General features: G+C 36.6%; 5 protein-coding genes, 1 long non-coding RNA gene and 1 pseudogene across 7 annotated transcripts; 3 read left to right on the top strand and 4 right to left on the bottom strand.

Annotated features, from left to right (window-relative positions):
- Window positions 1-3,701: 3,701 nt before the first annotated feature.
- Window positions 3,702-4,541, bottom strand: LOC113467698. Its single transcript, XR_003391675.1, has 2 exons — window positions 4,119-4,541; window positions 3,702-3,988 (listed from the first exon to the last, which is right to left on the bottom strand). It is a non-coding gene; the product is annotated as an uncharacterized LOC113467698 (long non-coding RNA).
- Window positions 4,542-4,799: 258 nt separating this feature from the next.
- LOC103509769 (tRNA pseudouridine synthase A) lies at window positions 4,800-11,921 on the bottom strand. The gene is made up of 7 exons (XM_026824036.1): window positions 11,799-11,921; window positions 11,607-11,758; window positions 11,001-11,167; window positions 10,413-10,677; window positions 6,376-6,476; window positions 5,982-6,136; window positions 4,800-5,615 (listed from the first exon to the last, which is right to left on the bottom strand). Exons 1-7 carry the CDS (start codon window positions 11,919-11,921, stop codon window positions 5,046-5,048), a joined length of 1,533 nt encoding a protein of 510 aa, XP_026679837.1. The 3' UTR covers window positions 4,800-5,045.
- A 3,297-nt stretch (window positions 11,922-15,218) lies between these two features.
- On the top strand, window positions 15,219-18,274 carry LOC103509768 (cyclin-J). 2 transcript variants are annotated; one of them, XM_017444314.2, is made up of 6 exons: window positions 15,219-15,346; window positions 15,903-16,046; window positions 16,644-16,815; window positions 17,147-17,440; window positions 17,679-17,844; window positions 18,133-18,274. In XM_017444314.2, the coding sequence occupies exons 2-6, from the start codon at window positions 15,921-15,923 to the stop codon at window positions 18,248-18,250; spliced, it is 876 nt and encodes a 291-aa protein (XP_017299803.1). In that variant the 5' UTR covers window positions 15,219-15,346; window positions 15,903-15,920; the 3' UTR covers window positions 18,251-18,274. The 2 variants fall into 2 exon arrangements, with proteins under 2 accessions (XP_017299803.1, XP_008472618.1); XM_008474396.3 differs by lacking the exon at window positions 15,219-15,346 and adding an exon at window positions 15,361-15,640.
- Window positions 18,275-19,840: 1,566 nt separating this feature from the next.
- On the top strand, window positions 19,841-20,258 carry LOC103509777 (annotated as a pseudogene).
- Window positions 20,259-22,355: 2,097 nt separating this feature from the next.
- Window positions 22,356-24,911, bottom strand: LOC103509767. The gene is made up of 2 exons (XM_008474395.3): window positions 24,183-24,911; window positions 22,356-22,804 (listed from the first exon to the last, which is right to left on the bottom strand). The coding sequence occupies exons 1-2, from the start codon at window positions 24,555-24,557 to the stop codon at window positions 22,430-22,432; spliced, it is 750 nt and encodes a 249-aa protein (XP_008472617.1). The 5' UTR covers window positions 24,558-24,911; the 3' UTR covers window positions 22,356-22,429.
- Window positions 24,912-26,939: 2,028 nt separating this feature from the next.
- LOC103509776 lies at window positions 26,940-31,753 on the top strand. Its single transcript, XM_026824039.1, has 6 exons — window positions 26,940-27,267; window positions 27,715-27,853; window positions 28,425-28,467; window positions 28,782-28,934; window positions 30,527-30,707; window positions 31,133-31,753. The coding sequence occupies exons 1-6, from the start codon at window positions 27,191-27,193 to the stop codon at window positions 31,323-31,325; spliced, it is 786 nt and encodes a 261-aa protein (XP_026679840.1). The 5' UTR covers window positions 26,940-27,190; the 3' UTR covers window positions 31,326-31,753.
- A 273-nt stretch (window positions 31,754-32,026) lies between these two features.
- On the bottom strand, window positions 32,027-33,672 carry LOC103509775 (L-asparaginase-like). The gene is made up of 3 exons (XM_026824038.1): window positions 33,025-33,672; window positions 32,427-32,776; window positions 32,027-32,261 (listed from the first exon to the last, which is right to left on the bottom strand). Exons 1-3 carry the CDS (start codon window positions 33,227-33,229, stop codon window positions 32,043-32,045), a joined length of 774 nt encoding a protein of 257 aa, XP_026679839.1. The 5' UTR covers window positions 33,230-33,672; the 3' UTR covers window positions 32,027-32,042.
- Between the last annotated feature and the right edge of the window lie 37,947 nt (window positions 33,673-71,619).

Raw genomic sequence — 71,619 nt, 5'->3', positions numbered from 1 at the left:
GTCCTATAGATTTCGACTGAGCTATTAAAGCATTTCCTTCCGTTTAAAATTGAAACAAAATAATCTTCATGTGTGGCATAAAACTATCTCCAGACATGACATACATATGTATGTCCTACATTGTACATATGTCACATTGAGTAAATGGTGCATAATGTTGCTAATATTAAAATGATTTGATGGATATAGCAAAAAAGTTCCAGTTTAGATTATAATTTTCCTTTATTTATATTATTGTATTTGTCAAACTTAATAGGTAATAAAGTTGTTATTAAAAACTAATGGAAATTTAATTCTTCCTTAAAACAAGCTCAAGCTACTATCTTCCTATTGCTTGTATTCTTTGAGAACCATTTCTGTCGAAGCCCGAGTTTCTAATGAAAAAACAAGAGCTGATGACTTCAACATTTTTCAAATAGAACCTACAGGAAGACAGACTATTCCTTCCTCCAAATATACATTTTTTGAGGGCTCTTCCTTCCTCAGTACACTCTTTCAAAGAGCAATCAGAATCAAAACTTCCGACTGAGTCTAAAGAGTTCAAAAACAAATAAAATCAATACAGAACATAAATCTGAACATTTTGACTAATTTTATTATGTTCCTATTAATCCTTAAGTCTGAGCTATACCGGTATTCTCAAGTAGATCAAACACAAGTTCTGTCACGGAAGAGTTAAATTTCAATTTATCAACACGATACAAACAGTGTTTTTTATTGGATACTATTTCAAAGTTTCAATTTTCTCAAAACGCTTAAACCGAAATAAGCAGGAGGTACTACAGGGTGATATTGGAAAAAGTGTAGTTTTAATTTTAAGGAATCCCTTTGGTTCATGTTAAGGAATTCTATGGAATCCTGCATTGAACTAGATATCGAGAAGAGACACAATACTTCCCATTTAGGTGCTGGGTCAACACGAGAACACCAGAAAGTAACCCGTTGAAATATTTGCAATCGCAAAATAATTGCAATATTGCAATATTTGCAATTAGGTATTGGTTAGGTTTATATTATACATCCTATGGTCAGCTCCCATGGCGTAGTGGTCACTGCGCTCGCCTTGCACGCGGGAGACCCGGGTTCGATTCCCGCGTTGAACAAGTAACCAACAAAAAGTTTCCAAAAATCTTGTAACCAAACAATACAATAGAACTAGGTAAAAAATATTACAATAATAAAAATAATTAGAAATTCGTTTTACACGATACAAAAATTTAAAGCGATGACAGACATGTGCACAATTTAAATAAATTTAAATAAAATAATAACAACATATATTATTATTATTATTATTATTATTATTAGAATCAAATCCACCAAGGATTCCACCTATTGGTCCATTTAACTTCATTGGTGTGAATCCGTTTTGCCACGCCTTCATACCGCCTTAAACCAATCAACAGCTACGCTTAGTTTCATCTCCATTACAAAAAGTAAACACGACCAATTTAATCTTATTTAATAAAATAAATCATGTCTCTGTATGTCGCTGAATGTTTGAGCATAAAAACGGTAAATTACCGTGACCACTGTGCTGTCTTTTCTTAAAATAAATAAAAAGCAAGATACAAATTTTCTAAATTTACAATTTTACACCTTGCTTTTTTTGCGTTCACACAGGTACAAATCTGATTCATTCTTGGTTCGTTGACTTTAACATGAAATTTTAAATTTAGACCCTTTTGCAATGACCATAGAATGAATCGCCAAAGTTGTGCAAAATTTGTACATAAATTTGTAAAAGCCAATTTAGGTGAGTAAATCAAGAAGTGAATGGAAACTGTACAAATATAAAATCATATTCAGGGGCACTAAATCTATGAAAACCAGGCGCGATTGCCGATCATATCGAATTTTCTTTTCTTTCAACTTGGTAGGTAAGACATTTTTCTTTCTTTCTCATGTCTTTCTTTTCTAGCAGAGGACGGACATCAAAGAGAATATTGGTAAAATTATGGCTGATCTTCTACCTACTGAAATGAATCCAATACATGGTATGCCAATAAGTCAATGTCTGACGTCAAAACAAAAATTAGAAAAATAAATGTGGGCAGGTGGGCCAATAAATGGTACGTTTTTTAGGTGGGCGAATAAATGGTACACTTACCCTATATGTTTTTCTTCCAATTTCAATTAAGGAATAATTTATTTTGACTTAACATTTTCTGTAAGACCTTGATTTCTAATGTGTAGGTACTTAATTTGAAGATGTTTTGAAACCTATATCTTCAAGGTAAAGTAACAGTAAAGGAAAAAGGCTTGCAATTAGCAAAAGATTTTAAGGGATGAACTCTGAAAATTTCTAGGGTCTAATTTGGTTTCAATAGTGAATGAAAAAGACATTATCTTCACAATGACTTTATACAAATACATAGTATTTGTGTTTACAAAAACCGGAAGCCCCTTAGTCTAGTGAAACATAAGATATGTAAACAATGGAGCCTTTTGTTTGATTACAAATTTTCGGCTCCAGTTTTGGTATCTTTGTTCAAAAATTTGTTTTTATACCCCGCATTTATTCATATACCTTACCCAGGTACTAGATACACACTTACCCCCCACTTATTAGAATTATCTCTACTTATATATTAGGTTTTAAACCTTTTCAAATATTTGCTTTGGTACTTATCTCTCCGAAAAGTCAAGGTTTTGGTATGAAATCGTTTTACTAATAGATAAATATAAGTGGATCCTGAATCTAAGTGGAATCAAGATATTTTACTCACTAGAGTTCAGTAGTTCCTGAGATATGGGCTTGGTACCTGGGGAAAGACACGCATTTTGAGTCTGGTAGCCAAAGTGTTAAGGAATAATTTATTTTGACTTAACATTTTCTGTTAGAACTTGATTTCTAATATGTAGGTACTTAATTTGAAGATGTTTTGAAATCTATATCTTCAAGGTAAAGTAACAGTAAAGGAAAAAGGCTTGCAATTAGCAAAAGATTTTAAGGATGAACTCTGAAATTTTCTAGGGTCTTATTTGGTTTCAATAGTGAATGAAAAAGACATTATCTTCACAATGACTTTATACAAATACATAGTGTTCTAGAGATAGAGCGATCAGTGTGTGAACTATGAAATGTGAAATGTGAATGAGTGAATGGATCTCGTTCTTATAATATAAGATTAAAAAAAAGTAGGCGAAACTCGAGTCGGGTGAAGACAATAAAAGTATCCATAATCATATAAACGGTAAACGGTAAGAATCCTATGTACTAACATTATTTCTTACCGTTTATATGATTATATTAAAAAAAAGTAGGCGAAACTCGAGTCGGGTGAAGACAATAAAAGTATCCATAATCATATAAACGGTAAACGGTAAGAAATAACTAGGTATCCAAGTTGAATAACAATTAAAAACTTTTCTTTCTGCAAAGGGGCTTTAACTCAAACTGGTAGGTCGTTTGCATCGTGTAACAACTTTTGACAAAAAATCTACCATTTCACACTCTTTCAAAAGAAAATAAAACAGAAGGCATATTTTTCATATGTCACCCGCTATACACGTGTATTCCATAGGTAAGTAACATCCATAAATAACGTCGCTTCTTTGACTCTTCGAAGATATTGTTTTAGCAAAACTTACTAAAGAGGAAATGGGTTTTTAGTTTCATGGGCCTAGCTCGTCGAGTCCAGAAATAGATCAAGTGTATCACTTTGGTGTACGCTAATCATGTATGTATCATAAATAACGTCGCTTCTTTGACTCTTCGAAGATATTGTTTTAGCAAAACTTACTAAAGAGGAAATGGGTTTTTAGTTTCATGGGGCTGGCTCGTCGAGTCCAGAAATAGATCAAGTGTATCACTTTGGTGTACGCTAATCATGTATGTATGTTCTGTCAGCGTTTCTCAAAATGAGATCTGCCAATACTTGTGGAAGTTTTTATAACCATACCTCATCTGTGAGTGGCGAAAACTTTGGAGCTTAAAACTCCTTCAGAGCCGGTGGATTTCCCCCTCTTTTTATTAGATATAAACCTCCTTGTATAACATAAAAATCATAAAATAATGATAATATTAGGTAAATAACGTTATATGTTATAAGCACTCGTTAACGTAAGCACTCATATGTTAACGTAAGTACTCATGTGCTTTATTAGATATAAACCTCCTTGTATAACATAAAAATCATAAAATAATGATAATATTAGGTAAATAACGTTATATGTTATAAGCACTCATATGTTAACGTAAGCACTCATATGTTAACGTAAGTACTCATGTGTACCTATATCATTATTAGGTATGCAAGAAGCAATTGTTGCATAAAGGGCAGCATTAAACGGAATTTTTATACGAGCAAATAACGGGAAATAAAAGTATTGTATAATCCAATTTTCTTCTAGAAGTCGGTGAGGTACTTCGTCTTCCTAAGAAAAAAGATGATAGTTCCGCTCTGAAGAATTAGCCCTCAGCCGAGCTAAAGTTAATGAAGAAGAAAAACAAAGAGATAGAGAAGACTATACTGTGAATGATTTATCAATAAATAAATGGAAAAATCTCCCGATAAAATGATAAATAGAGCTTAAAAACAAAGAGATAGAGAAGACTATACTGTGAATGATTTATCAATAAATAAATGGAAAAATCTCCTGATAAAATGATAAATAGAGCTCATATCAAAGGCAATCAGCTTGCATGAAATTGCATTTTATATACTGGGTGGCGATTGGAAATTGGATTTGTATTTTGGAAAACAATTTCGAGGATTTGGACTTTGGGAAAAGACAGTTTTTGACTGGGTGGCGATTGGAAATTGGATTTGTATTTTGGAAAACAATTTCGAGGATTTGGACTTTGGGAAAAGACAGTTTTTGATTGACCACTTACCACATGCGAAAACTTGGGCACTAATTATTATTATTATCATTGTCATTATCATTATTATTATTATTATCATCATTATTTACGTTTAAACATGCGCAAACGAACCGATCATACTTGTACATAACACGAACAGATACACATACAAGAGGTACACAAAAAATCAAATTTCATTTACCTCACAATTGAACTGTGCATCCTGGAAGGCAATCTACTTCTGAAAAATTTTATTTTCTAGCTGGGCTTCCAAATTGTCAGCTATACTCTTCGGTGGAGAATCATGTGGTTCTACTTGGGCATTTGAAGGTGGAGATTTGGTGTCAGCAGATTCGAATTTCAGGTCAGTTGTTTCGGTCTTGTGGTCAGTAGTTGTATTGACGGCAGTTTCAGGGTTGACATGAGGTTCAGCTTTAGTTTCAGTCACTCTGTTGGTTTCCTTTTCTACCGCTGGCGTTGGTTTTGGCGCTAGTGACGTCCCATTGGAATGTCTAACACCTCCCCTATCTTCCTCGTCCTCCTCTTCCTCTCCATCTGTCACTTCCTGCAACTCTTCCCCATTGGCCGCTGCCAAGGCTGCTTTGGCTGCTCTCGTTTCAAAGCTATGGTCTGCCAAAAGTTCGAGCCAAGCGAGCATGGGCTTCTCTGTGATTTCCGTTTTGACTAAGTAAGGCAAGATGAACTTGTGACGGAATTCGTTCACTTCTTTGTCCACCTCGTGGAAGTGTAAACTCTCATGCATACCGTCTTGCCCGTACTTCTGATTGTAAAGGTCGTAGTGCACCTGAGAAAAGCCAACACGTATAGAATTAGCAGTCACGTGACGTGACGTGAGGCAGTGAGGCTATCAGGAACGAAATTCTTCTCTTCTTCTTCTTCTTCTTCTTCTTCTTCTTTCCCCGTGTATAGACGGGGTCGGCGTTTATCGTCAGCCCCTCAATCAGCCCTAGCTAGGGTGATTCCTTTGGGCTGAATTTTGCTTTTAGCTACAAACTTCACGAGTGGCTACAAGTACCATGAACGAAATTACCTATCATAATATGGGAAAACTTTGAACTTTGAACTAGGTACATCTTTCTGACTCCCATGAGCTCACGTGACGTGATAGTACATAGTGTGTCAATTTTACTGTTCCAACCTTCCAACCCACCTGTTCCAGCAGAAGTCCCAGCCCTGGGGCCATAGGAAGGTCAAACTGGTCTAGACCGAATGTTTTCTCAATGAGATCCTTGGATGTGAAACCTCTAGCTATCGCCATTGCAACGCCTACCATCTTACGAATCTGATGTAGCATGAAACTTTGACCTGAAAAAGAAATTACGATTTATACGATATAATGGGCTGCATGAGTAATAATGACGTAAAAAAAAAATATTCAGGCCTTTAGATTTCAGCCAAAGTCTCTCGAACTTAGCCACAAAGATTCGATAAATTTATTTTATTCATTACCTTTTACTTTCCGTACACAAAAACCCCATTTTGAGGTTCAGGTGTCGAGGCAAACAGCCCTAAAAGTCGGGTTAATCTTATAATTATGAATCTACCTTTTATTTTCAGGGTGATAAGTTCAAGTCCATCTTTCACGAAAGGTTGCTCACAGTCAAAACTCATGATGTATCGGGAACAACTCGGATCTAATGGCTTCCTGAAATGAAAAACAATTATTGAAGTGAGTTCGGCTTTGCCACTCTACAGCAAAAAGTTCTAAATTTTTAGAGCCTTGGTCCATTGACACTTTTGATTTACACCCTAAAACAGGTGTGCACAAAGTGGGGCCCGCAGGCCGCATGCGGCCCTCGAGCTCCTTTCGTGCGGCCCGCGAGCAAGGAAAAATTAAGAAAAAGAAACAATATTCAAAAAATGTCAAAGAAAATGAAAATGTGTTAAGAGGATTTCTATTATTATTTAGAAAAAGTGTTGGTGAGTTCTGGGTCTGGACACTTGATACTCTTGAGTAGATAGAAGGGAGATTCATTTGATAAAAGAAAAAAGATTTATATTAGGTATTCTTCTTTGAAAAATTTAAATTATAAATAATAAATTAATTAGGGCCATTTTTTTTTTTTTTTAAGTCAAACAGAGTTCCCTATGCTCAAGGACTTCAGATTTTGGCCAAAGTCACTCAAACTTAACAAAGAGATTGGATAAATTATGTAGATCAAAAATGCTTTTGAGCGGTGTGTCCAGAAGTTACGGTTCGGCCGTTATGCGGGGCCAAAGTTCCTCTATTTAGGGCTATAGGGAAAAAGCTCAAAATGAGTTCGCGGTTCTCAAGCCTTTACCTTTAGCCTCAGGTCGCTCAAACTTTGTTTGATAATTTTATGAAGATCAAAAGTATTTCCGGTCTTCTCTCAAGAAATGTTCGGTTCGCCCGCTATTGAAGTCCAAAAATTTGAAAAATCTTTGTATATTCTTTAAGCAAAAATAAGTAGGTACCTAATTTGTAAGGTTGTGAAAAAAATTGAAAAAAGCACTGTCAACTTTTCAGATCAATATAAGACATTGAGGGCTTAAACTATTTGTTTACACACATATGTACATATTTGGCATGTATTTGTGTACTGCAAAATTTCCATTTAGAAATTTTAAAAAATAAAATGAAATAACTTGGTGGACATAAATAAAAAATAATAATAACTTTTTTGGGTAGGCACCTAGCAAGTATTAAAGGAGCCATGGACTTAATTGTAAAAGCTCTGACTTTGGACTTTTCATACTTTTATTTCTAACTTTTTTGAGTATAACCTACCCAAGGCAGAAAGTAAATTTGAGCATAGGTTTTAACTCACCAGTATCCATCATTTAACCATTCCAATATAAACAATGATAATCCAGAAATAAGTGATAAATTCAATCAGAAAACCACTAACACATTTGTAAAAAGACAATTAAATTGTAAATTATAAAGTTGAACAAGACCATTCCAATATAAACAATGATAATCCAGAAATAAGTGATAAATTCAATCAGAAAACCACTAACACATTTGTAAAAAGACAATTAAAATGTAAATTATAAAGTTGAACAAGTAACCAACAAAAAGTTTCTAAAAATCTGTTGAACAACTAACCAACAAAAAGTTTCCAAAAATCTTGTAACCAAACAATACAATAGAACTAGGTAAAAAATATTACAATAATAAAAATAATTAGAAATTCGTTTTACACGATACAAAAATTTAAAGCGATGACAGACATGTGCACAATTTAAATAAATTTAAATAAAATAATAACAACATATTATTATTAGAATCAAATCCACCAAGGATTCCACCTATTGGTCCATTTAACTTCATTGGTGTGAATCCGTTTTGCCACGCCTTCATACCGCCTTAAACCAATCAACAGCTACGCTTAGTTTCATCTCCATTACAAAAAGTAAACACGACCAATTTAATCTTATTTAATAAAATAAATCATGTCTCTGTATGTCGCTGAATGTTTGAGCATAAAAACGGTAAATTACCGTGACCACTGTGCTGTCTTTTCTTAAAATAAATAAAAAGCAAGATACAAATTTTCTAAATTTACAATTTTACACCTTGCTTTTTTTGCGTTCACACAGGTACAAATCTGATTCATTCTTGGTTCGTTGACTTTAACATGAAATTTTAAATTTAGACCCTTTTGCAATGACCATAGAATGAATCGCCAAAGTTGTGCAAAATTTGTACATAAATTTGTAAAAGCCAATTTAGGTGAGTAAATCAAGAAGTGAATGGAAACTGTACAAATATAAAATCATATTCAGGGGCACTAAATCTATGAAAACCAGGCGCGATTGCCGATCATATCGAATTTTCTTTTCTTTCAACTTGGTAGGTAAGACATTTTTCTTTCTTTCTCATGTCTTTCTTTTCTAGCAGAGGACGGACATCAAAGAGAATATTGGTAAAATTATGGCTGATCTTCTACCTACTGAAATGAATCCAATACATGGTATGCCAATAAGTCAATGTCTGACGTCATACAGAACATTCGAAGCTTCTAATCACCGGGTCCGTTAGTTCGATGCTCATTTCTGGCCAAAAAATTTGAGATATGATATGACTCTAGCTAGATAATAAGAAGATAGCAAGATAGTAATAGCAAGAGGAAGGCAGATATTATCGAGCTCTGCTTCTATTCTCTCTCAAGTTTAACTCATAAGTATCTAAAGTATCTTATTCCTTATGCCTTAGCCAATAAGCCAATTGTACGAACTGAGACTGGCACTTTTTATTAGTTTTTGTATACACTGTTCTTACATTAATAATTCTGACTTGTGTAAATTCTGATTACACTTTAATGTCCGGGGCTACAATCTGAATTTAAACTTAGTTTAAGTTTAAATCTCGGATTAAGCAATCTGATTGACTAAAGATTGAAAATTTTAATTCTCATGTTGGATTTCACCAATATTTATTCAGTCATTAGAACTCCTGTTAAGCTAACAGCCAGTTGAGTTCCGTTTAATTTGTATTGGCTTAACAGGGCTGTTAAGCTAACGGGCTGTTTGAGGCTGGAAAGAAGGTTGGTGAAATCCACCATCAGTCAACCAGATTTCTCAATCCGAGAGATAAATTTAAACCAATTTTAAAATCGGACTGAGGCCCCGGCGGCCTTAATTCAAACTGCATCCAGCATTGAACCGCAGACCCGGGCTAGGCTATTAGCATTCCCCTCACATTGACCACACACACCGAGAGCCCTGTGTGTGGACATCGTTGGTAGTCGCTGCATTTGAAGCCAAAAATATGTGACGCTTCTTCTTGAAAATATATGTCTTTTGAGAAAAATATCGCGTCTCTTGTTGTATACGTAGATTATTTATGATTTCACAGGGGTATAGAACGCCACTCAAGTGGTGGTTCCTCACAGAATAAAGTCATTTGTTGGCCAGATATAATGGGGCATTTTTGAAGTGTAAGGAACTACTTGAAAATTTTACTTTTAATAGTCGAAGAATGAGGAAAGTCATCATTTTTTCTCAAATCTTCGTAATGTCCTCAAGCGTGAAAGCCTTTTTTTTTTTATTTTGACCTTTTATAGTAAGTAGATAGGTATGTGGCATTCTGAATTCGTCTTTTCATCCCCAAATACTGTTTACTGTCGTGTATAAGACTGAACCCGTTATTTTGGGCTCTTTACCCTCTGGAACCATTCAGAAGATAAAACTTTATTTTCGTGGTTTCCATCATATTTCAGAGCAAACATCGCGCTATATCTGAAGGAGTTCGAAACAGTCGCGGGTAAGGGTTATATTTTTAGTACAAAAAATAAAAACAATTGAACATAGGAAACTCCGATTAAATCGAGCATACTAGATAACGTGGCGTATCTTTCTTTGAACTAACGTCACTTTGTAATTTCTCTCTCGCAGTGAAATATTTAACTTTGTTCATCAATTTTCTTCTTACATTAATAATAATCATAAATACCGCGAATTGGCTCAAAGTTGATCTTAACAACGACACAGACCACACGAGTCTAAACTAGCAGTTTGTTGCTACTTTAGACTCGTGTGTTTCATTGGTACGAATAGGACTACCTAGACCTGGCTAACAGAATAAATTATGCAAGGTCTTTGCCTTTATTCTTACCGTTTTGATGTAAAATTGTGAAAGTTATGCGTGCCTTCATATTGTTTGAGAAGGGCCTGAAGGAAATTAAATTGGTCTGGTGTCAGCCTGAAGTCATCCTTTGTGTCTTGAGGTGTGGCAAACGCATAAGTAGGACACGTGTACGAGTAGGTCCTAGCGTTACAGTTATTCTTACTATTGAACCCCTTGGTAACTCGCTTGATGCTCAGGATTCTTATCTGTTCCGGTAGATGCTCATTGATGGCTTCCTTGTTAGCTTCTTCAGCTGAAAGATTTCAGAATACATGTATTAGTAAAGAGACTTTTCAGTCTTATCCTAGCAGTATAAATGAGGTATATTTTATTAGGAACTGCACTAAAAGGACTGTTAAAAATCCTTTACAGACTTTCAGTGTCCGTGTGACAGGCATGGTATATGTATGTCTCATGATGTTGGATAGATTGGGGTTTAAATTTAAACCCATTGCCTAGAAACTTGAATCCCTTTGCCTAGAAGCTTAAATCCCTTTGCCCCTAGACGCCCAGAAGAAATAATAGCTGGGCTCTTTATACAACAAAGTTGGGGCTACGAAACGTTGTTAAACTCACGTAGTTTGAGCGACACTATTTGTTTGAGGGCAGATACTCCTTTATCTGTTCTTGCGGCTCGTTGAAATTGAATGTTCTGAGGAGTGTTGAAACTATCCTCGGTAACAAATCCTGCTTTGAACAGTGCTTCCATGATATCACCCTCGATTGTTTTCATACCTTGGTTTCTGCAGAAAATGAGGAAGAACAAGTATTTGCTTAAAAATTAAAAAAAAAACAGGTTTTTTTTAGTTTTAATATTCAGCCAGTTCAAGTACCTACATACCTACCTAATCTACTTACTATTAGAACTTGGATATAAAATAGTACTTTAGTTAAGTGTAGAACTCACTCAGAAAGGCAAAGTAAAAAGGGAACCTATGGGGCCCCCAATCAGGGCTAAACTTCAGGAGCAAATGCTCTTTAAATCTTTTTGTATGGGTTTGGATGTACAGTAGAATCTCAAGAAATGGCCACTATTTTATTTGGTCTAAAGTTTGTACTATTTAGTGCAAAAAATTTAAGCTGATTTGAAGAAAAAAAAAAAATTGAAAAAAAAAATGGAAAAAAAACTCAAGAGAGTTTAGTGAACGGGTTAGAAATTCTATGAATACTCTAACTACCTACCTTTGCAGTCCAAAATAGCCAACACCTGAGTATGCAAACATCATGGCCATTTTTCTTCTCTTAACTCTTTCTTCGGTCTTCATCCTCTTATCCTCAGCGTCTGTAGTGGCATTTGGATCAGCAGTACTGCGAGTTCCCAAAATAGCCAACACCTGAGTATGCAAACATCATGGCCATTTTTCTTCTCTTAACTCTTTCTTCGGTCTTCATCCTCTTATCCTCAGTGTCTGTAGTGGCATTTGGATCAGCAGTACTGCGAGTTTGTTTCATCCGAGTACTTGTATGGAATGGGGCTTTCTTGTACTCCTTGTTCATTTTGGAAGCTTGAGATATCCTGAATGTTTCTAACAGAAATAACCAAAGTTTAATTTTCCACAGAACAACATATTTTAAGCTTTTTGTTTCTAGATAAGGGGTGTACCTTTTTTTTTAGCAAATGGCAGTGCACCAAGTCAAGTTCCAGTAAGACACACACAAATTGATTCAGAAGGGTTTTCTCACCTCCATTGATGGGGTTTCTCTAAAGATTAACTTTCGAAATTCAGGACATTAGTTTTATACTTAAGACCTTAAATTACCCATGTAGGTATTTGGCAAATTTATGCACTGCTTCAAATAAAATAATTACTTAATCAACAGCTGTCAATATTTTTGAGCCGGACAGTGTACCTATTCATTTTTTTTTTTTTTTTTTTTTAAAAAAAAGCTTTCAAATTTTTTTGGGCGGGAAGTTTTTCCCTTTTTTTTTTTTTTTTTTTTTTTTTTTTTGTACATGTCTTTGTACAGCTTAACAGTAACCACATAAATACCTGTTTTTGGACCTTTGATATTGAGATGTCTAGTTACAATTAAGTGCAAGACATACAAGCACAGTGATAGCCACAGTACAACACAGACATACAAGGTATTTGGGACAGTGTTACAACATTGTTCACTTACTTGGAAGAGAATCTGTAAGCAAGATAATGCCACCAGGGGATAAGAAAAAGAAGCCTGAAAACAACAATTTTGCATAGGGGTATCACACACATAAGCTAGGGAGATTATGTAAATACCTATGCTCTCTATTTATTTTGTTTTGTTTGTTACGTTTAACGAGCTATTTAATTACTTGATTTTTAGCTCTCTATTTATTTTAGTAGGTATTATTTTTCATTTTACAGGTAGCCATTCCTACCCTAATTCCTCAGTTCACAGCTAGTCCTGGATGGATCAGCCTTTACTCACACCTGCATGTACCACTTGAGTGGTTGCCTGATTTCCACCAGGGGATAAGAAAAAGAAGCCTGAAAACAACAATTTTGCATACGGGTATCACACACATAAGCTAGGGAGATTATGTAAATACCTATGCTCTCTATTTTATTTTAGTAGGTATTATTTTTCATTTTACAGGTAGCCATTCCTACCCTAATTCCTCAGTCCACAGCTAGTCCTGGATGGATCAGCCTTTACCCACACCTGCATGTACCACTTGAGTGGTTGCCTGATTCTTTACGTTTAAACATGCGCAAACGAACCGATCATACTTGTACATAACACGAACAGATACACATACAAGAGGTACACAAAAAATCAAATCATTAATCAACAATCTGCCTGATTTACCTGTAACCTAATTAGTCTGCTGTGGGGAAGCCAAGGAGAAAAACCAATCATTTAGTTTGCTGATGGTCAAACCACTCGAAACCCTTTCAAAACTGCCTAACTAGAACCCCGCTCTCTCATCCTGGAGGGACAATAAATGGGTGGGTTCTCTTGGATACCTAAAGTGCCAAACATGGGCGACGTTGCTTAACTTCGGTTGAACCAGATGTTAGTCAAAACTGCCTAACTAGAACCCCGCTCTCTCATCCTGGAGGGACAATAAATGGGTGGGTTCTCTTGGATACCTAAAGTGCCAAACATCGGCGACGTTGCTTAACTTCGGTTGAACCAGATGTTAGACTTTAGACTACTTTAGAGCCTTGGTTTAATAATGAAAATTGCTGGAGCCAAGACTTACCTAAAATGATCCGGAAGTATTTGTTCATTTATATGAAGATCAAAGTGGACTTGTTTGCTGTTGTATTATTCCATGCAATTAAAAGGATAGAAATATTTGATTTCAGCAGCAAAAACCAGGTTTGAGGCAAAATAGAAAGCAATTTAGCAGGTAACTGGCATATTATTGAAAAGAAAAGCTGATCGCCGATTGCCACTGCTGATAAAAAAAAACACAACACACTTTACTGAAATTTTAAATTTTTCGCGCCACCGGCGATACAGCTCTTGCACAGACCTATTTATAAAGCCTGATTCACACGGTGCGAATTTTTCATAAGACCCCCGCATACGTTCAATAAAAGTGGACGTTACTAAAACAGATCGGTTGGCCCGGCCCAAGCGAACATTGTAATTTATACGGACTTATCAAGTAGTTGGAAATAAGTAATCTGATTTGGTGAGCTTTAGTGATTTAGTCTAAGTAGGAAGTTTCAACACTGGGGATAACGTGGCGTAGGTACATCCCACCCCGCAACCTCCGTAGCCCGGGGATCCGGGATTTTAGGGACCCCGCAGGGACATACATACCTATTTTGGAAGGGGCCAAAATGCCTATAACTTGGAGCATCCATACCCTTTCAATCTATTGAGCCAGAGGGACCCCCAGTCAAAATCTTGTGTGGGGACTTGGGGAGCAACGGAGCAATGAAAAAGTAAATACCTACTTAACTTGGGTACGAGTACTTTTTTTTGGGCGGTTCCAGTTGATGTCGATCGACTTCAATCGATTTCAATGTAGACGAAACTTTACCTAGATCTCTCTCTACCTATATAGGTAGGTATTTATTTTGTTTGAAACATGTTTAATGTTGGATATAATAATTATAGACTTTTATACCATGGGTTAACTCTAACTAACTACCTAAGTAGGTGCAGGGTGCACCAACACCAACATTCCTCTTCATAACCTAGTGTCCACAATATTGAAATTAATGTGTGATCTGTGATATTGTTTAATGTTGGATATAATAATTATAGACTTTTATACCATGGGTTAACTCTAACTAACTACCTAAGTAGGTGCAGGGTGCACCAACATTCCTCTTCATAACCTAGTGTCCACAATATTGAAATTAATGTGTGATCTGTGATATGAGCTGACTCCTAAGTTTTTTCCATGTCCTAGCCAACCTAGTTAGCTTGGAGGGTATAGCGCGTCTGCCTTGTAAGCACTATAGTGTCGCGGGTTCGATTCCCGCCCGGGGCGCATTTTAACCTGAACGGATAATGTTCGTTCTCGAAACGGCTGGCTTTCTCCTATCCTGTCTTCCTTCTTTCTTCGATTTCAGGACGACTCTCAGTTCCAACTATCAAATCTCTAAAAAAAAAAAAAAAAAAAAAAAAAATATCCCAATGAAATAACCCTCAGCCACCATGTTCCTAAAGCTGATGTAGGGGGTTTGATATACGCCAGTACATGACCATATTGACCAACTCTAGTACCCTAGTAGAGATGAGATTAGGTAACATTGAAGAGGTATCAGAAGTAATGGAACAAAATAATTTAGTTTTTTTTTAGCCACTATTTTCTGCGTGATAATACAAGATTGTGGAAGGAAGTGCGTTCGCATTCGCAGCAATTAAATGCTGAGAAGATGACAATTTAAATAAGATTGATATTTTTTTTCCCCCATTATACAAGACTTTGAGATTAATTTTTAATTATTATTTTCGTAAACAAAGTGTTTGTTTAGGTAAGAGGAGTATGTTACCCATACTTACTTACCTACTTACCGGTTCCCGTTGTTAATAACAATGCCCGTATATCTACCGTTTATATATTTTTTTGTTTAAATAAAATAAGTTTTATCTGTTTCTTTTCTTGTTTCCTTAAAACCGTAATTTTGTTTTCGTCGTCGAATTATTGTCAATAAATCAATATCTATCGTTAACCGTTTCAAACCTACCCCAATAAATTTTGTATGTGCAAAAAATAACAAATATCTACTGAAATGCAGCATGAAAATAGTCATAAAGAAAAAGTGTTGGTGAGTTCTGGGTCTGGACACTTGATACTCTTGAGTAGATAGAAGGGAGATTCATTTGATAAAAGAAAAAAGAGGGAAGCTATTTTCTTTTTAGATATTTTCGTTTATTTCAGCATGCAATAGGTACTTTCAGGGGTGGGTTTTGTGTGAAGGGACACAAGAGATGCCTAAAATATAGGATAACTCTATAGATACCTATTAAAATAGAAAAAAAAAACCCTCCCCCTCTATCCAAATCTGTACAACCGTCAACTTCTTTCAGGAATCCTGGATTGTTTCCATGCCATCGAGATACGTAAATTACTTGAATTCCCGCGTGCATTTGGATCAGTATTTCGTCAGCGTTCACGAATATTACCGAAAGCAAGAGAAAAACTGCCCTGTATATCATTTCCAATCGCCAGAGGTAAGTTCAATAATTTTCAATAGGCTTGAATATGAGAATTTGAGAATGCTGAGGGATTGTGCTAATACTGCTAATAGCCAACAGGTGCCTCTTTTGGGCCAGCCACTCAATATCAGGTAGACTTACCAGGCGGACCTGATTTAAGTGTACCTGACAGGTCTACCTGATAGTGAGTGACTGGCCTTACACTTTCTCTATCTTCCACTAGAAAAGAGTAAAGGTTACACAGGATAGGACCGTTGAAACTTTTTCACCCACAGCGACGATGAAGGGGGATGATTTCTCTTCCTGTCACACCACCCGAGGGAAGAATATCGGCCGTCTCTTAACATAAATGTATGTCCACACATCATGAAGGGGGATGATTTCTCTTCCTGTCACACCACCCGAGGGAAGAATATCGGCCGTCTCTTAACATAAATGTATGTCCACACATCATAATTATGTAGTCGATCGACGGGCCGAATCTATGTTGTCGAGGCAGTGTGCATGGACGGTTCAGTCGACATCGATCGATGGCCGGTCGACTATGTGTCGACACACGTTAACTTATTTTTTACTGGATTGGATTGCCATTTACACTCTGTTATGTTACAGTTGGAGTATAGATCCGAGCTGGTTCGTTGGTTGAAAGCACTCCAGAAGGAATTGAACTTTTCCACACTCGCATTACATTTGGCCGTCCACCTTATGGACTTCTTCATGGACAACCACATGATTCCCATCGAGAAGCTGAGTCGGGTGGCTCTCGTTTGTGTATTGACAGCAGGTAAATAAGAACTTCCTAACCCGTTAAACCCGTTTTTCAAACGGTTACTTTCGAAGATCAAAGGGGAGGAGGTTAAACTTTCAATACGTGAGGATTGGAGAGAAGTTCTTTTCTTCTAAAATAGTCTAAAGACCCAGACTCCAGATAAATTAAACTAGATTGCATTTCCAGATATTTCCTTAGCGAAGCACTCAGCAAAAATCTAGTCAATACGAGTAGGTTGTAAGTATTTATCAATCGTGTGTGTAGTGCACAAACGTTAAGGGTTCGAAAGACTGAATCGTGACGATTACAGACGACCGAGACCAGGATTACATGTTTGTATTTTCAGTCAACTTTGAAGATCTGGATGGCGCTCTCCCCCGACTACAGGCCCTTTGTGAGAAGATCGGTCACGAATACAATCGCAAAGACATCATCGAAGTTCAGACCAAGGTGTTGGAGTTCTACAAGTTCCACATTGGACGTCCCACCGTGGCTCACTTCACGCACATCTATTCAGCATTCATAGTCGATTTCATGGACTTGGATGGCACGATAGGTGGCAACCAGGATTCTCTATGCATCGAGTATTATGACAACGCCCAGACACATATTTGTAAATTGCTGGACAGATGTTTAAATGGTGAGTTTTACTTATGACTTCATATCTGCGAATATTAGCGAGTTTTTGCAACCAAAATTAGCGTCCCATGAACTGAACTCTTTACGTTATTTGACGAAGAAAACGTTTCTGCGCATAATATGCAAATAGGTAGGTGTTTTGGTCACGTAAGTTAGCAGTGCGAAAACTCTCCATTATATCAGAGGTAACACGAACCTGTTCGTCCTTTACCTCTTGTTTTCACTTTTTTTTTTTTTAGAGGTTCAATATTTGAAGTTTGAACAATCATTGGTGGCTGCGGTGTTCATTCTGGCAGTAAGGAAATCTCTGGAGCTGTTTCCATGTTGGACAAAGATGTTACAGTGCATTACAGGGTACAGCTTAGAGGATCTTCACCCTTGTATTGCTCTCTACAATACATTACAGTAAGTTCAAGTCATTTTAGTAGAAATACCTATGGAGAGACCCAATGCAGAACAAATGCCGGGAAGACCCAAGACATTTAGGGTCCCACAGGGACATTCAGGGGCCCCCAAATGCCAACACTGATTTGGAGAGCATCCACCCGCGAAATCTTGCGGGGGGGGGGGAATCTTTTGGGGTCCCGAAAAAGTACCATAAAAGTTTACTGTTTGTATAGGGTGACACGAAAAAATTGTAGGTATTAATTGAAGAACACGCCAATTTATAATATTTACTTCGTCTCTTCCTAGGAGTCCCGAAGGGCAAATATCGGCAAGTGACTTCGAGCTGTCTACAAGTGACGATTCTGGATACACTACGTCAGGAAGCTGTAATTCACCGCAACCTAATCATTCGAACACGATATGATTGATACTTCGCCTGTGAGAACACTATTCATGTGATGTTATGGAGGTCTTGCCTTCATATACCTATGGTTCTGAGAACGCTTTGGAAGACTTGGGTTATTCTGGCTAAGTCAGAACTTCCAGAAGATTTTTTGACCGCTTGTTACGGAGAAAACTGCATGACCTGCACTTGGGTTTATTTCTGTAAATACTAAAGACTAAACATTACACGTCTCATAAATATCGTAAAAAAAACTATACCTACCTATTGATTTTTACAGCGCAAGGTGGGTTTACATACCTACCTACCTACTACCTCTATTGTAAATAAGAAGAAAAATAAATTATATAAGTAATACTATAGGTAATAAATATGTTATGAAAAATAAATTTAGCGACTCACGATTCTACTAATTACCTAGAGATATTTGGAATTTTAGATGTTCCTTTAATTAATTATTGTAAGGAGCGAGATAGAATGTTGGTCATCTCCGGCGAGAGAAGAGTGGAATTGGCCATGTCACCTTTAGTGGAAAAAAGTGGGAAAAATTAAATTCAATAAAAGTACTCCGGTTCCTGCTTAGATAAATGCTCACAATTTACTTGTTCTGAAATACATAATATTTATGTACTTACAATCTCCTCCTTCAAAATACTTACTTCTGCTAACCAACCTCAGTGGTGTAGTGGTAAGAACGTTGGACTTTGTATCTGGGAGTTGGTCTTTCGAATCTAAGTCAATACATAAAATTTATGTATTCATTGGTGATATCTGGGATATGATAAGCGTAGAACGACATTTGTGACAAACATTTGTGCCTAACACAATAAAAAAATCCTTTTTACTTACTTCTGCTATAAGAACCGAAAGGATTCGGATAGTGTGTTCCGTACAGGAATAGATGAAATATTTTCGGTATGATGATAAGGGCTGCCAAGCCCACTACGGCTCCAATAATTAGGCCCCCGAAATCAATGCGTGGAGGACTGTACAAACTGGTACTGCCCGAATATCCCTGGAAACAAAAGTCACAAAAGATCTAATCAGGTCACAGTGACATAGGACGTTTATTAAAGCCGATGGCCTTACTTATACCAAATCTTTGGAAACGGAACGATAACAGTTGGCGAGAAACACGGTAAAAGGAGCCCTTGTGGGGGCCATCGATAGAAAAAAATCAATATTCTTTAGAGAGTTTTCCTTTGTATCGAATTTGGGCTAACTGTTACCCATTTCAGAAATACAGAAACAGATAAACTCATCGAAATTTGAGCTAAAAATCAAGTAATTAAATAGCTCGTTAAAGGTAACAAACAAAAAAACAAACAAACTCATCGAAAAACGTCGATTTAAAATGCTAACTGTTACCCATTTCAGAAATACAGAAACAGATAAACTCATCGAAATTTGAGCTAAAAATCAAGTAATTAAATAGCTCGTTAAACGTAACAAACAAAAAAACAAACAAACTCATCGAAAAACGTCGATTTAAAACTTCACGGACCAGGTTAATGTCTATAAAGTAAAAAAAATAAATAAGCCAACTAGTAAAAAAAAAAAAGGTTTGGTTTTGTTTGTCCATGTAATAATATTGATGCAACTTCAACTTATATGACAATATCATTTTCAGGCTTTGGCAATGGTTGAGGAAGAAACCAGGAGATACCGTCCCACCAAAAACTATTTGGAACATATTCCTCCTCTGGACATTAACAAGTTTGAAACAGAAATAATGCGTAAAGACTTTGAACGTATTCAACAACGTCTACCAATGGAGCCCCTCAGTATGATCCGATACAAGTTGCCGCAGCCCCCTACTGGGAAAATGTCTGACATTGCAGCCTGGACAGAGTGTGTGGAGAATTCCATGTCACAGTTAGAACATCAGTCTACAAGAATAGTTAACTTGCAGCTGATGTTAGAATATGGACCAGAGACGTGGAAAGAGTATCTACAAACTTTAGTCAACTGTGTATCTCAAGCTCAAAGTAAATTAATTCAATTGAGGTGAGAATCTCAATTGCCCCCAGTGGCAAAATGTTGGCTTGTCAATTTCGTTTCAAGTACATTATATTATGTCAGTCCTTTATGTGATAATGAGAAAAAAAAAAAAAAAAAAAAATGGAACTTTTATAAATATTGGGACATTTTATTTGATTAGGAGTGACGATGATGTTTTTTTTTTTTTTGTCCTTGTCTTGTAATCTAGGACCTCCTAACTCCTAATATTGTAACCCAAGTATTCTGTGGCCCAAGTTCGTAAGAATTTACATTTAATTCACAGATTTTATTAAAATTACCTACCGCCTACCGTGAATAATATTATGTATCACTTACTTGGATGGTATATCAAGGTCCGCATATTTGTTGACCGCGGCATAACTTGGCACAACTTGATGCTGCAATACATGTACTCCCATCAGGAAGAGAATCGGTAATGGAACCATTCTAGAGACCAAGAAATCGTTATCAGAAGGCGAAAACTCCCGGGTGCGATTACCGGAGTAAGGTACTAAGCCATCAGAATAATATACCCTTACATTGCCATTGACAGCCAAACCGGGCTTTGGGGCTAACTCCTATCCTTCTTTTAGGGGGAAAGAACTTCTTGTTCGAGGCCTCCTCGAGGAGGTCGCACCCGGGTTAGATGGGACCGAATAAACGAGAGGCTCCAGGTTTGAACCCTAAAAGTACGTAACTACGTATAAATAGGTAGAATAGAATAAACGAGACATAATATTTCCTCTAGAATGGACTTTTTTTTTTTCAGAATAAACAGAGTTCAACCCCGGTAGTATAAATAGTAATAAGGATTATCTTACCTTTTATTAAGATCAGCATCCAGTCCCTTAATTTAACTCAACTCACCAAGATAAGGTCTAAATAGACTGAACAAAACTGATTTGGAATCACCTGGTTTTATAAAATAGGAACACAATGCCTTCTGCATAGCTTTTCATTCAATAGGACACAAACTAGGACGTTCCGGAAGGTTCTTAAAGATAATTTTCATTATTTATTTTAACAAAAAACATGGAGTCAGCTGAGAGTTTTTGTTTGGTGAACTACATTATGAACATACTGCATGTTAAACAGAACGCAGAGAACAAGTTTTAATACTTAGTGTAATGATCCAAACTTTTCTTCGTCAATATCTCTTCCGCTTGACCCTTAGTACAAGTTAGACTGTCAGCTTAGAACAAGATATGTCATTATGCTTTAATAGAGCACCCTTAAGAATGATTTTTGAGAGGCAATATATGCGTTTTGGGTCTATTGTTTTCGGGTATATTCATTGTCTTTGAAGACCTTGGCTGTCCTGCTTGATGAGTAAAGACTTACAGCTGGATACTGGGTTATTCAGATTATGTTAGCTGCTAGCTGCCTTGCTCGGTACCCCGAGATTAAAAACATGCCCCCATACATCGTAGCTTCCCTTGGGGTAACAATACTTAAAGGTACTCATATTAATACCTATACCTATTTTACTTACCTATCCATATCGTTATGTTTCTTTCATCCTAAAAGATCAAACCATAATTTGACTTTAGTTCGCCTACTCAGACCAAGATTTGCATAATTCGTGAAAATTAGTTGCATTGAGAATGTTTTGTGCATTTCGTTTTGATTATCTAAAATCATCTCGGTGTGACTTCAGATGTCGTAATGGTTACCTATGTGTTACATCTAGGATGCATTGTGTTTGACACAAATCACAATGTTTACATAACACCTGTGTTATTCAATGTGACTTAAAAGTAGGTTAAGCAACGTCAAGTGGATTTTTGATTTTCCCAGCATTTATCGACGCCTTTGTAGAGCCTCCTCTGCAAAGGTGAAAGACCTTGGTGGTTCTTAAAAAGAAAGAATTTCAATCACCATTTCCCGAAAGACCTTTGAGTCAAAAGAAATACTTAATTTGAAAAGTTCAAAGGAATCTCAGAATGCTGGTATTGATCTAGATTTTACGTAACCTGTACTAGAGTGTACTAGGTATACAATTTATTGAAGCAGGTTTTATAATTTCTGAGCAACTTTTGAATGTACAAAAGCACAAAAGGTAATTACATTTTGAATGTTCCTTTTCAATCAAGTATTACTTCTTAGGAAAAAAAACACCTGCAGGTGAGGTTTCTCACTTGTCTCCTGTTTCTGGCAAGCTCCAAAATGTCAATTTTATTTTACTAACTCCCGGTCACATCAAACTGTGAAGAAGCACATGATCTTGTACACAATCAATATTCCAAGTGACCACAGTGGCAGCAGGACCGATCCGAAAATGAAAATCACGAGACAGAAAATGACGCTGATTTCGATGAAGAATATCAACCACTTGCGGATCTTTTCCTGGCGATTCGCGGTGTGAAGAATGTCCAGCAGATGATCAATAAGGAATCTGGATATATGGACCAGGATCTCGATCATTGGAAACAGAGCCATGATCATAATGAAGATGGTGTGGATGGCTTTACATCCCAGCGTGCAGATGGTGGTAATGAGAGAGATGAAGTTGTACGCCTCGGCCGGGATGTTTTGGGACACTTGGAATTTGACCAGACTGTCTCGGAGATTCACCTGAAATTAGTAGTCGATTTTTGTACTTTTACAAAATGCCCAAAGTTGCGTTGCCCAAGGCGCGATGTCCACTAGTGAAACGAGTTTCACGAAACCCGTACATTTAACATAAGGTTTACAACTCAACACAGAGCAGTGTACACTCGTGAAACCGGGTTTCATGAAACTCAATGTGCTTTGACAGATTTAATGACAGTTTCATGAGAAGCGTTTCTCCAGTGTGTATTGCGCCTAAAGATGTTAGTGTATAGCGAATTTTTGACCGTTTTTGGCTCTATGTCAAACCGTATTGAAAACTGCTCGGTACTCACATAAACGGTTAAAGTTTTTGTCTCCCATGAGGGAATTGTAGGTACTATGTTGTTAGTGTATAGCGAATTTTTGACCGTTTTTGGCTCTATGTCAAACCGTATTGAAAACTGCTCGGTACTCACATTAACGGTTAAAGTTTTTGTCTCCCATTAGGGAATTGTACTATGTATGTCCTTTTCTATACCCAAACCCAAATTTTGTAATACAACTATTCTGAAGATTTTATGCAAAGTTTAAACAAGTTTGGTTTCAAGTCCCTTTATCGTACACGTGTTTTCTTTATCCTTCATCTTGAACGCTTTCTATTCTTTCTAATGTTGTACGAGTAAATAATTTTTATACAGGACGAAAGCTCTTTTCTAATTTGAAAAGATGTTAGTGTATAGCGAATTTTTGACCGTTTTTGGCTCTATGTCAAACCGTATTGAAAACTGCTCGGTACTCACATAAACGGTTATTTTGTCTCCCACTAGGGAATTGTACTTTGTACTATGTCCTTTTCTATACCCAAACCCAAATTTTGTAATGCAACTATTCTGAAGATTTTATCCAAAGTTTAAACAAGTTTGGTTTCAAGTCCCTTTATCGTACACGTGTTTTCTTTATCCTTCATCTTGAACGCTTTCTATTCTTTCTAATGTTGTACGAGTCAATAATTTTTATACAGGACGAAAGCTCTTTTCTAATTTGAGTTGAATTTGTCTTCAAAATACTCTGTTGCCTTCGAGTATCATGAAAAATAATATTCATCCATGCATAACACCACATAGAAGAATAGCTATCGTGTTCAAGATTTGTGTCTGTTTTCATAAAATTAAAACAGAAACGCTTCCTTTTGTAGAGCTTTGATCACGGTAGCGTAAAAATGTAAATACGTGAGAATTTAATCCTTTGTGAAATGTCACAAGCAGTGTTTCAACCGATCAGTGCTCATCAGAAATCACAAACGGACAAATCCTTCTCTAATTTGTGACCTTTGGGCCGAATGTTTTACAAATTGAATATGTGTTTTCCAAATCCCAAGGTTTAAAATTATACCTCCTAATGATTTCCGAATTCTACTTACAAAGAATGACTTGGATATTGTCTCTCGAGGAGGTAACTGAGCATCATAAACTTCCACTGTGGGTTTGACCAGACTTTCATCCAGATAACTGGGTGGTTTGAATGTCACAGGCTTTATACGACCTATCACAGTGTCCACATGGCTGATGATTTCGTTCAATGATGGATAGGACGTTTTGAAGAAGTCATTTTTCACCACAGCATTTTCTGTGTTTCTATGCAAAACGAGACTTTTAGCACCCGAAACGGTTTTATCCGACAATTGTGAGATTTTTGAGGTCGTAGGACCTGCCGTTTGAACATCCCTTGCTTGGACGTTAGTGTTATCATCTTCTTCTAATGGCTTCACGGTAGTTTCACAACTGGTTGCATCCATTCTTCTACGACTATGTTGTCTCTTGTTTAATGTTGTAGTATATTTGAAAATTTAATTGATAAAACTATTATATTGAATTTAATGAAATACCTATTTAAATGACATTTTCACACTCCGCTGCTTTTACGATGGCCATTATGACCCTTGGCTCTGTATTCCCTCTACTCGTTTTCAGCTTGGTGGTACAACTGTCCCTTTTTGTGTGATATTGTTCTCATTAAGGAGTTGCATCAAAGAGTAGAAAACACGGAACTGTTTTAATTTAAAGTGAAGAACAGGAGAAGTAAAAGAACAGAGCTTTCAGAACAAGTTCAGCTGGTTTCTATTAAGCTTGTTCCTCTTGTGATAAGGTTCTCTGTCCAGTTTTAACTCTTTTCAAGCTTAATCTGACTTTTAAGTCGTCCTAGATTTTGGCAAACCAGTGTTGTGAAATCATTGCATGTAGAACGGTCCTGGTAAGTATAATAAAATTATTGTTTTAATGAAATACTTGTAGGAACGGTCTTGTGATAAGGTTCTCTGTCCAGTTTTAACTCTTTTCAAGCTTAATCTGACTTTTAAGTCGTCCTAGATTTTGGCAAACCAGTGTTATGAAATCATTGCATGTAGAACGGTCCTAGTATAGTAAAATTATTGTTTTAATGAAATACTTGTAGGAACGGATGAATGACATAATAGTCTTTTGCAATCAGTATCCCCCCTAGAAGACCATCAAATTTTTAGAGTTGTCTGAAGTTAAGAACCATAAAGAAGAATGGAAACGAGTGGAGCTTGCAATCAGTATCCCCCCTAGAAGACCATCAAATTTTTAGAGTTGTCTGAAGTTAAGAACCATAAAGAAGAATGGAAACGAGTGGAGACAGCGAGATTTGCTCAATATGACTTTGTCTTTCAACAGAGCCTGAGCGAAACCTAATTTGCAGGCACGTCAATCAAAACGCCAGACACTGAAAACACTTTCCTAATGCTGAACAAGGAAAATCATCAGAAAGTGTGAAGTCTGCCTCTTGTGATCTTCTGGGTTTAGATCCCTGAGAAAATAAGTCGTGGGGTGCTGATAGAGAAGAGAATATTAATAAAGGAGGAGGAGGAGGAAATGGAAAGAGATTGAACAGAGGAGGATAAGGAACGAAACGGTGTGTAAAAGAAAATAATAAACTGTGATACTCTGATAGCTCCGATACAGTGGGAGCTTGGGAGGGAACGTAGCTTCCTACATATGATGGAAAACGGAACGATGAAGATATTAGACCTATGGAAGAAACATGTGATAGTGTGCTAGAGGTGAAATATCACCCGAAAGTGAAAATGAGGCTTCCGGTGTCGCTCGGAAGTAATAAGGCTTCCGTTTTCGTTGGGAAGGTACTTACCGTTTATCATTTTGTAAAACTTGAAAATTTTCTCGAGTACTAAACGACCTGACACTGGGGTCATCAATAAAGGTATTTCACCCACGTTTCCAAACAACCCAATTCGCGACATTTACTCAAAATCGAGATACCTTTGAAGTGTCTAATAATGACGAGTTGGTGAGAGCTGTAACAAATTTTTCATTGTCTTATAGCTTATCGGGTGACTTAAGAAAACGGGAATTCCTCTCAGCCTATAGAAATGTTCCAGATCTGAAGAGGTTGACGACAATTCTGTTAAGTGCTTGATTATTAGTTATTCTTTCGCTCCATAGTTTATGTCTACAGTTGTAATTTTAAGAAACCCTCAGGGAGGAGAGAAAACGGGAATTCCTCTCAGCCTATAGAAATGTTCCAGATCTGAAGAGGTTGACGACAATTCTGTTAAGTGCTTGATTATTAGTTATCCTTTCGCTCCATAGTTTATGTCTACAGTTGTAATTTTAAGAAACCCTCAGGGAGGAGGGAGGAAAGCTGCCCTCGATCATCTTGTTGTCATGAGACTTTTCGTTAATGTTCCTGAGAGTGTAGAACCAGTGGACAGCATTACAAAGTCTTGTACAGCTTATTTTGATTTGATTGAAAAACCTTTTCTTTGGGACCTGTAACCTTATCTTCAACGCACTATGTAGGGTACCTACGAAAAACTCAATCTCTGAGTAATTCAGTAGTAAAAGGGTTACAAAAAGCGCATTTTTAATTACATTTAAGATTATTTCAATCCTATTATTGTATTTTAAATTTATAGTTTTCAATTTGATATCTTCTTGATTCAGATCTTATCTTGCATGGGAGATATCAACTGAACTGCCGCAGGTGCCGGTTTTAATTAACAAAGTGCAAAAAATAATTTTATGTTTTCCGATAATTTTACTTTTTTGAAACTGTCAAAATTGTGTCTAGAAAAATAATTAAAATGAACATTTCTTCAAAATTGAAGTTTTTTTTTTCTTGATTCAGATCTTATCTTGCATGGGAGATATCAACTGAACTGCCGCAGGTGCCGGTTTTAATTAACAAAGTGCAAAAAATAATTTCATGTTTTCCGATAATTTTACTTTTTTGAAACTGTCAAAATTGTGTCTCTGAAAAATAATTAAAATGAACTTTTCTTCAAAATTGAAGTTTTTTCGTATTTCAGAAGCAGGAGAAGTGTCTAAATTTTACTTAGAAACAGCAAACTCCTCATGGATAAAATAAAATAACTATGTAGGTTTTAAAATAATGAATTTAAAATCAATTTATATGTCTTATTTATTGTGTAGTTATTTTGTGAAATCCAATTCTGCAGACAAAGACCGGTAAGTGTTTTTCCTCTAATAATTTGTATAATTATTTAGGATAGATTTCAATAACAAAGGCTTTCACGGGCCTTAAAATTATAAAACTTATAAATTGGCAGATATGAGAAGAAATAATTGAATAATTATGAAATTAGTAGGTACTAAAATAACGATTCTTACTCGCAAACATTAGAGGATGAGTTAAGCTTCTAAACATCTACCATTCTTATTCGGGAGCGTAGGAGTCTTCAATTTAATAACAGTTGAAATTTAAAAAATATCCTTTTTATTTATATTTATTTTTTTCATCTTCCAGTAAAGATTTAGATAGTTATACGTATTCTTCAATACTCTACAAATTTACAATCTACATTGTATGAGTCTCTTTCATCTTACAGAATCATACATTTTAACAATAGTTTATTCATACATGTTCTGTTTCTCTTTTTTTCCCTTCTTTTCTAGAAATGAAAGAAAACTCGAAGATGGTGAGGTCCAGGGGGAAAAGACAACAGCTAATAGAAAAGACTTTGAATTCAAAGCTCCTGAGGACAAAAGACTGCCCAGGTTCTTATCTTTCAACAATGATGTCAGTAATATCCGGGTAAGTTTTTAACACTCTTCTCGTATCTGTCCCTGAAAGTCAAAGAGTGTCCTCCCTGATTTTCTGCCGATTTTGGAGACGAACAAAACTAATACTTGATTGAACCTCCACTGGAAAAGTTCAAGTTTGGATCAAGAACACTGAACAGAAACAGTCTGGATATTGCTTAAGGTTCCTACATTTATTACACGACATTAAAAAGTAAATTTCAGATTCATTAAGGGTTAACAATGTGACGCTGACGTAAAGATTCTTTCAACTCTTTCTTCTATTTACTTCCGTCTTTGTTTTCGTTTTCATTATCTTCTCTTTATACCCCTTTTTTGTGTGTTCCCAAGTCAAACTGAAGCTTTTCTTGTTCTGATTTCGACGTGTTTACCTTTCTGTAAAAAAAAAGCCACGAGATACGTATAGTGTTTTTGATTGATCGTACGTATACATAGGTCCCTAATAAACATATGAAAAAAAAGTAAAGAAAAAAATGTTTTTGAGAACATAAAATTAAGTGTTGAAATTTTTCTAGAAAATGGTGACCACTCCTGTAATCACGAATTTCTTGTTAATTTCACAGGTTGAAATGGTATTCGCAGTCCCATTTCTGGCCATTCCCATTGGTGGAGATGGTGGTAATGAGAGAGATGAAGTTGTACGCCTCGGCCGGGATGTTTTGGGACACTTGGAATTTGACCAGACTGTCTCGGAGATTTACCTGAAATTAGTAGTCGATTTTTATACTTTTACAAAATGCCCAATGTTGCATTGCCCAAGGCGCGATGCACACTAGTGAAATATGTTTCACGAAACCCGTACATTTAACATAAGGTTAACAACTCAACACAGAGCAGTGTACACTCGTGAAACCGGGTTACATGACAGATTTAATGACAGTTTCATGAGAAGCGTTTCTCCAGTGTGTATTGCACCATTGGTGGGAAAGACGAATCTGGAAACACGACCGTCATTCCCAAAGTGGATATCAATCTCAAGTCTTTGTTTGCAACTGGTGTGATCGTTTTCATGCTGTTTTTCGTCATTCCTAAATTGGTCAAGTTGTACTTACCCCCTGCTCCTAGTCATAGAGGTATGTACCTACATTGATAATCCAAAGTTTTAGATTTAAAAAGTGATGGATGCATCAATAAGGGTTCTAAAAATACGATTTTTTTTTTCACATTGTCAATTATATTGGGAATAAAGGGAGAACGGGCTCTAGTCTTGATTTTAAATCATTACATGAAAGTAAAATTAAAAAATCAAATGATTATATTGGGAATAAAGGGAGAACGGGCTCTAGTCTTGATTTTAAATCATTACATGAAAGTAAAATTAAAAAATCAAATCAAGAATACCTAATAATAAACTGAATATTAAACAAATTAGGTAGGTACATAGGTATTCTTTAACCACGATCGAATAAACTACGAGCTAAAAAATTCCCGGAGGGACGGACCCAGCTTGTTACTCGATTAGGTAGGTACATAGGTATTCTTTAACCACGATCGAATAAACTACGAGCTAAAAAATTCCCGGAGGGACGGACCCAGCTTGTTACTTTTTTACTTCCTATTACTACAGTATAGAGTATTGCGAGCTATACTAGTAATGAAAGTATTGCAATCGGTCCAAATTTCCAAAATCGGGAAATGGTTGGAAATATCCGTTTTGGGATCCCCTTATGTCAAAAAAGTGGTTTTTAGCCCATGGTCTGTACGTTACGTACCTACTACAGGTTTAAATGGGAAAAAGCGAAAAAGTAGAAAGTTGTGAACAAAATATCTCAAGAACGATTTGTCGTAGAGAAATGAAATTTGTGTATGCTATCCCGGTATGGTCCAAAGACGCGACTGTAACAGTTTGGTAAAAATTGGATAATCACCCATCCAGACATTAACCAAAGTAATTGTCACTTAACCCTCATTTCGTGGAAAATGTTGAAAAGGTTGTGAACAAAATATCTCAAGAACGGTTTGTCGTAAAGCGATGAAATTTGGTATGATATACCGATATGTTCCATGGACGCGACTGTAACAAATTTGGTAAAAATCGGATAGTCACCCATCCAGATATCAACCAAAGTCAATGTTGCTTCGAACTTCGAAAAAAAAAATCAATTTTTTTCATACTTTATATTTATATGATTCCTTATCACACGGGGAGTATTTTATAATAGAAAATTTTTGGTCGAAAAGTGGCGGTTGATTTTGGACTTACAAAAATTAAAACAAAAAAGTTCAATTTTTGCACACTTTTTAATGATCCCTCATTAAATGCTAAATTTGGGTAGTACACATATTTTGCATCTAGTGAAATCTGATGGCACTTCACCTTTCTCATAAATGTCACAGGTCATCTTATATAAGCATCACTTATGTTATACAAATTCAAATCAGGCAACATTGTTAGGATTGGTTATTTTAGGAAAGTCAACTGTCTGGCAGTATACATGCTGTTATTTCGGAATGAATTGGTCAAATTGATAATTTTTTGTTTGAAAAACTAGCACCAAGCCTGATGCATATTTTTCTGAACTTTGGAGTTAAAGTTGAAAATACCCAGCGGCAGTGCGTCAGACCAAATAAATTCCAGAAATCACTAAGCAATCCAGCAGGGTTTTCTCACCTTCATAGGTCAGCTTTTTCAGACGATAAACTTTTGAAATTATTTTTTTTCCAGGCCTCAAAGACACTGAGTTTGCCAGAATCTTACGGAATGTAGATGAAGCTCTGCATGGACATAATATTGATTCAACTGCGTGCACTCAGAAGTTCATTTGCTATGCTGTCAGCAATGCTGCCCAAAGGGTAGCACATGGCCAGGGCTCCAGTATGGACAAAATCGTCGATGGCGTTTTAGGGTAAGAAGTTAAAGGGAAAGTCGCAAAAGATCTAACCAGGTCGCAGTGACATAGGGCATTTATTATGGCCGATGGCAATACTTAAACCAATAGGGCAAGAAGTTTATGGTATTCTGACTGTGGCTGAGGAGTTTTAGTGAGTCGTAAAGCTTAATTGTATTTTTGTGTAGCCTAACATTGCCAATGCCAAATCTATCAATGACATTGTAATATTGTCATAAATGATGGCAAGAAGATTCATATTCATATTTGTTTTAGGGTGAGACCCACCAACCTACTTTTTAGCTCTTAACAGCCCTGTTATTCCTATACAAATTAAATGAAACTTAACAGGTCTTCTAAAGACTGAAAAAATATTGGTGAAATCCACCCTTAGTGTAGTATGCATGTTCTTTTTCTCAATAGCACCATTTTGAAATTTTCAGCATCCAGTGGTTACGAAACCTTATACGCGTGGACTCGATTAGAGAAGCTATCAATCTAAGTAATGAAGAGAACAACTGCCAGATTTACCACAGAAGATGTCCAGTCACCAAAGGTCGTTTGTACGGAGCAGCTGGATCCCTCTTGGATGCTATCAACAAATCAAAACATGACCAAAGTCATAGACGAAACTAATTCATTCAAGTCTTTGGTGCAAATGTTCGTAGAAAATGAGTATTAGTTACCTATACGTAGATTTGTAGACCGAACAATATAGGGATCACAGATTAATAGAACATAATGTGTTGTATACTGTGAATTTAACGTTCAGTTGAATTGAAATAATTTTTACTTTTCCATATCCGTCGCATCGGTCGAGACAAAAAATGCTAGGATTTGTGATGGAAGGTTTGAATGACAAGTTAGGTAAAATAAAAACAGCATCACATACCGGAGTCTATTTTGTTATAATTTATTTTGATAGCTCATTTTTCAACATTGGAATGGCAGCAAAGTTCTGTACAACAGTAGCCAAGTCCAGGGCAGTACGGCCCATTTTATCTTTGGCGTTGATTTTGACTTTATGCTCGATGAGAAATTTGGCGGCTTCGTTTTGGTGATTCCTTCTCACTCACTTACTTACGTGATCATTCACCATACCAAACGCTCTAGATTTGTTTCACCCACATTAAAGCTTGCCAGTTAATAAAAACATTCAATTCAAAACCGATTTTTTTCGTACACATATACTCAGGTTTTTACTTCTCACTCACTTACTTACGTGATCATTCACCATACCAAACGCTCTAGATTTGTTTCACCCACATTAAAGCTTGTCAGTTAATAAAAACATTCGAAACCGATTTTTTTTCGTACACATACAAGACATGCGCCACGGTTGTCAATATTATTTCACTCACCATCTATTTCAATGCCAACTTGCACCAAAGGTAAACAGTTGGGAGAAATGAAAGCATCAAACTCGTATGTACTGGTTTTGATCGTTCTGTTCCCTCTCATTAGCTTGTTGTGGAAGTATACGGTTACTTCTGGAATCACATAGTTTCCCGCCAAAATCAAAGACGCGATGAAATTATCCACACCGTCACTTCTGGGTTGAAATATCGAGATCTGCAATAACGAAAAATTTTGGATTTTAATTTGTACTTTATGTTATTTATACATACAACTTGCCGATTCGGGCAAACCCGGAAGTTTCATTTCAATACTTACACAAAATGTGTATGTAGGTATCAGTAGCATAACGTATAGAAGAGGTCAGTAGTATCAACTTACTTGAGATCCAGTAATTATGACTGTCTTCCCCAAGTTTTCAAACATGAAGGATAAAGCGGCCGCAGTGTAACACAAAGTGTCCGTCCCATGCAAGATGACGAACCCGTCAAAGTTCTCATAGTTATCAAACACATCACTAGCAATGTTGATCCAGTCATCGACAGTCATGTTACTAGAGTCCAGCAGACTGTCGTACTCCAGAACTTTGTACAGAACTCTTTTGTTGTGTTTCAGTCCGGGCAACGCCAAGTATTCGGATTTGTCCGGCCGATTCCGAAGATAGTCCACGTCGTGCATCAATGGATTTTGACGAATATTCTCCTTGAATTTGTTTGATTGGGGGGCGAGCACTGTAAAAATAGCGTTAAGATACAGTCTAATTAAGTTTACAGAGAGGTGCTTAAAATTGCAAATAGATTTGTAGTTAATCCTTTCCGTTATAGTGCCGAATATTTCTGACAGCACCTGTTAACAAATATACATCCTAAGGCCAGCCACTCACTAACAGGTAGACTTGACAGGTACACCTGATCAGGTATACCGTATACCTGATAGTGAGTGGCTGGCCTAACTATTTAGGCTCCTCTGAAAATCTTACCTCCGTCATTGTTGATGATCATTCCTATGGTACCTCCAGTGTAGATCACCAAAACGCGACTCTCGAGGCTTTCTGTCTGGTTTTTAAATCTGAACTTCTCTGCCGAACTTTGACTCTCGCCATTTCCTTCATCATGTCCATTATCATCATTGTGTATTCCATTGCTGCCATTTTCAATGTTTCCATTTGTTCCATGATCAGGCATTGTCACTCCCTTCAGGTATTTCTCTAATATTATTTAAATTAAGGTTTGTTTTATTAATGTTTGTTATCCAATTTTATTCACAACTCTTAAGGTACTTTGGTACCAATTTTTTTAAAAAAGATCAAGCCTTATCTGCTCTTTGAGGGTAATTAGACTGAAATTAATCTATTTTTCATTATTTCCAAGGGGCATTTATTTAATTTGTTTACAATATTTCAACTGAAAATGTTGTTACTTTTGAGTTCTAAATAGAACTTTAGTCCTGTAACTACCCAGCCCCTTGTTGTTCGAATGAAGCACTGATAATGACACTGGACAATTTTTTGCTAGTGCAAACACCAACGACAGTAATTAATATACTAATTAATTGTTATTTATTGAATCTAAATTAAACAATTTCTGCCACTTAATGCGAGCACTTTGATAACTGGTACGAAACTGAAGTAGATCTAATATTTTCGTACCCAGTGTCATTAATATTAATGACATGCTGCCATCTCCACGGCCGAATTTAGGGGGGAACACCCACTGGTGAGTTGTCACCCGATGAACATTTTGTAATTCAGGGCTCTTGAAAGAAAAAAAAAACGTGTTTTTTTGCACAAAAAAATGACCATTGAAAATTTGACCCGAATACATTACTTTCCTTCCTATAGGATAAGGAAAGTAAAACAGAGTTAAATACTTCAAGCCCTGAGGTCTATTCCACGAAGGATTTCTTACTCAATTCGAAATTTTTCACTTTTTCCTGCTCGCGCAAAAACAGCACGACTCATTTCACATGAAGTGCAGAGTTCAAAATGAGCGAGAGAGGCCCTTCAGGGAATGCATTTTCCAACCCTTGGACCCTTTCACAGTTCTGTTGACTACAATAAAATGGGGGGAAATCTGGAGTTACAAATTATTTTGTAAAAAAAGATGCCCCCTCAAAAACCTAAAAACGGCCTGACACTAAATACACACTCGTATATCTTAAACGTAGCGTAGGTAGCACTTTTACTACGGGTACAACCAAGTGGATACACTGACAACCCTACTACCCACCACCTAATACTGTTAGCTGGTGAGTGATTGCACAAAACTCGTTCTCGTTTTGTGTAGAAAATAGATGTGAATACGAGTCATATCTTGAAATTAGTTTTCGTATCGAGAAGGTTTTAGAGACCCAATCACAACTCAGATGGCCAGATCCAATGTTTTTTGGTCCAAAATGAATCATTCCAAAAGCGAATTCAGCTAAAAGTGGAATTTCACTTCACCATTCAGATAAACTCAATTTCTTTTATGGGTTTTCTATTGCCCTAGATATTTATTTAGCTCTAAAATTAGGGCACACGTGTCTGTCTGTAGCATTGTATCAATAAACTTCCGGCCTCGGAAAACAGTGGACTGTGGCTTTCTTATCAAGAGGAAGCAAACAACTCAAAGTGCTCAATTGTGTTGCATATGCATTTTAATGGGTTCAATAAACAAATAAATAATCCGCGCTAAGAGATTTGCGAGTGACCTGACGCCGCGCTGGGTCTTGGGCTAGGCTGATAGGAATTTGCGATCTAGGACAACCGGATTTCTTCAAATGAATGGGGCCCTTTTTTCCAAGGTTAAATTTGGTCTCCCAGTGATTTAAACTAATTTGAACTTTATGCTCTGTAGGTATCTACACATTTAACATCCATCTAAAAATTATAGGTCCTTCAAAGTACACAAGCACTTGGGGAGATATAACAAGCCGAGGCGAATACAATAGTCCGTCCCTTATACCTTTTTATTACTATTGTAATGATAAAGGAAGGACGGACCTGTCTTCCTTCTCTCTTCGATTTCGGGACGATAAGACCATAGTAGTTACAGTTCCCTCTGTCAAACCTCTTAAAAAAAAAAAAAAAAGTTGCTAGATAGAATACTTTGTGGCTAACTTTCTACTTTATCGGAAACTTCAGGTAAAGTTTGACTAATATGTTCCAATTTGTTCGCATTATGTTCTTCGTTTTCAATAGTAATAATAAATGAGGCGGTTGGGCCCAAAACTTTCAAATAAACTAATAAACCGTACATGCCTAGTTGTTCAGCTGTTTAGCCATGTAAAAGCCTCAATGATGAGAATTAGAACTGAGCCATATTTTGCAAAGGCAGAACCTTTTCATAACTTTTGTGGACATCACAGCATTACTAAGTGCCTCTTTTGGAAATACATAATTCCTATTTATCTTTTTTACAGTGGTAATGCCGCTACTGGTCGCTGCTCACTTAAAGTAGCTTCTCAATTGTCCTCACGAGGCCGAGTGCACCCCGAAATCCAAGCACAGAACCGAAATAAAATTCGAAGCCGCCGGGAATCGGACCCGGGAGCTCCGGCCGTGCGCCCAGTGTGATACGCACCTGACCAAGGAATTTGTCTCTAAAGCTGTGTCCACACATAGTCGACGCTGTCGATCGATATTGACTGAAACTGCACACTGCCTTGACAACATAGATTCACCTCGTCGATCGACAGCGTCGACTCTGTGGGGACACAGCTCCGGCCGTGCGCCCAGTGTGATACGCACCTGACCAAGGAATTTGTCTCTAAAGCTGTGTCCACACATAGTCGACGCTGTCGATCGATGTTGACTGAAACTGTACACTGCCTTGACAACATAGATTCACCTCGTCGATCGACAGCGTCGACTCTGTGGGGACACAGATTTACGTTGAGAGTTGGCGGTATGAAATATGACTGAACAGTATATTAATCATACAAATGCACTGGCTGTCCTTATTCCGACATCATTTATCAGTACGATATGTATATGTATACGCTCTTCCATACAGATTCCAAATGTGTTGGAAGAGAGGGTAGAAGAGCCAGGATGAGCCCTCGAGGAATTGCTTTGCAGCAGAATGTCTACTGATATTCTTCGGTTGTAATTAAAAAATATTCATCATAGGACACCATCATTAAGAAATGCGTTCCTCTTCAATATAATACGTGTACTCAATTCTCAATATGAAGAATACAAATGGGCGGAATAAGCTGATGCTTGGTTTTGGAAGTTTTGGGTGGAAATGAACTAAACTGAGAAGTTTAGCTATTAAAGAGGAGAAATTCATGAATGAGCTATAAACTTGATCTTATTTATCAGAGGTTTGGTGTTGAGAATGTTTATTTGGTAAATAGGTAGACGGTAGACGTTTCTTCATTTAATTTACCTATTACTTACAACAAGTCTTTCACAAGAACATTGAACATAGAGCTGAATCCTCCTCGTCTAAAACTTCAGTTGAACAACTGAAGTTCGTGTTGACTGAGGAGGAAACAGCTCAGGTCCATGGCATTTTCTTCTGACACTTTTTTCTTCTGTGATTCTGAACGAGCTTCCAGCATTCAGTATGACCGGTATACCCTCCTGAAAGTACGCGAGGGAAAGGTTGTTGATGGTTTCTCTTTGATAAAAGGAAAATATTAGCGCTGATAGACATGAAAGAAGATAAGAGGGATAGAAGAGGCTTTTATGCACATTCGTTATTATTGTTTTTATCCTCTACGGGGAAGTGGATTGAAAATCTGGGCATCTATGTATGTATTTTACTGGATGTGATTACAACTATGTTCTCTTCTCTTTCTTCAACTATCTGGCGTACATAATCAACATTTTGCTGGATTATAGGTTTTGCCTCCTTTGCGTGCTATCTATTTGCCTACTGTTTTGCCCATTTCAATAATGTTATTATTAGGTATATAATGTTATTATTAGGTATTACATATTTTTTTCTAAGCAGCTAAGCACCATTATTTATGAGACACTTACGAGATCACTCGAAAAATACAAGATACAAACAAGTAAAGCTAATATCATACCACTGTAATAAGACTAAGTAAGAGCAGCTACTACTAGACTCCGTTTTCATTTAATCAATTTCAATCCTAAATGGAAATCTTTCATCCGGAACCAATTGTTTGTAAATTTCAATGTTCGTTTAAACAATTTGCTAGTAGTTTCTCAATTCAATCGAATTTGACTGAAATGTTATTTTCTAAAAAAAAAAATAATAATAATAAAAAAAAAAAAAAAAAAAAAAAAAAAAAAAAACGCATTATTTGTTCTCCTGACCTTGTAAAGTGTATGTAATCTCTAGATACGAAATTCCATATTTTGCACTCCATATCGTAGAGGCTGCATCCCACATTCAGCATTAAAAAAAATAATTAATAATAAACAAAATGTAGCTGTAGATATGTTTCCTTCTCTTTCAATCATCTGCTCTATATTTGAAATAGTTAATACGGCAGCTAATGCACAGCTTACAGTTTTTAGAATGCATTAGAAGCTTTTTCAATTGCTCGAAGTTAATAAGCAAAGTACAAAGATAAAAGTGTTTGTAAAAACTTATGAAATACATTTCCTCACAATTAGTTATCTCGTAGACATACTGTCGGTAATGTAATGTATAAAAATAGAAATAATCTTATTTATAAAATTCATCATCACAATAAATTCTGTATCTAAACATTGCGCAAAGTTCACTGCTGAGTCTGATTGGAATTAGGGCTATATGTGAAATCAGTTGGAGAATACTGCCGGCAGACGAACAAGTGGCACGAGACCTTACCAGTTTTAGAGAGCCATTAGACAGAGAGCTTTTTCTCAAAAAAGTTGCTCGAGAGTTAAAGCACCAGCAGCTGCAGGTACAAGACGAAAACTGTTGTTTAAACACACTATGAAGATGGAACTTCTTTTACCTCCCACCAGCATCCATTAGTCCTTCTTCGTAGGGTACCAATACTTCCAGGGTAACTGTAGAAAAAAATGTCATTAAAAATAGAAATAACTTATTTTTTTAAAATTAACACATTACATAAATGTATTACAAATCTTGGCGCATATGTGTGATCTGACTCGTGCTGATTGGAATCTTAGGCGTTGTCAGGCGGTTGCCGGTACAGATTTTGGGGTTTGTGGCAGCGTTAGCGGGTTTATATTGTGACGCATGTTGGCACCATTTGGGTATATGTCGATTTCGGCTTGCACTCTCACTACTTCCGGAACCAGCCATGAGGACAGGGCCCAAGCTGGTAGAGCTGTTCAATGATCCGGAAGTGTCCATACTCCTGGGTGGATCTCGCGTAGGTCCCGAAGAACATCACGCATCGCCATTCTTATGCTACATGATCAGTATTGTGCTTGTGTTTCGGCCGCGCACGGTAATGTTGGTCGACTGAATTCTCACTGATTCCCGATGCTTTTATATCTCGTGTGCTGTTAGTCCACATCACCCGTTCAAAGCTCTTCGCGCTGGTTCTCTGTCATAATATGCGATGAAGAAGTGCTAAGTTCACCCGCGTCTCTCTTAGTATGAAATGATGATACAATGGTCTATGCGAATGCGGTAGACAGCTTAGAAAGACTATGCATGTTAGGTGTAAAAGCAAATGAAATGTAATCACAGCATGCAATGTTTTTCAAGCCTGCAATGGCCAGCGCATGTCTGTCCTTCTACAACCGTCACCTTACAGGTGTGCTTAATCCACTTATTCACTGGGGTGGGTTCAACTTTTTTTTTATGGGTTTTTTTTTTCCCCCTCCCTTTTTTTTTTTTTTTTTTTTTTTTTTACACCATTATTTTTATTTCTTCTCACTTACCGCTGGGGTAGGAGGTGAATATTTTGCTTTCGTCAAGTAGGATTCCGCCTCCGTGCCTTTCAGTCTGTGTTTCACTGGATCAAACACTTTTCTCTTCTTCTTGGCAGTCTTGCTACAAATTCTCTGATGAGCTTCGATTCTGTCCTTGGCAAAGTTTCGTCCACATTGCTTACACTGCGCCATGTTAGGGTCTGTGGGGGGAGCCATTCGTATGGGGCTTTTTGGACTCTTGGTCGCCAGAGCGGCGCTTACGGTTGGAGCTAACTTGGTCGGGGTTCTGCGAGGGGGTGGGGCTGGTGTGGCTTCTTGACGTTTTCTGGGTGGAGCTAGAGGAGTACTAGCTGTCTTGGTTGGTGTCTGCAATGAAATAAAGTACTTATTAACTTGGAGGAACTATTAGATTGCCCTGTTGTTGTGCCTAAACATGAATAATTTCCTCTTTTATTTTCATAATTTACCAGGAGATGGTAAGATGCGCCATAATCTTACTAGTAGGTATGCAATGTGTAGAGAAAAGAGAGGCAGTCTGATATTATCAAGATACATAGCAAAATCGTATAAGCTAGAGACTTGAAATTTGGTATGTAGTTCACAAATGTGACAAGGATGCAACACAAAACGTTTGGTTGAGATAGGTGCTGCACTTGGCGGTATTTTGACCGCTTTTGGTCAGATTTCGACCGTTTTTTTTGCGGTTTTGAGCTATACCGACTAAACGGTTAGAGATATTGTAAAAGTTAGGGTAAAAGAACTCTCAAATAAGCATCATTCAATAGGATAAGGAAAGTCGTGTGATGTTCACACCAGATTTTCACACTAATCAAAGGTGGCTTTACACCCAATACTTTCTTATTCAGACTTTGTTCTTACCGGATATCCTTGGTAGACATTGCCGTCATCCCAAACTTTCTGGTTGTATAGATAAGGCAAGGATGGTATAGTGGGGGCACTAGAACTCAGTCTTCGATTTAGAGCTGGGGGACATTGAAAGTTCATTGCTATCAAATTAAAATATTTTTGGTGCAGTAATTTTCATAATCGAATGCATGTAGCTGAATCAACATTTTGTAGACTTCATTGAGCGAAATGAAACGAACTAGACATTGTTTTACCACACTTCTGCCTAACTGAGATTAATGGTACAACATGAAAGTTTTAGTATTATTTCATGTTTATTTAAATTTGGACTATAAATTCGCCGTAATACAACTTTGTTACACACGCAAAGAGGGAAAATATTGACAAAGGTTTTGTAACTTCTCCGTAAAATGCACGTTTTCACTTCTGCTGTTTTGTTTCATGGCATAGACCTCCACGTATTTTCAATTAAAATTATCTAACAGAGCGCATAATTATGCTCCACCACGTGTTTACTAAAACCTATTTAAAACTTTCTTTATCATTTTTACAACTTAAAGAGGTTTTCTTTTGCTTTTCTTTATTATTTTAATGGGTAAATTTCGTTATAATTCCGACACAATTACAAAACTGGCGGATATAAAAGTACTAAAAGAGAAACTTTTTATACCTACATGGAAATCGAGACTTGTACGTTTCAAAAATTCAAATTGAAAGAAAGAAAAGAAGGAAAAATTGAACTTTTTCAAGGCTCAGAAATGATACACCTCAATGCTTTCATATTTGAAGAATTTTAAAGATAGCGTGCTCAATTTTAATGACGAAACCTGCAACATTGTCAGCATAAGCATAATGAGGATGTGTTTTATAATTTTATCTTTTGTATTGGAAGTATAAAATAATGGAATTGGGAATTAGTACCATAATCCATAATATAGGTACCTATACCTGCCGGGTACACTGGTACAGACTTACAGAGCTCTATAAGAATTATTTGAATGATTGGTTTTAAATCTGGAACAATATTATACGTTAGGTTTAATCTACATAATTACAGTTAGGGAAATCATCGATTAAAGGCTTATCGAAACTGATAGTTGCCTTGGTGTAAGGTAACACAGAAGCAATAGACAAATGTGCTTACCTACTTATCATCATATCAATATCATTTACTCACTCTACCCCTCGTGAGGAAGCACCAAAAGGAAGATACTTTTCCACACATGCACACCCAAAGTTAAGCGTATAATTTACTCCAAGTTGTTATTAATAATTTATTTCCCGTGACCTTCTTCGATTCTCGCGACCTTCTTTTAAATGACATTCGCGGCTCTAAGTAGCGAGGACAGGGTTGAAAATAATTAGTATGAATGTTCGCCATTCAAAGGAAATGGGTGTCAGGGCATGAAGAGGGTAGGTAATATACTTTGCATGTCACCATAATAATATTGTCAGGGATATGATATATTTATACTAAATTAATATACCTGATGTGACATAAATAGGTATACAATGTAGTGGTCTTTTTGGAGGCTTTTTAATGATATGGGACCTTTTTTTAAGTAACTACATTAGAAATCCCTATAAGTATGTCCTTTGATGTAGGTAACACAAAAGTAGAATGTAGATATAAATTTGGCTTGCCTTTAGTCTATGTACTTATTATGTGTATCTATCTGCCTATGTACCTATACATATATGTTTTGATATAATATGCATAATTACATATTTGAATTCATGAACGCAGGCACAATTCTCCGTTTAATATTTTTTGGATTAAAATTTCCTGTTTATCTTTTGATCAGAGAATCCTCTCGACCTACATTTGACCTGGATATGGGCTGAAAGTTCAAAGTCTGATAGGATAGGACATTATTAGTAAAACTCTAATAATATGGATGGCAGTTATTTGATAGGTTATCAATCGAAGTAGTGAATGAAATAAATAAATAGGTCAGTTCAGTCAACATGCGAAGGCGAGATATAAAACGCCGCAGCAGGCATTCTTTTCCATTTGACCTTCCTTTCTGTCTGAACAGGAATTGGATAGGGGGCGATGAAGGAAATAAAGGAAGGAAAAGGGAAACTCACTGATGGTGCCATTTTTACTTTCCTTATCCTATAGGAAGGAAAGTAATGTAATCGGGTCAAATTTTCGATGGTCAGGGTTTAGTGCCAAAACACGTTTTGAGGTCAGTACTGTCTCTTTTTCTCTCTCTCTCTCTATTCCCTCCTTCTGTCGCTCTACCCCTCTCTTCCATAAATGGACATCCAATCCAGCTACTTTCGCCTCTCACTTTTGTACCCCCTTCCTCCCTGCTCCCTCCTTTTTCAACCTACCCAAAAATAACCAAATTACCTGCTATTGTTATCACTGTATTGTTTCCTCTCTTCTACTCTCTCCCTCCCTCCCGCCTCCTCTTTCTCTTATTATCCCTTTCTTTGTCTCTCATTTCCTTTCACAGATTTTGCTCCGAGACCTTTTTTCGTGTCTCGTAAATTTATAGGTTTGTAGGCAGGTATAAATTGTCCAATTTCAGTTGCCTCTTCTTCCTTTTATACTCTATCCGCCTTTACTTCTTCATCTCTTTGATCTTCCTTTTCTTTCTCCGGTCTCGGGGGTGGCAGGATAGGTAGGTAGGGGAAAAGGTGAACTGTCTTCAGGAAGCAGGGAGTAATTGCCTTGCTTTACGAACCCTAGAAATGACCTTTTTCACTAGAAAAAAACTTTAGGTGGAAAAAACTAGGTGCAAAAGAAGAGAGGAAAGTAGCTATCTAAAGATTACAACGCGAAAAGAAAACTCAAGATGAAAACATAGGTACGAGAAATAAATAATTACTGTCTAGCATAGGATGAACTTGAAAACAATATCTACATGAGGTAATACTACTTACTACCTAGACATCAGGTACTCATTATACCTGTAAGTACTTCTGAGAAATAGGTATGTAGCAGTTTCCAAAAAAAAAAAAAAAATGCAAAACTTGAAAAAGCACAAATGCACAAATAAGAAGAAAGAACGGCGTGTGATAAAGAAAGGGAGAAAGCGAGAAAGGAAAGAAAAGAAAAATGGGAAGATAAACAAAGAAAGAAGTGAAATCCGGGGTTTAATTTGAGGAACGGAAGGGGAGAGGAAATAATGAACCCTGAGATAGTGAAAGAAAGTAACAGCGAAAAGAGTTGAGGGAGGGAAAAAGTAAAAATAAACAGAGGTAAGGAAAGGGAAGTTATAAAATAAAAACTGATAATAAGAGAGCGAGGGTGAGAAAGAGAGGAAGGGAAAGAGAGAAAATTAAAGGAGGGAATAAATAAAGAAAAAAAATACATCAGAGAAAGGTTAAAACTGAACAGGAAAAAAGGAGGAGGAGGAGGAGAGAAATGGAAAACAGAAGAAGGAATAGAGAGAGAGGGACGAAGATAGTGGGAGGATAATTACGGAAGGTGCTATACATAAATGAGGAGGTGTATTGAGAAAAGAATAAGAAAATACCTTATACCTATACAGGGTTTATACGCGACCTGGAAAAACTGGAAAAGTCATGGAATCTGAAAGTCGGCCAAAAAGTCGGCCAGTCATGGAAAATCGTAAAAATTTAAAGAAAACCTGGAATAGTCATGGAATTTGCCACCCGGTCAAAAATTAAAAATGTTCAAATTAAATACCAAGTTTTTTTTCCCCGAAAAACGGCCTGCGGCGCATTCCCCCTCATATTTGTTGGCATTCTGCATATTGCATATTTTATTTAAATGAAGGGGTAATTTTACTGATTTTTAAATACTTGCGCCCCCTAATTTTCTGGGAAACTCATGGAAATTCTCTAAAAAAGTCCTGGAATAGTCATGGAATTTCATTTCGGGAAAAGCGTATATATAAACCCTGCTATAGGTACCTACATTTAGAAAATGTAGGTACAGCTTGAATATAGGGTAGAGAAAGAGGATTTTTAGGAGTTTCAGCGTCTCCACTAATCTAATCATGAATATTATTTGTGGTGAAGCTGAGAGCTTCTTCACCACTTCTGTGCATTTCTAAGAGCATCCTTTACGAAATACCCACTCATTAACAAGAAGAGAAATATATACCTCACAAAGAGAAAGAGAGAGAGAGGAGAGGGAGAGAGAAAGGGAAAGAAAGGAGAAAAACATATCGAGAAAGAAGGAGGTAATTCAGGCATCTCCACTACGTAATAGTTTTAAGTAGGTAGATAATTTTCTATAGGTAACTGAACGTGGCTACTCCTTCTAATCCTTATGATAAAGCCTGTATTGCTTATTGAGAAATAGAACATTAAAATAGGGAGAGGGAAGAAATCTAAATTAGTGAAATGAGTAGGCTTTCCTTTCCCCTCTCCTCTGATTCTTCTCCCTTCTTAGATCTTCTAAAGATTGCCCTGCTGAAAGAACGAAGAAGGAGGGGGGAAAAAGCTTTTCTGAAATTAAATTAATTTTCAATTACAATATTTCCCTTCACGGCATGGAAAAAAAAAAGTTTTGCATAAACATTCTAATCCATGCCGATGATAGGCCAAACATCTGGAGAAAGAAAGAAGATAGACAGAGCAGGGGAGAGAGAGAGAGAGAGCGAGCGAGAGAGAGAAGGAGATAGATAAAGAGAAGGAGAGAGAGAGAGAAAGGAAATTGTACTTGGGGAAACCCTGAGGTGCCAACAGAAGGCTAATGATACCTGTCATTATAGGGCGATGTGAAAATCAATGCCTCTCTCTCTCTGTCTCTTCATCCCTTTTCTCTCTCTCTCTCTTCCTCCCTCACTTCCCTCCTCTCTTTCTTTCTATTTAACTCGAGACTGTCTCTTCTTCGAAGATAGCTACTCAACACCTAATTCTCTCCCTCTTACCCTCTCCTCTCTCTCTCTACCTTTTTCCGTCTCTCTCTCTCCCTCCTTCTTTCCTTCCTTTTCTCCTATCTAACTCTTCTACAAATGTACCTATTCTCTCCCTCCCTATCTTTCTCCCTCTCTCTCTTTCTCTCTATCTCTTCTTTCCTCTCGCCCTTTCTATCCACTTCTTGGTGAAAACTCATAGGTTTGCTTATCATATTAGCTGTTCGATTTAGGGCCTCATTGGACCTTGGGATTCTCCATATTATAGACATTTGTGGCCCCTAAATGTGTCCCTGCGGGGCCCCTAAGTGCCCAGTGCACCACGGGGGCTGCGGGGTTGGGATATACATATACGCCAGTGTTAGTATGTACAACCCTAGCCACCCTCTCCCTCAGGGACGGTTCAGTTCAATGCTATTTGCGAAAGCGATGAGCAACCTTGCAATAACCTCGTCCCTATTAAAGTCTACGCCTGACCTTGAGGTTGGATGGTAGAGCATTTTTATTGTTGGATATTATGAGGAAGAAAAGAAGAAGAAAACCTGTCAGACATCGTGAACTTCGAGATTTATTTGTTTAAAATTGAAATCACACATGTCACAAATGTCGATGTCGAACAAATCATGCTTGTGGTTTTCAATTTCCAGTTTCTTCTTCTTCTTCTTCTTCTTCCTCTGAAGAAAAATGTTCAATGTTTTCAGTTTTTTTACTTTTTTTTTTCGTCAGAAGCAGTCATGACCAAATAAGCACAGCCATTTTTACTTTCCTTATCCTATAGGAAGGAAAGTAATGTAATCGGGTCAAATTTTCGATGGTCAGGGTTTAGTGCCAAAACACGTTTTGAGGTCCCTAGAGCCTAAATACAAAGTTGTAAACAAAATATCTCGAGAACGGTAAGAGCTAGAGACTTGAAATTTAGTATGTAGCTCTTGAAAACAAGATGAAAACATAGGTACGAGAAATAAATAATTACTGTCTAGCATAGGATGAACTTGAAAACAATATCTACATGAGGTAATACTACTTACTACCTAGACATCAGGTACTCATTATACCTGTAAGTACTTCTGAGAAATAGGTATGTAGCAGTTTCCAAAAAAAAAAAAAAAAATGCAAAACTTGAAAAAGCACAAATGCACAAATAAGAAGAAAGAACGGCGTGTGATAAAGAAAGGGAGAAAGCGAGAAAGGAAAGAAAAGAAAAATGGGAAGATAAACAAAGAAAGAAGTGAAATCCGGGGTTTAATTTGAGGAACGGAAGGGGAGAGGAAATAATGAACCCTGAGATAGTGAAAGAAAGTAACAGCGAAAAGAGTTGAGGGAGGGAAAAAGTAAAAATAAACAGAGGTAAGGAAAGGGAAGTTATAAAATAAAAACTGATAATAAGAGAGCGAGGGTGAGAAAGAGAGGAAGGGAAAGAGAGAAAATTAAAGGAGGGAATAAATAAAGAAAAAAAATACATCAGAGAAAGGTTAAAACTGAACAGGAAAAAAGGAGGAGGAGGAGGAGAGAAATGGAAAACAGAAGAAGGAATAGAGAGAGAGGGACGAAGATAGTGGGAGGATAATTACGGAAGGTGCTATACATAAATGAGGAGGTGTATTGAGAAAAGAATAAGAAAATACCTTATACCTATACAGGGTTTATACGCGACCTGGAAAAACTGGAAAAGTCATGGAATCTGAAAGTCGGCCAAAAAGTCGGCCAGTCATGGAAAATCGTAAAAATTTAAAGAAAACCTGGAATAGTCATGGAATTTGCCACCCGGTCAAAAATTAAAAATGTTCAAATTAAATACCAAGTTTTTTTTCCCCGAAAAACGGCCTGCGGCGCATTCCCCCTCATATTTGTTGGCATTCTGCATATTGCATATTTTATTTAAATGAAGGGGTAATTTTACTGATTTTTAAATACTTGCGCCCCCTAATTTTCTGGGAAACTCATGGAAATTCTCTAAAAAAGTCCTGGAATAGTCATGGAATTTCATTTCGGGAAAAGCGTATATATAAACCCTGCTATAGGTACCTACATTTAGAAAATGTAGGTACAGCTTGAATATAGGGTAGAGAAAGAGGATTTTTAGGAGTTTCAGCGTCTCCACTAATCTAATCATGAATATTATTTGTGGTGAAGCTGAGAGCTTCTTCACCACTTCTGTGCATTTCTAAGAGCATCCTTTACGAAATACCCACTCATTAACAAGAAGAGAAATATATACCTCACAAAGAGAAAGAGAGAGTGTGCATTTCTAAGAGCATCCTTTACGAAATACCCACTCATTAACAAGAAGAGAAATATATACCTCACAAAGAGAAAGAGAGAGAGAGGAGAGGGAGAGAGAAAGGGAAAGAAAGGAGAAAAACATATCGAGAAAGAAGGAGGTAATTCAGGCATCTCCACTACGTAATAGTTTTAAGTAGGTAGATAATTTTCTATAGGTAACTGAACGTGGCTACTCCTTCTAATCCTTATGATAAAGCCTGTATTGCTTATTGAGAAATAGAACATTAAAATAGGGATGGCGAGGGAAAATTCTGATACGAGAAGTGATAACAAAAGAAAGACATTAGAATCACTCGTGTCTGTGTGCCAGCGTTACTCAAGCTTGCCAGCGTTGAAATAGCTTGGAATACCTAGTACCTACCTACCCTTAATCTTTACTGCACCTTAAGAGGGCAGAAAACAAAGTACTTATATTCACCCACAATTGCACTCCAGTGCATTTCATAGGTGAATTTCATACTTAATTCGCTTTTCTTTCAACTTAATTTCAAACAGTTTTTGTTTCTCCAGAAAATTTGAGATTTCACCATATAGGGGGTTTTTTGGCCGTAATAACACGACAAAAAGTACCTACATACTCGTATACTTTGTCTATTCATAATTACCTTTGTACGAATGTAATTATTCTTGGTAATTAAAATTTATCTTCGAGATAATGGAGTCAAAACTTTATCGTCGAAGGTGCCTTGTAGCTCTTGTCCCCTTTTTCCATATCATCACCCTCTTTCTCCTCTCTTTTACCCATCTACTCCTCGTCCTATTCGTTGCTTCTTCCCCTCTCTTATCTTTCCTTTCTACCTCCTCTCACGATACTCTCCCTCTCTCTTTCCACAGGGACAACCTAAATACACTCCAAGTTTCTTCAGGAAGGATTTCTTATTATGTTTTCTTCCTGTATCTCCCTCCCTTCCTCCCTTTCTCCCTTTACTTTGACCCCATTATATTTATTGGAAAAGTGAAGTTCAACATTTTACTTTCTCCCCCTCTTCTTCTACTACCAGGGGAGAAAAGTATTAATGGTTGTATTTCCCTGATTTTTTTTTTTTTTTTTTTTTTCTTCTGGTATCCATAAATTATTTAGGTATACCTTGATCATTCACTATGTTTGTAAGGGAGGTAAAAACAATGTTTTTTATAGCTGGCCCATCTTTGAGAATGAAAGTGCAGGTTTTGATGTACGAAAATGGTAGATTGAATTGTCTGCGAATGCGATCCTATTCCTATCCTCCACAGTTATCCATTCTTCGTTTGAAATGTATCCAGTACATTTTGAAAAGGAAGTATAAATATGAAAGTGTAATATAAACCTTATAGGTATATCGTAATAGGTATTGGTATACCACACAGGGGGTTTGGTGTTACAGGAACTTTGACGTCAAACTTCGACCACACTTGCCAACGTAATATTCAATGCTTGGTGCTCACCACAACTCCTAACCAGAAAAGGGTTTTCCTCGAATTTTTCTCTCCACGAAAATGCAAATAGCACTTTGGCTGTCGTATCGTATGTCATGAGAAAGGACTTGATTATCAGAAAGGTTAAAAAAGAGGAATTTTTTTCCAACAAAGTTAGTTTTTGCATAAAAAAATAACCGGGACAACCTAAATACACTCCAAGTTTCTTCAGGAAGGATTTCTTATTATGTTTTCTTCCTGTATCTCCCTCCCTTCCTCCCTTTCTCACTTTAGTTTGACCCCATTATATTTATTGGAAAAGTGAAGTTCAACATTTTACTTTCTCCCCCTCTTCTTCTACTACCAGGGGAGTGCTTCAGGTGGGGGTTTTTCAAGGGAATGTCCAGGAAATGGCGCTAAATTGCTTCGGATCATAAATTTTAATCACCGACTGACAGATAAACATCAAATGAACCTAACCAATTAGTGACGGAAACAACGAATCAGATAAAATAATGATAAACGATTTTTAGAGCAGTCCTTTTTTTCATCCATCTAAATTTTTTATCCCCGATATACCGCTGATTGTAAAAAAATGGAACTTTTGTTGGGGGATGATATTTTTTTCTTCATTCAAATCTTTATTTACAAGAATCTAGGTGTTCTCTTGACGTCCGTGACTCTGTCAGCACGTTTGATTAAAGAAAAGTTCCAAAAAGGGGTTGTTTATAAGAGTAGGTACCCTTTTGTCCTTGCCTGTAAGGTCCCCGTGAATTACCTGTTCTCTGAAATCCACCCGCTTCAAAATAGGGAGAGGGAAGAAATCTAAATTAGTGAAATGAGTAGGCTTTCCTTTCCCCTCTCCTCTGATTCTTCTCCCTTCTTAGATCTTCTAAAGATTGCCCTGCTGAAAGAACGAAGAAGGAGGGGGGAAAAAGCTTTTCTGAAATTAAATTAATTTTCAATTACAATATTTCCCTTCACGGCATGGAAAAAAAAAAGTTTTGCATAAACATTCTAATCCATGCCGATGATAGGCCAAACATCTGGAGAAAGAAAGAAGATAGACAGAGCAGGGGAGAGAGAGAGAGAGAGCGAGCGAGAGAGAGAAGGAGATAGATAAAGAGAAGGAGAGAGAGAGAGAAAGGAAATTGTACTTGGGGAAACCCTGAGGTGCCAACAGAAGGCTAATGATACCTGTCATTATAGGGCGATGTGAAAATCAATGCCTCTCTCTCTCTGTCTCTTCATCCCTTTAAAAATAACCCCTTCTTTTTTCTCGGAACTCTTTGCATTTTCTACTCTACAGGTCAAAACAAGATTACTCAAGTAATACCGGTAAATAAATAGATAAAGGCATGCTGTGCAAGGAGATAGAGAAAGGAAGAGAGGAAAAATAACCCCTTCTTTTTTCTCGGAACTCTTTGCATTTTCTACTCTACAGGTCAAAACAAGATTACTCAAGTAATACCGGTAAATATATAGATAAAGGCATGCTGGGTAAGGAGATAGAGAGAGAGAGAGAGAGCTCAGTATAAATTTGCACCTAGAAAACAGCGAAGGGAAGGAGAAATTTAACATTGTAAACATTCTAGTTTGTTTTAACATGAAAGGCCAATGTTATGGTAAAGCGTAGTTTCAGTTAATTCGTTTAACCTGAAAGCTGGAACGCTATTAAGGTTCCGGGATTAAAGCTTGCTTGGTATTATCCTGTAACTCCATTTATCAATTAGTGTATTAATTAATTTTAAATTGAGAGATCCTACAAGGTTGGCCAGCTCTTGATAGGGCAACATTTTCCCTACATACACCTGATCTATCCACCTGCACCTAACCTTTACTATTAGGCTTCTAATAATCATAAACCCATTTATTAGCCTTGAATTTGATGGTAGAAATTGACATCGGTAATTATGACACCGTGTTTTGACATAATAGTTCTTGTACGCCTCATCATGTCATTACAATCTCATTGTTCAACTTGTTAAATCTGTCAGCACTCATTTTATGACACAAAAAGCCTCGTCATATTGTTCTTCGTAAACTTGATCCGACTGTATTGTCCTTGAGTCCTGCACTGCAGACACTGCAGTCATCCCACACACCTCAGATATCAATGCAGATCATAGATAATGGAACTAGATATACTCGATCTATCCTAGAACCAGGCTAATCCATTATGAAGAGACATGTCACACATTTCCTCGTGCTGCGTCATTTCCAGTAACTGTAATAATAGTTTGACAAAGTTGCTCTCGCCAAGACTCGTTACTCGTTAGGTTGTCTGATTAGCAAGGCATGTGGGTTAAGATGTACTAAGGCGGGCACCCATCTTGTTCCTTGGGTTTCGAAATGAGTCATCGCGACTCTACTTCCAGCGGAGTTTGTCAAATAAGGACATTTCACCTTCGATATCAAGTTTTATAGCCCGCGTACTCGCTTGTTATATTATTCTGCTGTACATATACAACACAATTGTATGTATATTTCTCGGACTGAATCAAATATCTACTAATAAGTACCTATACCTATTATATTATTTACTGAATTACGAATAGTTTTTTTCTCGACCACACCGGGAAAGCATACTAATTTCTTCCTTTTAGGGAGCTGTTGGGTGTCGTGAGATTTCATCTGCCAAGATTCAATTATACAGGAGTATTTACTGTAACCAGTGGCTTTGCGACGTTGGATTCAGCAGCTCTGCAGTCATTTACGGAAATTATAAATTACTGATTATCTTGCTCATTTTGATGCGTGAGACCGTTTGGACAAATATTGTAGAGTTTTCTAGTCACTCTTATAGATTTAAAACCCCCATGAAGTTAGAGATTTGGTTCATAGTCATGATCTCATGATTATATTGCACTTGCATGAAAACTACCTATGCAAAGAACATGGTTTTGCAATCTTGTGGATTAATTCTGACGACCATTCTTTCAGTAAACTCAAACCGCCATTAAGCTCTAAGTTTGGTATTAATAACGCTTGTAAATATGCTTACCTGCATTTGGGAAAGACGAGATATGTTGGCCGGCATTGTAGATTTTTGTGTCCCATAAGATCACCTGGAAGAAAGAGGAAATTCATTGATTTGTTACTTTTTGTTATTATTCAAATCTCACCATTCAACTATCGTTCCTTGGGCAAATGAAACTTATGAAACCCACAACATTCGTATTGTCCAAAGCAAGGTTTTCACTTAGCCTTAAATGGAGAAAAATAGGTATGTTTCTTGTCAAAAAGATTCTGACTAGTTTTGACGTTCAGTCGCGTCGTGTATAACTTTGCTTGTTGCAAAGGGTGCTAATGAAGCATACATGCGTGGTTCGTATGCATACCGCTACAAGTCGAGTGGTTTCGTATATCTGACTAGTTTTGACGTTCAGTCGCGTCGTGTATAACTTTGCTTGTTGCAAAGGGTGCTAATGAAGCATACATGCGTGGTTCGTATGTATACCGCTACAAGTCGAGTGGTTTCGTATTTCGTATATTACTATTCCCTGAATCTGGAGTATTGTGGAGTTGTTATGAATATATCAGCAGAAGAAACTTTCTCTTGAAAGAAAAACTCTACACCTTTAACAAAAGAAAGCACATGAGTGTAATATTTTCGTGAAAGGGAGTGTTCCTTGTTTGGTGTCACGTCTCTCTAAAGATTTGTAAACATATTACCTACCTTGATTATTCCTCATCTGTGGACTAAGGAATAGAGTCGAACAGTTTTAAGAATACTTGAACATCTGAACACACCTCATCGAAGAAATAAAGTGGGCATTCGTGAAAGGAAATAAAAATGGAACCTAACGCCGGGGAAACTCATTAATAATATGGGAAGTTTTCGACTTCACACCGTGCTATATTTGCACTTAGGGGAATAATAACGTGTCATGGTGTCAATAGGGAAATGTAGGTCACGCCTCATTACTATCAAAACAAGTTGAGTGTTAAACCTAATGACCTCCCCGATCCTGTTGGCAGGGAAAAACTGAAAGTGGAATAGTCTATTTTTGAATATCCACTTGAAATTGAGCGAAGAAATACATATTCTTAGCCATTCTAAAAAGAAGTACCTATTCTCAACAATTCTAAAGGAACCTTGGCAGCACAGCAGCGATTACATCAATATTGGTGATCTGAAGGATTGAAATATCAGAAATATTAATGAAAGTTGATACAGGTGACATGGTGACACATACACCACATATGTAGATACACACCACATATGTAGATACATATGTACATTGATGTGCATGTATATCACACTGTGCTTACATGATGTTTGTATATCATTGATACGTATAAATCAGATGAGGAAGATGAAAAGATCCAGAAGGAGTGAAAACGGATGGGGAGAATTTTCAGTCTTACTGGGACAGTAAAATTAACCTTGTCTCTTGTAGTAATCAGGGGCTCTCCAAGAGTCAATGTGGCTGTGACTATACAGAGACTCAACAGGTCCTGTTACTCATTAGTTCTCAGTAAAGAATCAGTATTAAAGATAACTTGAACGTAGAATAAACATAAACAATAATGTCTGAAAATCTACAAATAATTCAGATAGGTACACAGTACACACCTACATTAAAGTTAGCGGTTCCCAAGAATTTCAGCACTGCACGAGTGCCAACTGATTTGTAACCTGATCTTCAAGTTAACATTTAACTATAAATGATCTTCTAGTTATACAATTCCTGTCTGTTTAGTTAAATGTTTGGTTCCTCCTTTGTTTACTGTTTTAAGGTGTGTCAACACATAGTCGACCGGCCGTCGATCGATCGATCAATGTCGATTGAACCGTCCACACTGCCTCGACAACATACATTTAATTCGTCGATCGATGACGGCCGGTCGACTACCTATGTTTGGACACACCTAAAACTTTTCAACATGTTACTGCTGGCAATAAAAGCATAGAATATTTCCTTAGGGTTTCAGCAAAATATGGGGAGACGTCAAAATGTTGAGAACCATCGAAGCATCATATTCTTTAGGTGTACATCACTGCTGGGTTCCATTTCATGCTTGGTAAAGTTTACAGGAAATCTCGTTACAGTCCAAGGTATCTAGGAAAATTTCCACACCGCTCTGCCATGCCAACAGAACGCCAAGTTTTATGTCGTAGACTCGTAAGTGGAACTGCAAAACAGTCATCTTGCTTGAGTTTCAATGTTCAACTAACAAGTAGCTAGGCTTAACTTCAATGTTATTGTGGATTTCTGTTTTTATGTCAGATCGCAGGTTTAAGATTCTGCGTACGCACCCATTTCAAGGTGTGTCTGTCCACACATAGTCGACCGGCCGTCGATCGATCAATGTCGATTGAACCGTCCACACTGCCTCGACAACATACATTTACCTCGTCGATCGATGACGGCCGGTCCACTACCTATGTTTGGACATACCTAAAACTTTTCAACATGTTACTGCTGGCAATAAATGCATAGAATATTTCCTTAGGGTTTCAGCAAAATATGGGGAGATGACAAAATGTTGAGAACCATCGAAGCATCATATTCTTTAGGTGTACATCACTGCTGGGTTCCATTTCATGCTTGGTAAAGTTTACAGGAAATCTCGTTACAGTCCAAGGTATCTAGGAAAATTTCCACACCGCTCTGCCATGCCAACAGAACGCCAAGTTTTATGTCGTAGACTCGTAAGTGGAACTGCAAAACAGTCATCTTGCTTGAGTTTCAATGTTCAACTAACAAGTATGTAGCTAGGCTTAACTTCAATGTTATTGTGGATTTCTGTTTTTATGTCAGATCGCAGGTTTAAGATTCAGCGTACGCACCTACGCACCCATTTCATTAGAGTGTTTATGTTTGTATTGTTTATGGTACAAAGCATTCAAGGTGCACATCAATGTAGGCAATAGGGTATGAAAGAGCTTTATTGAACCAATATTAAATTTGTCTCAAAGCAGGTACGATAATCTTACAAGCTGATGACTAGTGATGACATTGTTTTAAATTTCTATATTTCAGAGAGACCTTGTTTAGACAGTGTTAGTAAAGGCACTTTTCAGTCTCATTTCAGCAGTATAAACAGGGTATATTCTATTCTATGAGATCGTACTCCCTGTTCCCAAACCATGGGACAGATATCCCCTACGAACGTCCCAAACAAAATATACACACCGTCTCAAAGCATAGTCAGCCGCTCGTCCTTGTTTGTATAAAAAGTCATCTGAAGTGATTACCGTTTCAGGTTCGAAGCTGAAACTAATAAAGTATTTTTTCCCTTCTATAAAAAAAGGTAAGATTTCTCAGCAGACATGTGGATATTACCTTAACCGTAGGGATATTCCTCTTGCCTGGTGCACAATGACCGTAAGGGACTTTTCATCATAACTCTCTAGTTGCTACACTTTCTGCAGGAGGACGTGATGGTTCTTTGAAATACCCCGCTAATTTGTGACAAAATAGACCAACAATTTGTTGAATGCAACTACAATGTTGGGACTGTGCCTTAAATATTAAGGTTCGGCTCTTAAATATTAAGGTTCGGGTCCACAATTTCGCAAGTGTTTATTCACCCCTAAGCATTCTCGGAGACTGTTCGGACTTGATCTCCGATCATACTCGATTACACCTTAATATGAACTTGTAGACCGGGTGTAATCAAAACTTTCGGCTTGTTATAAAACTTACCTAACGAGCTGGGAGGGACTCTCACGTTATGGGAAATGATAGAGTATTTTATATGTTAAAATGTTTTACACTCATAGGTTAGAAAATAGTACACAACAAAAAATATGGTGAAAAGTCGTAGGTACTGTGCAACAGTGCTGAGCATAAATGGACGAGGTACAGAAGGGACCTGTTAAGCCGTAAGGAGATCTTCTTGGCATACGTATTATACAAACATTTAATATTCAAATCATTCCTAGGTACATGATTAAAATTAATTAATAAACGTATAAATGGAGTGATTAGGGCGTGGGTGCAACAAATGAAGATCTTTCACTGAAAGCCAAGAGAAAAGGTCAACTAATTGACCTTTGAGTTTTCCTCGAAATCCGTGTCCTCTCACATTGTTCCGCCAACGTTCTTTTCGGCTTGTTATAAAACTTACCTAACGAGCTGGGAGGGACTCTCACGTTATGGGAAATGATAGAGTATTTTATATGTTAAAATGTTTACTATATCTTCTTGTTTTCTTTTCATTTTCCCCCTTTGAAGAGCTTTCTGCTGAAAAAAGTTTGCTTTCGTGCAAGGAGAGAACTGTGAAATTGAATTCCATCTACGCTTACGTACGGTATACCTAGTTACCTATGTTCCTATAATTTCCTATAGACCTACTGCGAATACGAAGGTACTATTCCCGTTGAAATGTTGAAACACAAATATTCCTGTTTTCAAAATGTTGCTGTGAATGTGAAACATTTCCTGCTGATGATAAGGTTCGGCATATCACGACAATATTATTTCGATATTTCGGGGTTGGTTGTAATAGTGCGCATCCAAGTCGTATAGAGGAAAGTATTGTGACTAAGAGGAGATTTTTTTTTCCAGAGGTTTGATAGAAGGAACTCTAACTTCTAAGGTCTTATCGTCCCGAAATCCAAGAGAGAAGGAAGAGAGGGTAGGAGAAAGCCAGCCGTTCCGAGAACGAACATTATCCCTTCAGGATAAAATCCGCCCCGGGGTGGGAATCACATCCGCGGCCTAGCGCTTTCAAGGTAGATGGGCATAAACCAAGGTGACTAAGCTGGCTTAGGAAAAGAAGGATCAAGCAGCCAGCTCGTTAGGTAAGTTTTATAACAAGCCGAAAAGAACGTTGGCGGAACAATGTGAGAGGACACGGATTTCGAGGAAAACTCAAAGGATGAGTCACTGAAGATGGCCAATTTCCAGATTTTCCTTTATGAAATTGTTAGGTAATTGATTCAATGTGGAAGGCAACCATTGCAACTTGCAACGCACTTTTTATATTGTTGTTGAAGTTCAAAGAACTTGAAGGTATGGTGGGGATGAAGAACACACCGTGCCCAAGAGACAATAATGTTAAAATGTCATATGGCCTTATTTTACTGGGTAATTCGGAGACATTTAACCTCAGACGAGAATAAATGAAATGTGTATTTTCTGGAGATCCGGTTCAAATTTCACCAAGAGGGTTTACATCGTTCAAATCTGCCAGATTTTCCTTGGTATTGGCAATAGTTTCGTCCATTTATGCTCAGCACTGTTGCACAGTACCTACGACTTTTCACCATATTTTTTGTTGTGTACTATTTTCTAACCTATGAGTGTGACAAAAGGGACTCAGGAACCTAAGTGACCTATAAAAGATGGCTTTTAGAAGTTTTGGGTAGATGGCTTTTAGCAGCCCATCCTGAGACGTAAAAGTTGGACAATCAATCTATTAATCAGATGTTGTTAATCTATTAATCAGAATCAGTCCTCTTGGGGTGTTTCCCACTATTCAAAGACTTCCCATTGCCCTATTTAGATATCCCTCATTCACATTCATTCCTCACGTCTATTGTTCACACCCAAGATTATTTTCGTACAAACATACAAGCTACCTTGCGTAATATTTTTCTTCATTTATTAAAATACAGCACTTGTAAATATTTTTTTCCTCCATTTTGATATACGCTTGGCGCTTTTTGAAAGCGGCTTTCTCATTCAAAAAATACTTTGCGGAGGCATTTTGTGCATTAAATAAATTGTATAGTTCGGAGAAATTCAGGGCCATCCTATTTTATTCTCTTTCTCCTCCTCTCATTTCCCTTTTCCTTCTTTTCTGCTTCCTCTCAATTTTTCTATATCAATTCCCCCTTCCATTTGTATACCTCTATTATATTATAAGTATTTTACCTAATTAGATAACATGTAGTAACGTTAACAAATTTGCTGCATTACAATGTCTCATGCCAAAATTAGGCTTCATAAACAGACCATAGTTCACACTTACGAATCCTATAGATGGAGTAGGAACTACTCTCAATACCTCAGCATCAATATCAGCGATCGCGATTATCTGATTTCCGCATCAGTATAGATTCAGTAGGCAGTTTAAAACTCCGCCATCGCCATTAGGTAGTTACAATTAGATCGAATCAAAACGCGATTCCAGCCCGTGGCCTCTAGGAGAGTCCCACATTCAGACATAAATAATTACTGTCCCCAAGCTCCTCGTATCGCTCTTGACCCTGAATTCAGGTCATATTGGCAAGTTGGCATCGAGCGTGGGGGAGCCTCTATGCCAGATAAGGAGAGAACCGGGCTGAGTCATACCAGTTGGTTGTGAGACGCTAACTTCTCCCCCTTCCCATCTGTGTATTGGCACCAGAGATTTGGTCCTGTTAAGTTGTAGATCAAAACATTGAGTAGATTGAGTGACTGATTCTCTCCACTTGGGTTGTTGTAGGGTGGCAGTCGCATTATTTCATCTCAATTCATATTGAACTTCACAAAGTTACTGAGTCCTCCATCAAGATTGTGTAGATTGTTTTTCTGACTCAGATTTAGATGGTTTTGGCTTCTAAAATTGATTTATAACTTGGGCCATCTTAAAACACTGGACAAATCGTCTCATTTACCTGCGAACAGCACCTTATTTAAACAACATGATTTAAAGTTTAAGGATTTAAGCTAAGAACCGCCTTCTGAGGTCCGATTAAGAACAAGGCAATTTTCAAATCAAGGGATGGCAATTCTGAAGATGTACAAGACCCATGGAAATTAGGATTTACAAAATTCCAAGAGATACCCACAGCTATGTACATTGTGCATGCATGAAGCGTTTAGAAACATTGAAGGGCGGCCTAATTAAAAGCTGTTTAAATTAATGTAATGACCTTTATCCTCCACAAATCAACAAGTTGTATGATATTTATCAATTTATCTAATTACAACTATATGTCCAAGTCCATTCGTAGGTACTTGCAGTGCCCGTCATCATAATAATTAAGCACTTCCAAAACTAGTCACATCAGAAAAGGGTTATCCCTTTACAACCAAAATTTTAATAACTCCCAGCACGTAATAGAGCTCCCAACCAAAGCTTGCAATTTTAGCGTCAATTATCTGAGAATTTGACAGGTTTACTGCTGGGCCTGCTAGGGCAAAGAGACTTTTCAGTCTCATTCAAAAGCAATAATGAGCTCTATTCTTCAAGATGCAAGTACCTCTACGTATAGGTAATTAGGTGCGAGTGATTCTGCAAGGTTACGACATATCCAGGGAAGTGAAGGTGTTGAAGGTGCAAGTGACATAACTTTCAAAGATTTTTTTTCTTTTTCTTTCAAGTAGAAATAAACAGTTTTCTTTCCTTGTTACAGAAAATTCCCCATAGTCGTATATCTTTTGAAAACCCCAAAAATATAAGAAGATAAAGTATTTAAATTTAAAAAGAAGAAACAAAAAAATAAGTTTCTGCTTTCTGTAGTAAATAAAAAAATTAAATATACTTCGGTGGTGTACTTTTTTCTTCGAAATATGCTTTTCATTTTCAGAAAATTGCATGGTTTCTAAGAAACATTTTCCGACCATTTTAGCACGGTTTGGACACAAAAATGCCTACTATCTATTAGACCTATCCAAATGATGGTTAACATTTTATTAAAAATAAATAATAATAATAATAATAATAATCACTTGCTTGAGCTAGAAAGAAGTATAATAAGTGCTTCTCAATGCTTATAGAAGAAGGAGGTTTATATGCTTATATATTATGTATATTCAGGAGGTATACTTGAAACACGTCCACACTATGTTTGTATAAACTTTTTTTATTATTATTAAAATCCTTTGAGCTTACCCACTTTTTATGGGTTCCAGTAGATGTCAATCGACCTCAATCACCTTTGGTCAACTTTAGTGTAGCCGTAGACGCACCTTCACCTTCACAGAAAAAGAGAAGCCAGCTTTCCAGCTAATGAGTACGTATCTCTTCTCATTTCAGCCACCCACACCGGAATGATCCTTCCAGATGGTCAAACAGCAAGCTGATTTGGACACTATGTTGACATGCATCATTAGTCCCCCCTTGTTTCCTAATGCTTAGAAAGGTGAGTGTTGTTTCTTGCTTGTTATTCCAGGTACGATTATAATCGGCAGACGAAATTAACACAATGCTGCTCATACTAAGTGAGCATCTCTTCTTCCTTGCCAATGAAATCAAAGAGTTCAAAAAAGAGAGCGAAGAAGCATAAGAAATAGGCATAGAGACATGTCACACATTTCCTCGTGCTGCGTCATTTCCAGTAACTGTAATAATAGTTTGACAAAGTTGCTCTCGCCAAGACTCGTTACTCGTTAGGTTGTCTGATTAGCAAGGCATGTGGGTTAATGTGGATATTACCTTAACCGTAGGGATATTCCTCTTGCCTGGTGCACAATGACCGTAAGGGACTTTTCATCATAACTCTCTAGTTGCAACACTTTCTGCAGGAGGACGTGATGGTTCTTTGAAATACCCCGCTAATTTGTGACAAAATACACCAACAATTTGTTGAATGCAACTACAATGTTGGGACTGTGCCTTAAATATTAAGGTTCGGGTCCACAACTCCACAATTTCACAAGTGTTTACTCACCCCTAAGCATTCTCGGAGACTGTTCGGACTTGATCTCCGATCATACTCGATTACACCTTAATATAAATTTGTAGACCGGTTGTAATCAAAACTAAATCAAACCATATATTGGTACTTGAAGAATTTCAAGATGCATTAGGTACTTAGCTGAATGGAAAGTAGACATCACTAGAGAGACGTTTTTAAGTTTCTCTTGTCTGATACAATGACCATTATTTTTGGATCAAACTGGGGCGTGATTCACTAACGCCGTTCAATGTTCTGCAAGAATGTATTAAACTGGAAAAATGTTTATCTAACTCTCTTGCTTATTACCAGCATAAAAATGTTTCCTAATAGAATACCAGGCTGTAATATATCTATGTACATACTTCATACCTATTCGTACATGGATAATATACGGACATACTCGTATGTAGAGTCATGTTCGTCATAATGTTAAAGTGCTAATAAGCAGAAGTATTGGTGGATCAAATCAGTCAATAACCGGGATATTTCAAGTTCACGAAGGTGTATCAATTTTACACGCTGAGTTGCTAAGTACAAAACATTCCTAATATGGTGTTTTAAAATCTGTTGAAAAGGTCAGAACCACCATTGTCAAGGTTCACTCATTTCATTTGGTATTTCCTTGATTTCAGTGTTATTTCATCAAATGCATTCCTACCTTATTAAATTATATGTACTTATTAAATCATACGCTAAATTATGGGCTAGTTAGTTCCTACCCATTTATTTGTGACTAGACTAGACAAGTTTTACCATTAAATGATATCAAATTTTGGTAAGAGGAGAAATCCCTTATCTCATGAACGCAACGTCCAATTTTTCTTTTTTTTTCTTTCTCGAGTATTCATCAAACCAATTTCAGTTGCACAAATGCATAATTAACTTTGGACAATTGTCGACGAATGATCTGGTCAGTTACTAGAAAGAACAAAGTGGCGTTATTGTTCCAATGATTGTCCGTAGAGAGTAGACACGATTCTGAGTCATAAATTCATAATATCAGTTTTGAATCATACATAATTATGTAACACAAGTCATATTTAACTTGTTCATTGTAAAGTGAAAAATGATCATTTAAAATTCTTAACACCTAGATACTTCATTCTTCATTTAAAGTAGGGATCAATTAAATCATTTGAGCTTATTGTTTACAATTAGTAGTCATACCATTTTTCATTGACCACTTATTTATTAGTGTGTATTTTTTCGTTGAATCAGAGTGTGTGACTGAAATGCATCAACTATCATAACATTATATGACTAAGCCTCGGGTCTACTACTATCTCATGTAGGTAGGTCACATGTTACATTTGAAAATGTTTGGAGCCTACGAGTATTCAGGCGTATTCTTTATGGAGTCAGATTGTTAGCTGTAAGTATTGTTTATTAAAGGCGCAAAGGGCTTGAGTTCAGCATCCGGTCTGTACAATGAAGACGTAAACACGAAATATTGTCAATGCCCTTTGTAAACAATTAAAATGTTTACTCCATTGCTATGGAAACTCACTCCTGGGGTAATCCACCCTTCTAATCAGTCCTCTATAATTATTACTGTCTAAGTTTGTTCCTGAAAATGGCTCTGAAGAACAAAAGATTACAACAAATAATAAAATTGGTGCAGATTTGGCTAACTATTTTAAGGAAATGCTCATAAACTGTACCAAATTTTATTACACCATACTCGTATATAGGAAATGGAAATTGTAGCAACTAAGCATCAGAATGGCAAGGCAATATAATAATTAAATATATAAAAAGAAGAAAAATGAACTTACCACAAACAAGTAATAAAATTGATGCAGATGTTATTAATTTATTAGTACGTACATGTAAAAAATTATTTTATTTAATTGTGGTTAAGAATTACCGGAAGAAAATAGTGTTAGTATACAGAGAGACACGTTCTGAATGCAACAGTTAAACTTCGACTGAACTGTCTAAGCTAAAAGATATTAAAACTGAATTTGAAAAAAAGATTCTTTGTTCGTTATACATAGATACTTACTTCTAAGTGGTAACTTGAACACATGGGTGCGTTCAGATATTGGAATTTTCCTATCAACGAGTATTTTATTAGCAATGGATTTGGCAAGATTATTTTAGTAGGATTTGGAAGTGGGAGTGGATTTGGAAAGACTATGTTTTTTATCTCCTGAACCCTAACACCTAGAAAGCTGAAATTCGGTAGAAATATTCCCTCAAATGTTCAGAACATAACATTCTAGATGTGCCAAAAGAGACGATTTTGCTGAAATCTTAGTTGATCTCGAGTGATGATTTGCTCAGAATCAGTTTGAAAGAAACTTTTTAAATGATATACAACGGAGTAACTATAGGCCCAAGCATTAATGTCCTTTCTCTAAGAACCTACTCCGACTTTACAGAAGACAATCTCTAATAACGTTTCGTTTCGAATGTTTGGGAATATTTAATTCAATGCCTTCAGCTGGTTGATTCTAAATCAATACATGCTGACATCTATGTTTGCTTTGTTAGCCCATAGATGTATCTGTTAAATACCATTTAAAAATAAATGAGAACATTCAAATAATAGACTCTTGAGTGGAAGGTAACCACTAGGCGAGGTTAACGCCGGAGGCGTTTTCTACCACCTAACCCTTGTGTACCAATCCGTTGGGACTCCCTAAAAGTGATATAGGCAAAAGCTCCATGAATGTACAATTTTATTGTTTTTCCCAAGGTACAAGTTGTATCATCCTGTTTACGTAAGATCATACTTGGGTTATAGGTACTGTTACATGCATGCGAGTATACATAGGAGAAAACTGAATAAAATGAAATTTATCACCCCAATGGTTTTCATATTTTTCAAATATATTACACTTGAAAGTTTTTCTCAACTCCTGTACAACGCATTCGCTCCCCGCAGGGATATGATAATTCTACTACGAGTATTTCTAGGATCAAACTCTCTAGAAGAGAGAGATTATATTTATATTAGTGGATGTGTCGAATTTACCAAGTTTCCAATAAAGGATCAATCAGAGAATAGAAGATAATATAGGTTGTACATCTGACAATCAGAGAATTACAATGATGATAACCCCACTAGTCAAGTGCTGGGTTCAAATCCCAACCAATTATTACTGTATAAGTAGGTATATTCTATCTAATCCGAAAATTTCATGAAGTAGATCTGATGCAGAATGTCGGATACAAAAAAGGAATCAGACGAGAATAAATGAAATGTGTATTTTCTGGAGATCCGGTTCAAATTTCACCAAGAGGGTTTACATCGTTCAAATCTGCCAGATTCCCCTTGGTATTGGCAATAGTTATAAAAAGGGACTTGTCAGTCTCATTCTGGCAGCATGAACAAGGCATAAAACAGCACAATACGAATACAAAATAAATGTTTTATTTACTCTGCCAATACAAGCTTGAGAGGTCCCTTACCAAAGCAGTTTATTCCAGAATATTCGCCAATAACTTTGTTCCTTTCTGTCTTTCTCTTCATCCGTCTCTATTACTTTCTCTCCCTTTATCTCTCTTCCTATCCTTTTGTCTTTCTTTCCCTTCCCTCCTTCCTTCTGTCTCCTCTCTTCCCACCTCCCTTCTGTCTATCTCTCTCTCTCTCTCTGTCTCTCTTCTCTTTGATCCAGAATATTCGCCAATAACTTTGTTCCTTTCTGTCTTTCTCTTCATCCGTCTCTATTACTTTCTCTCCCTTTATCTCTCTTCCTATCTTTTTGTCTTTCTTTCCCTTCCCTCCTTCCTTCTGTCTCCTCTCTTCCCCCCTCCCTTCTGTCTATCTCTCTCTCTCTCTCTCTCTCTCTCTCTGTCTCTCTTCTCTTTGAACTTCATTACCATTTCTTTCATCTTTCTCTATCCCCTTCTGCTGTCTCTTCAAGAGGAGCTTGCTTTTTTTCTTCCTCCCCTTCCTCTCTTTCGTCCTCTCAACAACTTGCTATATCCTCTTCCTTTCTCTCCCTCCTCCTTCTTCTTCTTCCTCTTCTTCTTCTTCTTCTTCCCTCTTCTTCTTCTGGCACATCAAGAGATGAAATAAACAACAACGGGACTAATTCAAACATCAATATTATCTTTTTTTATTATTTTTATTATGTGGTAGGGGTGGGGGAAGAAGGGATATAAGTTGATTTTACTCAAAGTTCAACACAATCAAGAATGGTTTGGCTTTTACGAGCGAGTTTTGCGAGCAAATTGGAAAAGTTCAGTTCGGAGTAAGTGCATTATTGTTTGCCTCCTATGTTTTGTCTGGGTCTAGAAATCAGGAATAGCATACTTTTGCATACCCTGTGTCGTATTTCACGAACGACTCTGCAAGCCTGCACTCCCCAATTCTAATTTTTTAATCCACGCGAAAAAAAAAAGTGAATTCCTCGTTTATTCCGATTTTTGCATTTTACATTTTTACGTCCTCTCCTCTTTTGATTTCATAACTCTTTGGCGTGGATGATATCATCATAGGAAAGTACACGTGTCTGTTTACTCCAATGATAAACATAATTAAAAAGAAGATAACGAGGGAAAGAAAAACAGAAAGGATGAGTGTATTTCCGGGGAAAAAAGTTTACACAAAAACCTGTGATTTTTCTAGCGTACTCAGGACCAAGTTTGCAATTATTTCCCTCTGCAAACATGAAGCATGTGGAAATATTGTGGATGAGAGAATTTTTCGGAACGCGTCAGCAAGGATAAGTTTCGAGTTGCTTTTCGAAAAAACTTCCTTGTTTCAATCTACTTTCCCTCATTTCTCTGTCTTTGACTTGGCTGAGAAACAGCTTGTCTCGCAAAAGCTCCTCGTGCCGGCAAAAACCGTTGTTTAAAACGTCATATCTGCTTAAATAGTAAAAAGCTTATTACTGTATAAGTAGGTATATTCTATCTAATCCGAAAATTTCATGAAGTAGATCTGATGCAGAATGTCGGATACAAAAAAGGAAAGGAAATGAAAAGTTTCGTACAACTTGTAGCTCTCCAGCTACCCATATCACCGTGACATCATTGTTGTAAGTTTTACACCAACCTCAGTGGTGCAGTTGTTAACGCGTTGGACTTTGCACCTGGAGGTTGCTGGTTCGAGTCCAAGTCAAGTCATAAAATTTATCTAGGTGTAATAATCGGGGAACGATATTTGTAACAAGCATTTGAATATGATTAACACAATTAAAAATTCCTCCTTCCTTCCTTCCTTGTACGTTTTACATTAGGTACAATTTACGAGTAGTGCATTGCCCACATTCTGTTATCTTGTGAGCTGAAAAGAATTTCACGTCCAATAGAACTTGAAAAGGCTTCTTCAGCGTGTTTGACGATTATTCAAGTTTTTTTTTTATATAAAAGTGCCCAAATTATGATTACAAGTATTATCATTCCTATCTTACGGACATGAAAAATAAACAAGTACCTACCAACATTTAAATTTGAAAAATTTCCACTCAGATCTTCAAAATGAATCTCGGTCTGTTGATGAATGTTAAACCTAAGGCCGTAGTTCCATCAAATACAATTTCTAGTCTTACGAAGTCCGTCACACGATCGAATCTTTTGTATCCATGGATATTACATTGCTTTAATGCAGTGTCTATGCATGTTGCATTGCTTTATGTAGTCCCTATGCATATTACATTGCTTTATGCATTCAATCTCTATACATGTTACATGGGTTACATTACTTGCGAATTTTTCATACGATAAATGACATACATAAAGAGATGTCAAGACGCGTCGTAACATTGAAAATCGTATTCAATTGAACCACAGCCTAATGAAAATTTTATAATGATTCGTCTTACATGATTAATAGATATTTTAATAACGACACCTAATATTTATACCTAAGTACTTATCAAGTTTAAAAACCTGTACAGCTCTTTCGACCAGCGAAAGATAGATAAAAAATAAATAAAACAACAACAGTTTTCGATCTATTAACTCGTTCAACTTCTAATACACATTTTATTTCTTTGGTCACCTATGGACGGTGATTGAAAAGCTGCAATAAGTCCAGTCGTTGTTTGTGAGGGAATAAAATAAATACTCACACCTACTCAATCTTTTTGACTGAATGTTCTGTCAATATGGTGTGTTTACTTTTTCTGCCTGCTGATTGGCTGATGGTGCCTTAAAAAAAGTTACCTGGGTGCCTGGGTCGTAGGAATAGAATTTTTATAATTTAATAAGAAGGTCGAAATTTTATAGCTTTCTACTTTCTGGGATTTGCTTTCAGGTATTTCCCTTTTAATAGTGCACCCTGCTTCGTTTTTTATTCAAACTTCAATCGCATTAAAATTACTGCACTTTTTATAGATCCTCACTTCTACTGCCAATGTTATTTAATTATTATCAAAGTGTTGTCTATTCTTAACTATACCTACCCATTAACACGTCATAATATGACGTCACATCATATTAATCATATTATGCAGTTACAGTTATTCGTTCCTGCCAGGAAAATTATCCAGAGTACAATTTGTATGAATGCCTGAAATCTATTAGATTATGCAATGTGGTTAACACAAAAGAGTTCGTATGACGTATGCTAACGTATGAAGCTGAGAAATGAATTTTATCGCAGTAAAACACATTTTTACAAGAAAATAACATTATATTCATAACATCAAATATTACCTACCTATTCTTAAAGCAGTACGATTTTTTACGAAAGAGGGAGGTTCGTTTGAAATTTATTTTTCAGATCTGGAATTGAATCAAAAATCCGCGTACATTGAGAAATGAATTTTTATGTATTTCTAAGTACTATTGTAATGCTTACTTTTCTCTTGTACCGTTTATTCCTTTTCTTTCCGTTTTCCCTCTAACACTTGTAATATTTTTCACAAATGTTTTATACAACGAAACTACTTCAGCCAAAGATATTTACAAAAAATATTCATTTTTTTTTTCTTTTTTCTCAACTTCCCGAGAAACGATCTTACTCATTGAATGAATAAATAAAATCTCTAATGGTTTGAAAAAAATTGAACCAATTCCAATACTTTCTGAAGAGACATTTCCTCGTAATGTTTCAATCAATCTAGGAATCGTTCATATAAAATTTCCTTTTTTTTTGTCAACATTGAAAAAATCTTAGGCATTAAATTTTAGTGAATTAAAACAATTTATGATCAAAGTAATTATCAATAGTTATTTTAATGAAGATGAGTTTTGTAACGAATGTTATGAGTTTTGATGGTCCCTTATAAATTAATGTTGAGAGAAATTGGAGAGTTTTGTGATTGTATAGAAGGAGTAAGTGGATTTACTGATGTTAGTCATTTTTAATTTTGTCTACCATTCTTGGGCCTGAGGCACTCAGAATGTAGCTCTAAGTGAGCATCTCTTCTTCCTTGCCAATGAAATCAAAGAGTTCAAAAAAGAGAGCGAAGAAGCATAAGAAATAGGCATTTTTTTTTATTGGTAGCTATGTATTTAAGTCACATACATAGGTCGTTAGAAGTCCAATTTTTTGTCATACTTCTAAAAAGATCTGCTCATTATAAATGAGTAATTTTTAAATGAGCTCTCTGTCGGTGTCAACTCCAAATTTCATCAACTCCGTGCCAGCTAGGGTTAAAACATACTAATAGAAACATTTCAGGGACCGACCTTATTTCCCTCTACTTCAAATGAAAGTTTACGGTTCAAATGCTTTTAGCTTCTATTTTCTATTAAAGTTTTAAAAAGCTTGAACTTTGATTTGTTACCTGCTCTTTTATTTATTAGCTTCATCTAGTAGTAAGGCATGATGAAAAGTTACATTTTATGGAGCCGGAGTACTAAAGTTTACTTCTTGCCCTCAAGTCCGGGAAAATTGTATATTTTAAGGCGTTATCTACGAAACACATATTTTCTCCTTTCAAGTTTTTTCTCACTTTCTCCTTCAGAAACCTACGCACAGTTAAACCCTACTGTCTTGACCTTTGGGCTTCCGTTCTACTTCTTGTTCGTTGACCTATTTAATATATTTTTCGCCGATAATGCCTCAGTGTAGAACCCGTGGACCGTCGACACCTGAACAGGCTTTCTACTGGAAGTAAAACTCAGTCCTTGTGGTTTTTTTTCTCGTGGTTTTCCTGAAAAATAATACGCTTTATTCGCTTTAGTTAGGAAAAACCTACGCTCCAAAATTTTAAAATAAGCGGAAAAACCAAAACGCCTTTGTGCGAAACAAAATTGACTTAATACAAAATAAATATTCCAAGGGGAAGTGGGAAAAGAAGTGAGAACTGAGAATAAATGAGGAGAGAGAAATAATTGAAGGTAAAATATGGAGGGAAAGTAGATTGAAACATGAAGGGAAAAAAGAAAAGAAAAGCCCATCTCGAGGGATTGATAACAAATACCTACCTGCTTTCCACCTGGGTTTTTCCATTTGAAATCAAAACCTGAAATTAAACTCTTCGGAACCAACGGCCATACCAAGATTACCAAGTACCTAAAGAATTATAGATGAGTCACTGAAGATGGCCAATTTCCAGATTTTCCTTTATGAAATTGTTAGGTAATTGATTCAATGTGGAAGGCAACCATTGCAACGACTTGTTATATTGTTGGTTTTGATGGTCCCTTATAAATTAATGTTGAGAGAAATTGGAGAGTTTTGTGATTGTATAGAAGGAGTAAGTGGATTTACTGATGTTAGCCATTTTTAATTTTGTCTACCATTCTTGGGCCTGAGGCACTCAGAATGTAGCTTTTTTTAAATAAAATTTTAAAATGCTGGATTCTGATTGGTTGATTAACGAATCATTGATTATCTCTGAGTGTGACCCCGGCCATTAAATTGTATTCTGTATCCCAGTCTTAGTCTGACATTAAGAAGACAAATGCCTAAACTAAATAACTAATATCTACCCGAGTCTGCTCTTCTTGTCACTATCACAAAACTCTCCAATTCAGTTTACTTAATTATTCATTACACCATTACTTAAATAATGTATTTCGATCCTAACAATTGATATTAGGCTACCCCGGCCATTAAATTGTATTCTGTATCCCAGTCTTAGTCTGACATTAAGAAGACAAATGCCTAAACTAAATAACTAATATCTACCCCAGTCTGCTCTTCTTGTCACTATCACAAAACTCTCCAATTCAGTTTACTTAATTATTCAATACACCATTACTTAAATAATGTATTTCGATCCTAACAATTGATATTAGGTATACTTAATAACAATAAAATAACACATATTTTTCATATATTTAAGTACAATATTATTTGATAACACACGTGAGTAAAATTGAAAACAATATGCAAATCTATTTTATATCTAGGTAAATAAAATATTGACACAAAAGCAAAATACATGGATGTTTAACATCTATAAAGTTGGTATAAGCCTATAGGACCAGAAAGATTTGGTAAATATTGGCTCACAAAGCAGGATAAGCGGTAGCATTATTGTCCCTTCAGGGCAACATTGTCCACACGTTGTCAATATTAAAATATGAATCAATGTTCCCCTCAGAGTACGAGTATGCAATGGTGCTGGTAATGTGTTCCTATACAAACTTTTGATTACCTAATAAAACAGTCAATCGAGCTATAGAACTGGAACAATAAAATACATAATATTTAGGTAGTAATGTAGCATGAAAACGTCAAAGTTATCATTTTGCAAAGTTATAATTCCATTAAAGAGAAGCTACGTTATAATTTCAATTTACATGAACGCCTGCCAATATTGAGCTATGCAATGCGCTCATTATTATTGTACTGTGTGTGTACCTTCCTATTGTGCAAAATACTTTCCATTACCACACAACGTTATCAGATCCTACCAAAATCTTCCTGGTCAAATAAATAGGTAAACTTCAAATTTCAATTTACATGAACGCCTGCCAATATTGAGCTATGCAATGCGCTCATTATTATTGTACTGTGTGTGTACCTTCCTATTGTGCAGAATACTTTCGATTACCACACAACGTTATCAGATCCTACCAAAATCTTCCTGGTCAAATAAATAGGTAAACTTCATTTTTTTTTTTTTTATGTTTCACAGACAGTGGAAATATGTAATATTAAATTAAATTAACGTATCAACTTGAAAAGAAATAAGGTTGTCACACGGGAGAGAACTGAGCCAACTTGAAATAAATAATTTAGGTTCGTCAGGATACCAATGTTATAGCAAAGTGATGTAATTCTTGGTGAACCTTTTCAGGAAAACAAGTAAGTGTCTCACAAAAAATGCGAACACCCTGTTTAATATTAATTATTTTCTCGTAAACTATATCAAATCATAACAGACAGTAATAATAATGAAATTATGTGCCGCATACATCGAGGAAACCTCATGCAGCTTAAATTATATCAGCGTGAAATTCTAATCCACTTTGAGGCTATACTGGGTGGCTTTGAAATTCACTTTTGTTCTATTCTACCTTGTCCCCGAATTCAGTCACTTCATCACCCAGTATTATATTAAACGAAGTGAATAATGAAATTAGACGTGATTATCCTCTTCAGATGACGTGGTTAAGATGGCTTTCAGGCAAGCCTGAGAGAACACAAAAGTTAAGAAACGTTGGACGTGACGTGTGTCTGGACAGGTGACCGTAACGTGACGTCGAGATAAAATTGTGTCATGTGCTGTGGACTAAATTGTGTTGTATTCAGTTGGGATGGATATAAAGGGATAGTTTAAACACCCAAAAGAGATCGTTTGTAAAATCCAAATGAAGGGAGGGGGTTTGAAAGCAGACATTGTCTTGGATTTTCTATGTCATTTAAAACTCTTTGCATACACCCAAGTATTTTACTGTACTCTTTATTTGTTATTTTTACTCTCCTGCCATGCATGCTATAAATATACCTTTTTCCAACTTGATTTTCTTTCTTATCAAATTAAGACGCTACTTTTCAATTATTATGTTTATTACTCCCAGGGAGTGCACCTTGGGACTGGGGAGGAAGGAATATAATTAATTTTAATATACATAATAATTTAGTTGTGGATTTGTTAACTCGGAACTTTGTTCTTAGACGTACCTACATAGATAGAGACTAGAGCTTTTCCTGGGAAGAAAATTGGAAAAAAATCTCATATCCTGTAAATTTAATTATATTCTCACTATGTTTACAAAACAAATTCTACAGACTTATAGGGTGTTTTAAGGTTGGAATCGTTATGTTGAACACTTTAGGTACTTCTTGTTTGAATTGATTTTGACATGGTTTCTAAACCCCTTCCACTCTTGAATCTGTTTCCCTTCTGTTTAAAACTTTAAAGTGACTTGTGTAACTTGACAAAGTTGAACATTTGAATCGCAAACTTAATAGGAAGCCAAAATGGGGGAAACCATAAAATAATTCAGTTAGGCTATCACATCCAAAAATTGACTTTTACAAGAAAAGATTATAGGACACAGTTAGGATAGCATTCCAACATGTCTGAGACTATACATATTGACATTCACCCGCCTAATGGTATACTTGATTTGCTACAATTTTAATTCTCTATACATATATAGGTAGGCACCTAGTTATGTTAATTCACTCCTTTGAAGCTCATAAGAACACCATTATTTTTAAGAGCGAGGGCCTGAGAACGTAAAGTAGAAGTACTTAAGTATATCGGTAACTTAAGCAAGTGGGTAAGTAAGTATGTAGGAAGTAAGTAAGTATGAATTAAGTTGTTGATGTAGCGGCTTCAGCTGCAGCCGAATGGTGATGGCAGAATAAATAAAGTAGGTATAACATACATAATTATGCACATTTAAGTACATTATAAGTTATAACTTTATAACAAACAAGTTATAACTTTATAACAAACATGTCAAGTCAGAAATTTAGAGCTGACCGCATTCCAGCACGTGTAGGAGAAATGGAGTCAAACT

This window comes from Diaphorina citri, unplaced genomic scaffold (assembly GCF_000475195.1).
Source record: "Diaphorina citri unplaced genomic scaffold, Diaci psyllid genome assembly version 1.1 scaffold528, whole genome shotgun sequence".
Taxonomy (NCBI): Eukaryota; Metazoa; Arthropoda; class Insecta; order Hemiptera; family Psyllidae; genus Diaphorina; species Diaphorina citri.
This window is presented reverse-complemented; position numbering and strand designations above follow the sequence as displayed.

Coding starts and splice junctions, on each gene's coding strand:
- LOC103509769 (XM_026824036.1), bottom strand. CDS start 11,921: ATGAACAAGGAGTACAAGAAAGCCCCATTCCATACAAGTACTCGGATG. Junction 6,477..10,412: donor CACAATTTTACATCAAAACG/GTAAGAATAAAG, acceptor TTTTCATTTCAG/GAAGCCATTAGATCCGAGTT. Junction 5,616..5,981: donor TGGGACTTCTGCTGGAACAG/GTGGGTTGGAAG, acceptor GGCTTTTCTCAG/GTGCACTACGACCTTTACAA.
- LOC103509768 (XM_008474396.3), top strand. CDS start 15,605: ATGCAGCATGAAAATAGTCATAAAGAAAAAGTGTTG. Junction 17,441..17,678: donor GCTGGACAGATGTTTAAATG/GTGAGTTTTACT, acceptor TTTTTTTTTTAG/AGGTTCAATATTTGAAGTTT. Junction 17,845..18,132: donor GCTCTCTACAATACATTACA/GTAAGTTCAAGT, acceptor GTCTCTTCCTAG/GAGTCCCGAAGGGCAAATAT.
- LOC103509775 (XM_026824038.1), bottom strand. CDS start 33,229: ATGCCTGATCATGGAACAAATGGAAACATTGAAAATGGCAGCAATGGA. Junction 32,777..33,024: donor GATCATCAACAATGACGGAG/GTAAGATTTTCA, acceptor CTATTTTTACAG/TGCTCGCCCCCCAATCAAAC. Junction 32,262..32,426: donor TCATAATTACTGGATCTCAA/GTAAGTTGATAC, acceptor TCGTTATTGCAG/ATCTCGATATTTCAACCCAG.
- LOC103509776 (XM_026824039.1), top strand. CDS start 27,191: ATGAATTTAAAATCAATTTATATGTCTTATTTATTGTGTAGTTATTTT. Junction 27,268..27,714: donor AATTCTGCAGACAAAGACCG/GTAAGTGTTTTT, acceptor CTTCTTTTCTAG/AAATGAAAGAAAACTCGAAG. Junction 28,935..30,526: donor CCCTGCTCCTAGTCATAGAG/GTATGTACCTAC, acceptor TTTTTTTTCCAG/GCCTCAAAGACACTGAGTTT.
- LOC103509767 (XM_008474395.3), bottom strand. CDS start 24,557: ATGGATGCAACCAGTTGTGAAACTACCGTGAAGCCATTAGAAGAAGAT. Junction 22,805..24,182: donor CAATATCCAAGTCATTCTTT/GTAAGTAGAATT, acceptor TACTAATTTCAG/GTGAATCTCCGAGACAGTCT.